Source organism: Helianthus annuus, chromosome 2 (assembly GCF_002127325.2).
Source record: "Helianthus annuus cultivar XRQ/B chromosome 2, HanXRQr2.0-SUNRISE, whole genome shotgun sequence".
Lineage (NCBI taxonomy): Eukaryota > Viridiplantae > Streptophyta > Magnoliopsida > Asterales > Asteraceae > Helianthus > Helianthus annuus.
Window position 1 is genome coordinate 137,047,421 of NC_035434.2, and position 72,089 is coordinate 137,119,509.

General features: G+C 38.4%; 6 protein-coding genes and 2 non-coding genes across 8 annotated transcripts in view; 2 read left to right on the forward strand and 6 right to left on the reverse strand.

The window, feature by feature from the left end:
- Positions 1–21,554: 21,554 nt before the first annotated feature.
- Positions 21,555–24,068, reverse strand: LOC118485808. Its single transcript, XM_035982277.1, has 3 exons — positions 23,668–24,068; positions 23,443–23,564; positions 21,555–21,924 (listed from the first exon to the last, which is right to left on the reverse strand). Exons 1-3 carry the CDS (start codon positions 24,004–24,006, stop codon positions 21,555–21,557), a joined length of 831 nt encoding a protein of 276 aa, XP_035838170.1. The 5' UTR covers positions 24,007–24,068.
- A 4,232-nt stretch (positions 24,069–28,300) lies between these two features.
- On the reverse strand, positions 28,301–30,432 carry LOC110922884. The gene is made up of 3 exons (XM_022167082.2): positions 30,141–30,432; positions 29,618–30,058; positions 28,301–29,535 (listed from the first exon to the last, which is right to left on the reverse strand). The coding sequence occupies exons 1-3, from the start codon at positions 30,400–30,402 to the stop codon at positions 28,370–28,372; spliced, it is 1,869 nt and encodes a 622-aa protein (XP_022022774.1). The 5' UTR covers positions 30,403–30,432; the 3' UTR covers positions 28,301–28,369.
- Positions 30,433–30,438: 6 nt separating this feature from the next.
- LOC118485811 (protein FAR1-RELATED SEQUENCE 5-like) lies at positions 30,439–33,186 on the reverse strand. The gene is made up of 3 exons (XM_035982282.1): positions 33,174–33,186; positions 32,391–32,845; positions 30,439–31,197 (listed from the first exon to the last, which is right to left on the reverse strand). Exons 1-3 carry the CDS (start codon positions 33,184–33,186, stop codon positions 30,439–30,441), a joined length of 1,227 nt encoding a protein of 408 aa, XP_035838175.1.
- A 432-nt stretch (positions 33,187–33,618) lies between these two features.
- Positions 33,619–35,106, forward strand: LOC110922868 (putative receptor-like protein kinase At5g39000). The gene is made up of 3 exons (XM_022167069.2): positions 33,619–34,561; positions 34,708–34,939; positions 35,026–35,106. Exons 1-2 carry the CDS (start codon positions 33,659–33,661, stop codon positions 34,786–34,788), a joined length of 984 nt encoding a protein of 327 aa, XP_022022761.1. The 5' UTR covers positions 33,619–33,658; the 3' UTR covers positions 34,789–34,939; positions 35,026–35,106.
- Positions 35,107–41,589: 6,483 nt separating this feature from the next.
- Positions 41,590–42,117, forward strand: LOC110896724 (probable disease resistance protein At5g66900). Its single transcript, XM_022143891.1, has 2 exons — positions 41,590–41,787; positions 41,881–42,117. Exons 1-2 carry the CDS (start codon positions 41,590–41,592, stop codon positions 42,115–42,117), a joined length of 435 nt encoding a protein of 144 aa, XP_021999583.1.
- An 813-nt stretch (positions 42,118–42,930) lies between these two features.
- On the reverse strand, positions 42,931–43,020 carry LOC118490049. The gene has a single exon (XR_004888055.1). It is a non-coding gene; the product is annotated as a small nucleolar RNA R16 (small nucleolar RNA).
- Positions 43,021–43,541: 521 nt separating this feature from the next.
- On the reverse strand, positions 43,542–43,629 carry LOC118490047. Its single transcript, XR_004888053.1, has one exon. It is a non-coding gene; the product is annotated as a small nucleolar RNA R16 (small nucleolar RNA).
- Positions 43,630–71,534: 27,905 nt separating this feature from the next.
- Positions 71,535–72,089, reverse strand: part of LOC110922857 — a 3,482-nt gene continuing 2,927 nt past the window's right edge. The window contains exon 3 of the mRNA XM_022167061.2: positions 71,535–72,089. This exon is cut by the window's right edge and continues 696 nt beyond it. Coding sequence (XP_022022753.1) covers positions 71,654–72,089 — 436 coding nt within the window. The 3' untranslated portion in view covers positions 71,535–71,653.

The following is a 72,089-nucleotide window of genomic DNA, read 5'->3' on the forward strand; positions in this document are numbered from 1 at the left end:
ATCAGAACAAATTCGGAACCAGTCTTAGACATATTAAACATATTAACAAAACTGTAAACAGCACGTAAGAAACAAGTCTGGATACTGTTTAATATGTGTAATAAAGATGGAATTATCACAACAGGAAAACACACTGTTTCAACTTGTTTCAACTTGGAACAACAGTTATCCGAAAACCCGGAAACATACTAGACTTTAAAAATCGGAACCTCGGACTTGATTTAAACCCCGGACCAAAGATCCTTCAAAAACCCGGAATGATTAACAAAACCCTGAACCAAAGGTTATACCCTGAACAAACAACATAAACACTGAACCACAGTTTCCCATTTACCCTTAACGTTTTGAAACTGGGACCCTTTACTCGGACCAAACAAATTTGCTGAACAATTATCTCGGAAAATGATTAAAACAATAACCTGGACCCTGACCAAAACAATAACCCGGACTGGACCAGATTTTATTTGGAAAATCTGACAGATGATAACTCTGACGAAAACTCGGATACTTGTTAAATGAAAACTCGGAACTGTTTGGTTTTGATCCTCAGGTTGTTTATCAAGACGGAACTGAATTTGAAAAGATCTCGGATCCTGTTAAATGAAAACTCGGAACTGAAGTTGACCAAAACTCGGATACTGTTAAAGAACTCGGAACTGAATTTGACCAAAACTCGGATACTGAAACTGCTAAAACTCGGAACAAAACAAAGCAAAACCCGGAACAATTTTTATCTTTCAACAAAGACTAGACTCTGAAATTGTTTATTGAAAACTCTGACCATACCAAAACAACCTTTCAAGACCATACGAACTCTGACTGGTTCACTTCATAAAACCCGGACCATAATCTGATTAAAAAAACAGAACGGAATAGTTAAATTATCAATGAAACTCGGAACCCTGAGTTGAATCATCGATGAAATCCTAGAACAAAAGTTTAAGATCTTATCATTGACTCAAGCTTTATCCCTACGTACTCACGAAAAGGGAAAAAAACTTGAATCTCAAAGACTTAAACATTACAAACAAGAACAATCCTTTTCAAAGCGGATCAAAAAGTAATTTTTCAAAAAGATATCGAACAGCCAAATTTCGCGCCAAGAACACCAATCAAGAACTCCTACTTAAACTTCATCAAAAAACAGGCATATTTTAAACACAAATAAGCAAGGTTTCAACCAACAAATCGCAAAATTAACTCAAACATTCAAACTTACTTCAAGATTCAAAACCCCCAATCTCAAGAACACCAAGTTCTTGAAGCCAAACACAAAACCCCCAAATTTTCTCACAAAACCCTAACTTCAAAATAGTTCACTAACATCAATTATCAACAACATTCAACAAGGAAAGAACATTTAAGCATGAATTAACAAGAAATAAGAACACAAAGTTCAACCAAGATTAGAATCCAAGCCCTAGAAATCAAGATTCTTACCAAAATTTGAGACAATGGAGATGTTATGAGTGTAGAAACACATACCTTGAAGAAGATTTATGGATCTAAACACAAGTGAAAAAGATTTGAAAGAACAGTGAACTGAGGGAAGAGAAGGGGTTGACGCAGGGTTTGTTTCTTCTGAGACTTTGAATTTGAATGAGAGAGGAGAAGCTCTGAACCTAAAATCCTTAAATACTTACAAAAACTCGGACGAGGTTTATATAATAAAACTCGGACTTGAAACAATGACTTGAAACCTCAATATTTTGTTTTCCAAACTTTGATCGATATTAATTTTGAATATTAATTATCAAGATAATTTTCGAAATTAAAAAAAAATATAAAACTTTCAAAAACAATCCGTTCACTTCAGAACATAAAAATTTTGAAAAGGAAAATATCACTACTCGGAACAAAATTTTATCGAACCCTTTACAATGACGAAGTTTCACACACACACTTAAATGTATCTTGCACGACCGATTTTTATGAAAAAGACCTTTTTTTAAGTTAGCGAACCTAGTGTTTAACGCCTTATTAAAGAATATTCACAACCCTTAGAGAATTTTCAGAATGATAACTCGCACATAGAAACAAGAAAGCAAAATCTTTTTGTTAGATTCTTACCAAAATTTGAGACAATGGAGATGTTATGAGTGTAGAAACACATACCTTGAAGAAGATTTATGGATCTAAACACAAGTGAAAGAGATTTGAAAGAACAGTGAACTGAGGGAAGAGAAGGGGTCGACGCAGGGTTTGTTTCTTCTGAGACTTTGAATTTGAATGAGAGAGGAGAAGCTCTGAACCTAAAATCCTTAAATACTTACAAAAACTCGGACGAGGTTTATATAATAAAACTCGGACTTGAAACAATGACTTGAAACCTCGATATTTTGTTTTCCAAACTTTGATCGATATTAATTTTGAATATTAATTATCAAGATAATTTTCGAAATTAAAAAAAAATTATAAAACTTTCAAAAACAATCCTTTCACTCCAGAACATAAAAATTTTGAAAAGGAAAATATCACTACTTGGAACAAAATTTTATAGAACCCTTTAAAATGACGAAGTTTCACACACACACTTAAATGTATCTTGCACGACCGATTTTTATGAAAAAGACCTATTTTTAAGTTACCGAACCTAGTGTTTAACGCCTTATTAAAGAATATTCACAACCCTTAGAGAATTTTCAGAATGATAACTCGCACATAGAAACAAGAAAGCAAAATCTTTTTGTTGTTTTTCAATTTTTGACTGAAAAAGAAGTTAAACCTATGAACGTATTTACACTAGTTATCTTTTTGTGAAATCGGAGCAAAGGGATCATATCGGTTTTTCTGTCAATATCCAACACAAGAAGCATAGTATTTCAGTTTACGGTTTTAGAATGATATTAACAGTTCAAGACGTTCAACGGTATTGTGGTCCACTTAAGCTTTAGCACGCTTTCGAACACTGCTTTCGAGATATGCGATTAAGTGTGTTAATAACTGATTGTAACTATGTTTACCCACCTCAGAATATACTCCCGTATCAAGGTATGCACGAGAGCTCATCTTACTGGTGAGTATACCATTTATCATCTATTTTGGCGTATAAAATGATGTGAGATACTCACTTATTTAGAATTGAAAACAAGCCCTATGTGATAGAATCACTTATTGATGAGGAACTTGATTTTCAGATGCATGAGGGCACAGGAGCAAGTCCGTGAGCAGGTTAGTACCATCGTACGGACAAAGAGACGAACTTGACTCCCGCGTAAGAGCTGTGATATATTATCACATATTTTGTGGGACATGTGATTGTTTATCACTTATTGAGGTCGAATGCATCATGTATTATATATACGTATGAATGATATTTACACGTATGTATGGTATCATGGAAGTTCTAGACTTGCGTCCCCGTTGTTTTCGGTAAAGAAACAACCATGACACCCAGATGATAAACAACGTATTTCAGAACCTCGGCAATCTATCAAACGAAATTACGGTACCATGGCCATATATCCGAGAGATGTACCACACAAGTTACGCAGTTCATTATGTTTATATACCAAAAACAGGTTCTTATTGACGCGTAAAACCTACCGAAGCAATGTATAATGAAGCTGTTACAGTTAACGGTTAATTATATATATTACTATAATCCTGCACCAGATACGACTAACCGATGTACTATCATTTCCCACATATCTCAACACGACTTCATTTTATATTTTTCAAATGTTTTTGTATTTTTCTTAAAATTTATCCTACAACTAAGTAAAATATTTTTGGAGTTTTTCAATTTTTTTTTGAAAAGCGGTAAGAACTGTACATAAAACATAAAATAACGTTTCTATGCGAGTTTTGAAAAGCATTTTACTCGGGGTTGATCATGCCGATCATTCGGACCAGATTTTCAAATCTAGCCCGATCAAATGTCTTCGTAAATAGGTCGGCAAGATTATCCAAGGTGTCTACCCTAACCACTTCTATTAAACCCTTCTCAGCATAGTCGCGAATGAAATGATGCCTAACATCTATGTGCTTAGTGCGTGAGTGATTAACTGGATTGTTAGTTATGGAAATGGCAGAGTTGTTATCGACAAGAATAGGAGTTCGAGTAAAATTCAAACCGTAGTCCCTCATTTGCTGTTGAATCCACAATACCTGAGCACAACAGCTTGATGCAGCAATGTACTCGGCCTCGCACGTGGATAACGAAACGGCAACTTGCTTTTTGCATTGTCAAGAGACAAGACGGTTCCCAAGAAGTTGTGCACCGCCAGAGGTTGACTTTCTGTTCATCGGGCACCCTCCGAAGTTTGCGTCAGCATACGCCAGCAAATCCAGACCACCTTCAGCTGGATACCACAATCCAAGCTTAGGCGTCCCTTTCAAATATCTGAAGATACGCTTGACCACTTTCATGTGAGACTCTTTCGGAGTTGATTGGAACCTGGCACACAAACAAACAGAAAACATAATATCTGGTCGTAAAGCAGTAAAGTACATTAGTGAACCTATCATTGCTCGATATAGAGTCGGATCCACTTCAGGATCTTTCTCCTTATCGGGTGAAAGCTTGGGATTTATCGGGAGAGGCGTGTCATAGGGTAAGCTATCTTCCAATCCAAATCTTTTGAGAATCTCGTGGACATACTTCGTCTGATGCACGTACATCCCGGTTTTTTCTTGACTCACTTGAAGACCTAGAAAGAACGCTAACTCGCCCATCGCGCTCATTTCAAATTTTGACTTCATCACCACCTCGAACTCATGACACAATTCTTCATTTGAAGAACCAAAAATTATGTCATCAACGTAAATTTGCACGATCAAAAAATCTCCCCCTTTCTTCAATATGAACAGTGTGGAGTCAATCGCGCCATGCGAGAACCCGTGCTCCAATAGATGTCTTGATAAAGTCTCGTACCACGCCCGAGGAGCCCGATGGAGATCGTAGAGAGCTTTGTCCAACAGATAGACTTTGTTCTCAGACCCTAGAGCTTCGAAACCCGGTGGTTGGGATACATAAATAGTTTCATGCAATTTCCCGTAAAGGAACGCGCTTTTCACATCCAACTGATAGACTTTGAAGCGCATGTGAGCAACAAAAGCTAGAAACAGACGAATGGCTTCCAGTCTTGCCACCGGTGCATAAACTTCTGTATAATCAATCCCTTCCTCTTGATTGAAGCCTTGAACAACCAACCGTGCTTTGTTTCTGACGACAACACCCTTATCGTCTTTCTTGCACTTGAAAACCCATTTCGTGTTGATTGCATGTTGGCCCTTTGGAAGATCGAACAAATTCCACACCTTTAACTTGTCGAACTGAGCTAACTCTTCTTGCATCGCCTCACACAAAGAATTATCCTTTAGAGCCATCTGATAGTTCTTCGGCTCTATCTGAGAGATAAAACATTCATGTAGGCTAAGATTATAGATTTCTTCCTTCTTGATAGCAGAGAACAGATACTGCATCTCTGAAATACTCCTTCGCGTTTGCACTCCCGCATTTGGATTCCCAATAATATTATCATCAGGATGATGAATATTTGTTCTTGGAACTGGGATTGCCGGAGCTTGAAGATTGTTTCCCAAATTCGATTGAATCTCCCCCTCAACATTTGCATTACTACTAGAAGCTTGATCATTTCCAGAAGACGCATTAACATTTGGATATGCTGAAAAATCAACGTAAAGATCACCACTTGTAGTTTGAGCAGCTGCATTGGGGATCTGCTCAGCAACAACTTCGTTTACGATTGAAGAATCAGTGACTGGAACATTCGGAGACACATTAGTAAGAATACTTGCTCTCCAGCTCGCATCCACTTCATCTTTGTTCACAAGATGTGTGTATACAACCTCCGAATCTTCTTCTGAAACATCAGGAAGATCAAATGAATCAAATAATTTATCATAATCATAACCGCTTTTAGGACCGAATTCAGACGGTGGATAGGCCTGTAAACGAACCGAACGTTCATGAACTGTTCATGAACTTGTTCAGCGGGAAGTTCGTTTATGTTCGTTTATTTAATAAACGAACGAACATGAACACACCTTATGTTCGTTCATTTATGTTCATGAACATTATTTTATGTTCGTTCATTTATGTTCGTGAACGTTCATTTATTTATGTTCGTTTATGTTCGTTTAGATTTTAATAAATACATAAATAGTTATATTTATATAAATAAATATTAGGTTTTTCAACTAGTTATATAAATATAACTAGTTAGTATATCTATGAACCGTTATTTAGATGTGTTTTCGGATAAAATGTAATATATTAGACTTGTTTCTTCAACCATGTTAATTTATGTTTATTCAAATATGTTCAATTAATTTTTTTTATGTTCGTTTATGTTCGTGAACTGTTCGTTTAGGCTTTAAACGAACGAACATAAACAGACACGAACATGCCCGAGTTCTTAATGAACGAACATGAACAAAAATATGTGTTCGATTATATGTTCGTGTTCGTGTTCGGTTAAAGTTAAATGAACGAACACGAACATGCCTATGTTCGTGTTCGTTCGGTTCGTTTACAGGCCAAACGGTGGGGGATCATAACTCAAAGGAGTTATATCAAACACGATCTCCACTGTACGCTTCTTAATGTTATAAACGCGTTTGTTTGGAGTTCCATTGGCATATCCCAAAAAGAACCCAACTTCTCCAACTTCCCCCATTTTAGGAGTATCTTTGGTGCGTTTGATAACACACTTGATCCCAAAAGGTTGAAAACCAGATAAGTTCGGTTTCTTGTTTTCAAGCAATTCATAACACATTTTATCTTCTCTTTTGACCATAAGCACATGATTTAACACATAACATGCAGTGTCTACCGCCTCGGCCCAGAAGAAAATTGGCAATTTTGATTCAGAAAGCATAGTTCGGGCCGCCTCAATTAGGGTACGATTCTTCCGTTCTGCAACTCCGTTCTGTTGAGGAACATATGGAGCGCTGAACTGATGAACTATTCCCATTTCCCGACATAATACATCCATATAATGATTTTTTAAACTCAGTGTCGTTGTCACTTCGGATTTTCTTAACAGGAAGTGAATAATTTTTCTCAAGTTGTTTGAACAGATCTCTTAAAATACCAGCAGTTTGGTCCTTTGTTTTTAAGAAAAATACGCACGAGTATCGTGAGAAATCGTCAGTGACAACTAGGCAATAGGACATCCCACCAATGCAAGCAACATGGATTGGGCCGAGAAGATCCATGTGAAGCAATTCAAGTGGTTTTTGGATCGAGTTAATAGTTTTCGGTTGGTGAGGCTTTCGTTTGATTTTTCCTTTTTCATAAGATTCAAATTTGTTGTGCATATTGAAACTACGTAAAGGAACCCCCAACACTAAGTTGTTTTTCACTAAGTGGTTCATTTTTCGCAGATGCACGTGGCCCATTCTCCTATGCCAGAGATACGATTGATCTTCAGTCGCCTTCGAAAGTAAACATGTCACTGGAGCAGATGAGTTAACCAACGGGCGCATGTCCATGACATATGTGTTATTCACCCTTGGAGCCCTCATAACGATCCAATCTTCAGGAACAGCAAATCCTGGACGCAAAACGAAGCAAGCTTTATTAGTGAACAACATCGTGTACTTGTTATCACAGATTTGAGACACCGACATCAAGTTATGCTTCAGTTCTTCAACGTAGTTCACTTTATGCAATGTAATTTTTCCATTTGACACAGAACCTTCACCGGTGATGTAACAACCCTTCTCATTGGCAAAATTCACATAACCACCACGAATTTGTTTAAAATTGTTCAATAACTCTTTATTTCCTGTCATGTGTCTGGAACAGCCACTATCGATATACCAAATATAGATAGCCCTCTTCAGCTGCTCATCACTCCCCAACAATAAAATTTAGTTAGAGTGTGGGACCCAAGCCATGATGGTCTTGGGTCGTCCCGATTCGTCAACATAAGAAAACTCTTTGAAGTAACCATCATCGCCTCTGTGTCCTCCATTTCCATTTCGGAAATTGTTGGAATGACTCCCCGTAAATCGTGAATTATACGGAGTTGACGATCTGTTGGTATAACCAGAGTTTCCATAACCTCGGCTTCCATAGTTTTGGTAACCGTAATTTTGATTCCTGGGTGGCTCAAAATTCCTACCAAATCTAGGAACATCATCGTGTCTTGAGAATGATCGTGGATGATTATCCGAATGCTGTCTTTGATTTGGAAATCGGGGGGGGGGGGGTGACGCATTTCGGTCATTCACGAATCTGTTTTGTGCTTGAGGTCTAACATAGTTGTTGTTCGAACCTCCAGAACATTGGTCATTCTCATGTGTTTGGAAAGTAACATGATTTTGTCGTCTGTGAGGGGTATTCTCACGAGTATCATGTCTTTGAGATGAACTTTTTGATCCTTCACCACGATTAATAACAACTGGTTTCTCCCCATGATCCTGATTTTGTTGTGATTTAACATTTTTTTGACAACCGGTTTTACTTCTTAATTAATCACTTTGTTTTTCTCTACCTTCTAATTTTTACCGTTTTTCTTTTCAACGTTAATTGTTTCATTTTGCGGTTTTTCAACAAAAGGTTTCTTTTGATCAGGATCAACATGGGATTTACCCTTGTCATTTGGACAATCTGCTGCCAAGTGTCCTTTCCCACGACACTTATAACATTTGCGAACTTTCGCGACATTCTTTGGACGTTCCTCATGATTGGTCGAAGATGATGAGGCGTTAGTGGGATTTTTTTCAAAATTTGGTTGACAAACTGAGAGTTTGAACCTGTTTCGATTTTCTCTTCTTCTTTGATAAAATCTTCCCCTTTAACAAACTCAGTTTTAGGGATATTTTTCAAATTCTTTTTGGGTTTCCCACGTGAATTTGGTTTTGACTTCGCATTTTGAACTTGATTAAAAATTTCCAAAATTTTATTACTTATCAAATTCTCAATGTTATCAAAATTTAGCTCATTTTTCTTTGTAACTTCACTCACCTTCGACTGTTCTGAGTCAGAAGCCTCATCTGGCTCAGATTCTGACTCACTTTACAGTTCAACCGTCAGAAGGATCTTTGGCACAAAATTTGCCAATTCAGGATCAATGCTTGGCATCAATGTATAATTACGGTTTACCGGTGGAGGCACTTTCTTATAACCGATGCCGAACATTTCTTCCTCAGATTTTTTGAGATGTTGGCTGTTAATACAGAAATTCATCACTTCAGATGAATCCCCATATTTTCAATTTTTCGTTGCAAATCTAAAATCAGATTAAATGATTTTGTTCTTTTCCAAAACACAATTTTGGTTCATTTCAAGTTCAGATCTTAATTCCTGATTTTTAAGACTTCCCTGTGCCACAAGTCTCTCAAATCCAGAGATATCATTTTTCAGCGCTTTTATCTTAATTCGGTGTGCTTTATCCGAATTAGACAAAACAACAATGAGTTCTCTGGATTTTTCTAATTCTGCAATCAGATTTGTGTTGTGAAGTGCATATCTGTCAATCTTGGTGACAAACTCTACACATCTTTCACACCGCTTATCTACAGAAGTTGATTTTACCTCAATGCCAACCATGAATGCACATGCTTCATTTTCTACGGAGTCTTCTTCCAACCTTTTAGTTTTTGCATTCGCAAATTGCTGCATTTCGGCTGTGGAGATGTTGAACTCAAAGCATTCTCCTTTTTCTCCATCTTCTGTTTTGTTAGACTTTTCAACAAACTCTTCATTCATGTTATCTTCATTCTCAGCAACATTGCCCGAATCCAACTCTTCCGCAAAACCTCGGCTACAACTGCAAGTTCCTCAATGCTAGACTCTTCGATAACCTCTTCACACACTTCTTCGTCGACAATTTCAGCTATAAAGGCTTGTGACACAATAGCTCCTGAAATGTCTTCCAATGCACAACCCCAGTCGTAAGGCTCAGTCACATTTTGTAGAGGTTGAGCCACCATAGCATTATTTGTCGAAGGTGTAAGATTTTCAGAACCACTAGGACGAGCACTTGAGTTTGAAGTAGTTGATGCATTGTTGTGAGGTCTTGAATTGTTTCCTTGAGAGTTACTTTCTCTGTCAGATCTTTCCATTTTCGGCTTCCGACAATCACGTGCGAAATGCCCGTAGATGCCGCAGTTGTAACATTTCACCTTTGACATGTCGACTCCCATTCGAGTCTTCGTCTGACCTCCTATGAACTTCCTACCCGTTCTCAACAGAAATTTCTTCTCTCTACGGACTAAGAGTGCCATATTAAGTTGTAGATCAAGTTCTTCCATTTCGTTTTGGTCTATCTGGTCAAAGTCCTCATCGAGACTTGATGGTTCAATGAGCTTTCCAAGACAGAAGTTCTCGTAGGCAGTCATGAAGGACGCCAAAAGGCTCATGTTTTCTTCTATCAACTTTAAGTAGCTTGCATCTAACTTTGGAATGTTCAAGTTTGTTGCTTGAGATTTCTGAGCTCCACTAGAAGAGTACATTCCTTGATTGGAATTTGTTGTTCCACTTGAACTGACGTTGTTGCTTATAAAGGTGTGTTCACTTGCAGGAACTTCATTCTCTGAATATAGGGCAACACCGGTTACTCCATTACTACCCTTATCCGTCGGTTTTGAAGCTTTATATAACTGAGGATCTTGGATCTTCTCGAAATTTGATACTTGATCTTCCATATTCCAAGCATAACCCTTTAGTTTTTGTACAGCTTCTTCCAATGAGAGCTCCTCATAGAGAACACCTTCTCTAATCAATGCGGTGTACATATTACATTCTCTGGGAAGGTAATTTAGAAACTTCTCAACTTTCTCAAATTCAGTGTAGATACCCTCTTGACTACGATCAAGTTCGCTCAACAGATGATAAAATCGGTTCACCGTGTCATCGAATGATTCATTCCTTAAAGCTTTAAACACAACGAATTGAGTCTTCAATCGTTCAAGACGTCATTTCTTGTACATTGCATTTCCCTCGTAGCGCTCGATCATGCTATCCCACAACTCCTTCGAGTTACTTCTCTTATGGAAAGTATGAAGTATAGATTGCGTCATAGCCATCGTAATCATTGACATAGATTTCTCTTCACAATCATAAAACTTTCTTTGGTCGTCGGTGAGTGCCAAATAAGTATCAATCGTTAACGTTCTTACTAGAGTAGCTCCACATCCTTTAACGATGCACAACCAGATCTTGATGTCTTTTGCTCTTACATACATTTCGAAACGCTCCTTCCACTCAGGAAAATCAAGCTCGTTTATCAACAAAGGAGGTTTGTCGTTACTCCCTACCTCAGCATTGTGCTTGAGGTTTTGCACCATTGCAGTCAGATTGTTGTTTGCCATTTCAAAATAGTTGTGAAAGAAACAGTGAGTTTAAATAGAAAGTTAACAGTAGGTTTCCAAGCAAAAATAGTCACTGGGAGAGTTTTCTAAGTCCAAAACCCGGAGAGAAAACACGGAGTGCAATGTCTGAGAAATTAGCAGAGTGTTGAACCCGGATCACCACCTGAAATGGAACACAAACAAAAAAACTCGGACACTACATTGTTAGGAATTAAGCTCGGACTCTCTTTAAAGAAAAACAAAACTGGGACTAAGAACTTTAAAGTGGGACCTATTAAAAACAAATACTAACCTCGGACAAGTGTACTGAAGATATAAAATCGGACTAAATAAAGTATAGGTAAAACTTGGACTTAAACCTTTATAAGAAACTCAGACTTTATAACAAACTCGGACTAAAGCTATAGAGGTAAACTTGGACCAATTATACCAAAAAGGAAAATTCGGATCAAGTTTGAAACTCGGACAAGCTAAGAACCAGCTTCCGGATTATCTCCCTAGTGTGACTTCACACTAGTTCGCCAATACCCCGGAAACACAAACACAGAATTAAAACACCGACAAGATTTTTGAAGATCAAACAAGGAATCTTTCAAAAATATCCAAAACACAGTATGAATGCCATGAAGACTTTGTAAAAACCCAATAAACACTCACTAAACCCTATCAAAGTTTGAACTTTTCTCACAAAAACCTTCAAACTAAGAAACACCTACAGTAGTATGAGCACACTGCTCTGATACCACTTGTAAGGCCTCCTAATCCAAGATCTCACTTAGCTAATGCAACCAACAGCTGTGCGGAATCCACCTGATAATCAACCACTGTGGATGAAACACTAGAATGCAAAGATCTGTGAGAAAAATCAAGAATACACAGAGTATTCTTGATAAGGAAGATGGATGACGTCACACACAGTAGCCGCCAGAAAAAACACACACACAATAATTAGGGTTAGAAAGGTGCACAGAATTTCACACAGAATCGTCGTCTTGTCTATTCCACATAAAGGTATATATACAAGACAAACTCCGGACAACACATTGTCCGGAGACAAGGGCCCAAAGCCCATACAAGACAAACCATGGACTCCATGACATACTAGAAGTTTGGACAAAACAATCCACACAAAAACCCCGACTTTTGCCTAAACACAACCCCTGACAAAAGTCTAGACATAAACTTGGACAAATTATCCTAGGATAAACCTTGGACTAAGTTTCAAGACATGTACAATAAAGACCTTAACAATTGGAAGGCATGCACTTATCACCCAATGTGCATTAACATTACTCCAAAGTGTTGTTGAATTCAAAGAGCATAATGAACCTTTCGATCTACGCAACCCATTTATCCGTAACACCACGAAACCCGCATCAAAGAATATTAGAAAATGTACCTGATTTACTATTGATATATCATTGTGTATCAACCTCTCCAATCCTAAGTTTGTTTCATCCTACACGCGTGTCAATTTAACTATTTGAGAAAAGCATATAACAAGTTTGACATCATTTTGTATATTTAATGCTACAGAAATATTACCTGCTTCAAATCAAACGTACTCAACCTACTCTCCTCTTGTAACAAAAAAAATATTAAAACTTAACAAAACATAAATAAGTAGAAACCATCTTTTAAGGACGCACCTCGTGGCATTTCCTCCAACAAAAAATAGGCTACTGGAACCAACATGCAATGCATCTTCCTCTTGTAAGCCCGAGTTGTGAACTCTAAAAGAATCAAAATATTTGTTAGCTAGACATAAAAATGCACTTAAAACCAAGAGAAAAATCTAGTGCTCGAGTCATACTTAACCAAAATTCAGCTCATAACCTCTAAACTAGATCACTCATTTATTTACCTTAAGTAATAAGTAGAACCACGCGGACAAGAGAGATTGTTCATTTTTTAAAGTTGATTCACGATATCCGCCAAAAATCATGTTATAAATGTCTTAGAACTTACCTGTGTGGTTATGGTCTTACACCCATTGATTCTCAAAAAACATAAAGCTGGTAATATGAGGGACTGCATCAAAATAAAAAGGACCAAACACATTAAGTTTAAGCATTAGGAATGTACGATATTCAATTCTCACTCTTAAATCAGAGACCATGAAGTAATATGAGGGACTGCATCAAAATGAAAAGGACCAAACGCGTTAAGTTTAAGCATTAGGAATGCACGATATTCAATTCTCACTCTTAAATGAGAGACCATGAGGTATCAGTTATCTGTGACCTACTAACCCCTACGCACACAACGTTGTCACTTGGGTAAGCACCCTAAAGGTTATAATATTTACATCCACTTCTACAAGTGTGATCTGTATTTAAACCTAATTGATGAAAAACTTGTTGTTTGCATAATTCACACATCATAATAAGGTATGTTGAAACTTGCAAGCAGTATAGCTCCATTTACAAAACCTTCCATGAATTATAGCCTTCTCTCATCATCTCATGTTCTTTAACCTACCATTATTCTATATGTAGTCTTTCACTTCCTATAAATCCAAATACTATAATCAAGATCAAGCTGCATACATAATCTTTAAACTTGCAAAATCTGTAACCTTATGTATGTCAAGATCACCAACACACAATTTTCACCATCTTCCAAAATATATTGATCAGTTCCTTAACCTAATAGCTCAAGGCGATGAATTGTTGCTTTTGCGCTTCGAAGAGAGCATTAACCTGCTCAAGGCGGCGTCTACGTCGGCAACATCCCATGAATCCGTCGGAGCTCCATCTACTGAGTCCGCCATTCACCGCAGAAGCAGTGGTTGTGGTGGTGGTGGTTATTTAGGGTTTCAGTTAACCGAAATTTGAAATTATCAACAAACTGATCTATAGGTGATCTGAAATAGAGCATAGAACATGATGATTTTGAGGAATTTGATGCAGAAAATGATTGTGATTTGAGAGATTGATTGGAGAAGACGCTTAGGGTGTCTGGTGTGGTGCGGCAAAGGGTGTTGGCAAAGGCTTTTGCCGCGCGGCAACACCGCCGCCGACCCTTTGCCGCTACGGTTTCGTTGATCAATCGGTGAGGGCTTGCCATGCGGGAATCATGAGAGAGAGAGAGAGTGAGAGAGAGAGAGAGAGAGTAGTGTGGGGTGGGGTCCATTCCAATCTCTACCAATCACACCTTTTTCCTTTTTTTTAATAAAAATAGTTTACCACTTTACCAAATGTCTAACCATTGACAACACTTTTAAGCATAGTTTACCACTTTGACATGGCACACTCTCATTGGTTGATTTTGTAGTTTGCCACTCTCAAGTGTTTAACCACTCCTTATACCCTTAGGGTTTGAGTGCATGTAAGGGTTACTGTGTGCATCGTCTACATCTGGTGATGATGAAAAGGAAATGGTAAAGTTATAATTTTACCCCTAAACAGTTTGTTTTGTTGTCTGGTGTTATAAAGAAGGAGATGATGGTCAGTGACACATCATTCGTCACGTAATCAGGTTTAATTTATCAATTATGTGTCACGTCGGATAAAAAACAAACCTAGTTAATAAAGATTTAACTGAGTAGTGCCACCACAAACAAAAAAGTCAAGTTGGGGGTGCCGGGTGTCAAAGTGTTAGTTGAGGGTGGCAACGGCTAAAGGCCTATAGTTGGGGGTGATAAAATCCAATAAGTCTATCTTTTTATATGTATTTATTTGTTATTTATGCTTTGATGTATATAGATGTTTTGTATCTAATTAAAACTAGTAGGATTTATCCGCGCTACGCGGCGGAAACTTGGTGAGTGTCCGTTCAATTCGTTGTGGCAACAACACTTGTTGTGGCAACAGAAAAAGAACCAGAAAAATATGTTAGGTCAAAATAGAGAATGATGTTATCAATTACACCGACGTTATTTAGCGTATTTATTTTTTATGTAGGTTGGCGTTTTTATTTGTTTTAGCGGGCGTTTTAGTGTGTTTAGTAGGTTTTTCAAGCAAGAGGCGGCTTGCTTTGAGGACAAGGCTCAAGGGTCTATAAATAAGAAACTACACCTCATTTGTTAGGGGTGCATTTTGTGAGCCACCACCACAGGGGAGCTCACCCGGGGTGGATGATAATCTTGTAATCTTTTATCACTATCAATGAAAAATATCTTTCTTTCAATCTTATCTTAATCTATCTTTCAATTATTTATCTTTGTTATTGGCTCAAAATCACCCGTCTCACCATTTTTCACCGAACCGACACTGAAACCGGATCGTTACGGGACTATCAAAATATAGATTTGATATGCCCAAAAGATAGAAAAAAGGTCTTTGAATTGATTAGTTTAAAAGGTCTTTAAATTGATTAGTTTAAAAGGTCTTTAAATTGATTAGTTTAAAAGGTCTCACAGGTCCCCTGACTGCACTTAATCAGATCTTACTTCTGACTCGGTTTCTATGGGTGAACATTGTGGAACATAACGATCTTTTCCCAGTCACCCATGGACCGACCTCCAAAGAGTACATGCCGTATACCCAGATACCTGCAAAAAACAACACTATAAACGAAAAACAAAAGCGTGTATATTATATGATATCTAAAAAATGCAACCAGAAAATCAGTTAATTTAGTTGTAACAAAACATGTTCTATGGTTATGAAACAAATTGACCAAGTAAAATTTTCAGGGAGGTTGAAGTCTAATCATTTAGTTAACTTTGAATATAAGGACCCTACACATTCCCCATGCCTTCCCAGAATTTTTTGCGTCGAGGTTCAAAGAAACAATCGTCTACACAACCTGAAGCCATACAAGTTGAACCAGAAGACTTTCAAGATTATGTATTTCAAAACACTTTTCCGTCATACAATCTCGGTGACTTCTAATGTTTATGTAATATTTGGTTGTAATATTTAAGTTATGTTGTAACGTTTAACTTTGAAAATTTATGTTTTATGTTATATTTCAAGATAAGTTATGTGGGAACGTTTAATGATATAATTAATAGAATAAAAAAAACAAAAAAAATATATTGGAAAACTCAGCCGAGCCAAAGAACTAATTCAGCCAAGCGGTTGAGAGGTGTCACCCTAGCCAATGGGAAAAGTCAGCCAAGCTGTTTAGAAGAGTCGGCCAAGCCGTTTGGAAGAGTCGGCCATGCCGTTCGGAAGAGTCTGGCAAGCCGTTCGGAAGAGTCGGCAAAGCCACATACACAAGTTACAGGGACGCGTCAGCCAAACTCAAAGCCGGGCGCATAAACCAACTTTTTGGTTATGATGTGTCGGTCGTCGACGCTTCAACTTGTCGGACACGTGTCTGCTGGTTGATACATGGACTCTTCAACATGATACGCCAACTCATTACATGCTCAGAGGTCCGTCCATGGACACAAGAGCGTGACAAATTCAAAAACATGGTTGGTCAACTGACATTTTCGTAATTTTCCCTCCCTAATTTTTAAGTATGTTTGGTAGGTCGTCCACATGGTTACTTCAAAGATATTAAAATTATTCGTCTTAATTTCTTATATTTTGTTACTTTGTGCTTGGATTAAACTAAAATTCTCGTATTATGTAGTAAAAGAATGCTTTATTATTTCTAGATACATAATTAGAGTGGGGATCCTACGGAAAGTGTGTTTTTCCTAAAAAGTGTAAAAAGTCATAAAACACAATAATTTCAGGCATAAAACACACCTAAAACTCACAAATAATAGAATGAATATTACTAAAACACCATATTCAAACTCTAATAGTCCATAAAAACTTCAAACACACCATCGGAGAACTATGAATATAAAACACACAATGCTAAACAACATAAAACACAATAATATTTGTCATTCCACAATCAGAGCCTTAACATCTAAAACACAACACAAAACCCACATACATGATGTTTTAGTAATCTTCATCATATTATTTGTGGGTTTTTGGTGTGTTTTATGGTTGACATTATGGTGTTTTATGACTTTTTACACTTTTTAAGAAATTTGGACTTTCTAGCCAACTCCTATCCACATAATTAAATACCCAAAAGAAATTAAAAGGATAAAGACTAAGACCCACTAACTAACTCTACCCACTAACATTGACTTAATCTCCTAGCTTACTACATAATTAAAAAAGAGTGTGCCTATTGGCACACTAAAGTGCCTATTGGCACACCAAACCCTAGCAAAAGTTAGGGTTTATCTACGCTGCGTATTGGTCAATACGCAGCCTATAAGGTAAACCCTAGACGCTGCGTATTGACCAATACGCAGCGTAGATAAACCATAGATCTCAGTGCCTGATTACCAATCATTGCACAGAAAACAAGGTCCCTATACGCTGCGTATTGACCAATACGCAGCGTATACAAAACTGATGCTCATTTGGGGTCATTTTGGTAGGTTTGAAGTGTCAAATTTTTGCCAGGTTTCTATACGCTGCGTATTGACCAATACGCAGCGTATATAAACTTGGTAAAATTTGACACTTCATACCTGGAAACATTTTGTGTCAATTTCAGAAACATAAGGGACCATTATTGTAAATCCTGGAAACATCAGGGACCATTTATCTAAATTATCAAACATCAGGGACCATTTTTGTAATTTTATGAAACTTCAGGGACCATTTTTGTAATTTTATGAAACTTCAGGGACCATTTTTATAAAAAATGAAACACCAGGGACCAAAGTGTAAATATATATAAAATCAGAATAAAAGGGGGTCTTCTTTAAAGAACCGGCCCTTAGCATGAATCGAACTCGTGACCTTTCATTTAGAACCGTAACGCCTTAACCAGTTTATCCTCCGTTCCGGAGCTGTTAGAACATGGAACTTAATTCTTATATGCAGTGACTACTAATACGCTGCGTATTGACCTATACGCAGCGTATACTGACAGTTAGTATACGCTGCGTATTGGTCAATACGCAGCGTATAAAGCCTTCTGAACTTTAAATTCACACAGAACCTGGAACTTAATTCTTATATTTTTTTATTATTTAGTCGACGTCGTCCGTAAGGCGCGTACGGGCCTAACGAGCGTCGAAACTAAGCCCGTCGTTAAACGGACTTAGTTTCGACGCTCGTTAGGCCCGTACGCGCCTTACGGACGACGTCGACTAAATAATATTTTTTTTATTATTTAGTCGACGTCGTCCGTAAGGCGCGTACGGGCTTAACGAGCGTCGAAACTAAGCCCGTCGTTGCCCGTTAGGCCCGTACGCGCCTTACGGATGATAAATTTACAAAAATGGTCCCTGAGGTTTGATGTGTTTACAAAATTGGTCCCTGAGGTTTGATGAATTTACAAAAATGGTCCCTGGTGTTTCCAGGATTTACACAAATGGTCCCTGGTCAATTTCTGAAACACAAGGGACCATTTTTGTAAATCCTGGAAACACCAGGGACCTTTTTGTAAATTCATCAAACCTCAGGGACCAATTTTGTAAACACATCAAACCTCAGGGACCATTTTTGTAAATTTATCATCCGTAAGGCGCGTACGGGCCTAACGGGCAACGACGGACTTAGTTTCGACGCTCGTTAGGCCCGTACGCGCCTTACGGACGACGTCGACTAAATAATATTTTTTTTTATTATTTAGTCGACGTCGTCCGTAAGGCGCGTACGGGCCTAACGAGCGTCGAAACTAAGTCCGTCGTTAAAATTTTAACGACGGGCTTAGTTTCGACGCTCGTTAGGCCCGTACGCGCCTTACGGACGACGTCGACTAAATAATATTTTTTTTTATTATTTAGTCGACGTCATCCGTAAGGCGCGTACGGGCCTAACGAGCGTCGAAACTAAGTCCGTCGTTGCCCGTTAGGCCCGTACGCGCCTTACGGATGATAAATTTACAAAAATGGTCCCTGAGGTTTGATGAATTTACAAAAATGGTCCCTGGTGTTTCCAGGATTTAATAAAATGGTCCCTTGTGTTTCAGAAATTGACCAGGGACCATTTTTGTAAATCCTGGAAACACCAGGGACCATTTTTGTAAATTCATCAAACCTCAGGGACTAATTTTGTAAACACATCAAACCTCAGGGACCATTTTTGTAAATTTATCATCCGTAAGGCGCGTACGGGCCTAACGGGCAACGACGGACTTAGTTTCGACGCTCGTTAGGCCCGTACGCGCCTTACGGACGACGTCGACTAAATAATATTTTTTTTATTATTTAGTCGACGTCGTCCATAAGGCGCGTACGGGCCTAACGAGCGTCGAAACTAAGCCCGTCGTTAAACGGACTTGGTTTCGACGCTCGTTAGGCCCGTACGCGCCTTACGGACGACGTCGACTAAATAATATTTTTTTTTATTATTTAGTCGACGTCGTCCGTAAGGCGCGTACGGGCCTAACGAGCGTCGAAACTAAGTCCGTCGTTGCCCGTTAGGCCCGTACGCGCCTTACGGATGATAAATTTACAAAAATGGTCCCTGAGGTTTGATGAATTTACAAAAATGGTCCCTGGTGTTTCCAAGATTTAATAAAATGGTCCCTTGTGTTTCAGAAATTGACCAGGGACCATTTTTGTAAATCCTGGAAACACCAGGGACCGTTTTTGTAAATTCATCAAACCTCAGGGACTAATTTTGTAAACACATCAAACCTCAGGGACCATTTTTGTAAATTTATCATCCGTAAGGCGCGTACGGGCCTAACGGGCAACGACGGACTTAGTTTCGACGCTCGTTAGGCCCGTACGCGCCTTACGGACGACGTCGACTAAATAATATTTTTTTTTTATTTAGTCGACGTCGTCCGTAAGGCGCGTACGGGCCTAACGAGCGTCGAAACTAAGCCCGTCGTTAAACGGACTTAGTTTCGACGCTCGTTAGGCCCGTACGCGCCTTACGGACGACGTCGACTAAATAATATTTTTTTTTTATTATTTAGTCGACGTCGTCCGTAAGGCGCGTACGGGCCTAACGAGCGTCGAAACTAAGTCCGTCGTTGCCCGTTAGGCCCGTACGCGCCTTACGGATGATAAATTTACAAAAATGGTCCCTGAGGTTTGATGAATTTACAAAAATGGTCCCTGGTGTTTCCAGGATTTAATAAAATGGTCCCTTGTGTTTCAGAAATTGACCAGGGACCATTTTTGTAAATCCTGGAAACACCAGGGACCATTTTTGTAAATTCATCAAACCTCAGGGACTAATTTTGTAAACACATCAAACCTCAGGGACCATTTTAGTAAATTTATCATCCGTAAGGCGCGTACGGGCCTAAAGGGCAACGACGGACTTAGTTTCGACGCTCGTTAGGCCCGTACGCGCCTTACGGACGACGTCGACTAAATAATATTTTTTTTATTATTTAGTCGACGTCGTCCGTAAGGCGCGTACGGGCCTAACGAGCGTCGAAACTAAGCCCGTCGTTAAAATTTTAACGACGGGCTTAGTTTCGACGCTCGTTAGGCCCGTACGCGCCTTACGGACGACGTCGACTAAATAATATTTTTTTTATTATTTAGTCGACGTCATCCGTAAGGCGCGTACGGGCCTAACGGGCAACGACGGACTTAGTTTCGACGCTCGTTAGGCCCGTACGCGCCTTACGGACGACGTCGACTAAATAATATTTTTTTTATTATTTAGTCGACGTCGTCCGTATGGCGCGTACGGGCCTAACGGGCAACGACGGACCTAGTTTCGACGCTCGTTAGGCCCGTACGCGCCTTACGGACGACGTCGACTAAATAATATTTTTTTTATTATTTAGTCGACGTCGTCCGTAAGGCGCGTACGGGCCTAACGAGCGTCGAAACTAAGTCCGTAACGACAAAACACTTTAAATAACCTGCCAGAATTTTTTATAACCTGCCTGAATTTCAAAATATAACATTTCAAAATATGTGAAACTGTTTACACCGAAGTTTGATATATACATAACAAAATACATTACAAAGTTTGTACATACATAACAAAATGATAAAATACTACTGCTGCTGCTCCTGATGCTGCTGCTGCTCCTGATGCTGCTGCTGCTGCTCCTGATGCTGCTGCTGCTGCCGCTGATGCTGATCCCAGTCCGCATCCGCAATGAAGGGTAGTGGAGGTAACCCGTCATGCTGTCGCTGCTGCTGCAGCGCCGCAGCCACCCACTCTAACAAATAATTGTTTCTCTCAACGTTTCGAAGCAGCCGCTCATGTGACGGGTCAGGACCGGGCATAACATGGCATGGGAACTGGGGCGCCCCGGGTGGTCCACGCGGCTGTGGTGGCCGCGGAAGAACGGCGGCCGGGTCATGCGGCTCCGGCGGCTCCGGATCCCGCGGGGGATAAATCAGAGGGAACTCTTCTGGCAGTTCCTTAAGCTGGTTTTGCGTGCCGTCCAGATTCTTTAACCGCTTCCCGCATGGAAAGTCTTTGGTAATATGCATCCCGTTTATTGTGTTCATCCCCATCCGCTTTGGCTGTGCCGCCGGGCCTACACGGCCGCGGTCGTTCTCCGGATGATAGCCCAACGAATGGGCTATTTTGGTCACGTAAGCGCCGCCGAATAGCATTCCGCGCTCCTGTCGATGATGCGCGGAGGCGAAATACTGAACCAAACCCGTAGGCGAGAGCGCACGGCCTCTTGTATAAGAGGCAATACAAAAAGAATAAGTCACCACTCGTACACCACTCCCGGCTTTTGTTTCGAGCAGTGATCGAAGTGGAAATCATCTTGTGCAAATACCTGCATAAATGGAAACCAGTCAGTAAATAATAATCAGACGACATCGATTAAATGGAAACCGTAAGTCGCGTAGGTCCCTAACGGGCATTTAAACGGCTGCGTTTGCAGTCGTAAACGAGCGTTTAAACGGCTGCAAACGCAGCCGCACACGGCTGCGTGTTCGCTGCCGTCTGCGGCGGCATTTGCAGCCGTAACCGGGCGTTTAAAGGGCTGCAAACGCAGCCCCAAACGGCTGCGAAATCGCTGCCCTTTGGGGCTGTGTTTGCAGCCGTTTAAACGCCGGTTTACGGCTGCAAACGCAGCCCCAAACGGCTGCCGGTTTAGACGTCGTTCAAACGCCGGTTACGGTTCGACTTTGACTAAAAAATTAAAAAAAAAATATGTTTAAAAAAAAATCCTGTTTAAAAAGAAATTTGGTTTAAACGGTCCTTGGAGTTTCAAAAATTGACACAAATGGTCCCTTTTTTGATATATTTACACTTTGGTCCCTGAAGTTTCAATTTTTTACAAAAATGGTCCCCGATGTTTCAAAAATTGACACAAGTGGTCCCTAACGAGCGTCGAAACTAAGTTCGTCGTTAAAATATAAAACGACGAACTTAGTTTCGACGCTCGTTAGAGACCTACGGGCCTTACGGTTCGACTTCGACTAAATAATAAAAAAATATATATTTTAACGACGAACTTAGTTTCGACGCTCGAACGGACCTACGCGCTTTACGAGCGTCAAAACTAAGATCGTCGTTAAATTATACTTTTTTTATTATTTAGTCGAAGTCGATCCGTAAGGCGCGTAGGTCCGTAACGAGCGTCGAAACTAAGTTCGTCGTTAAAATATAAAACGACGAACTTAGTTTCGACGTTCGTTAGGGACTACGCGCCTTACGGTTCGACTTCGACTAAATAATAAAAAAAATATATATATTTTAACGACGAACTTAGTTTCGACGCTCGTTAGGACCGTACGCGCCTTACGAGCGTCAAAACTATGATCGTCGTCGTTAAATTATATTTTTTTATTATTTAGTCGAAGTCGAACCGTAAGTCGCGTAGGTCCCTAACGGGCGTTTAAACGGCTGCAAACGCAGCCGCAAACGGCAGATATTTCGCTGCCGTTTGCGGCTGCGTTTGCAGTCGTAAACGGGCGTTTAAACGGCTGCGTTTTCGCTGCCGTCTGCGGCGGCATTTGCAGCCGTAACCGGGCGTTTAAACGGCTGCAAACGCAGCCCCAAACGGCTGCGAAATCGCTGCCCTTTGGGGCTGTGTTTGCAGCCGTTTAAACGCCGGTTTACGGCTGCAAACCCAGCCCCAAACGGCTGCCGGTTTAGACGTCGTTCAATTTTTTACAAAAACGGCTGACGGTTTGATATATTTACACTTTGTTCCCTAAAGTTTCTATTTTTTACAAAAATGGTCCCTGATGTTTCAAAAATTGACAAAAATCAACTAAATAATTAAAAAAAGAAATTTTCTTTTAAAAAAATCTGTTTAAAAAAAACTGTTTAATAACTAACGTACCTGAAGAGCGGATCCTCAATCAGCGTACTCCTCCCCTTGGATTGGTGGTGGTCCCAATGACGGATGTCCGCGATCAGATCCCAAAACCCTAATAGCGTGGGTTTATCAATCATTACGAGCCCCTGTTTACACGAATGTTTATTAAACGTTAAATTAATATTAAATCTTAAATGTTATATATTAAAAATAATAATAATAACAATACAAAATTTGTGTTAAACGTACCTTCGTATAAAGATCCGTAGCAATCTCAGCCTCCGTATACAAACCGCTATGCACCGCAAACTGTGCAAGTGACATTTCGCGCGCCTGGCCAGCCATGCGAAAAGAAACCTCGGGCGGGGGAGGGGGCTGCGCGGGGTCCACAACCTCATTTGGCCGACGAGGATGAAACTCGAACGACGACAGAAACTCGACTAGTATCTCCCTGTAGGTCGGCGTAAATGATAGCTCAAACAGACGATCCCACGGTGAATCAACGGGAACAAACCCCCGCACCCAATCTTCAACCTCAAGCTTCCGGAGGGTTTTCCACGAAACCGCAAAGTGTTCACCAATATGCATCTTCCGAAGCTTCTCGCAACGGAGCGCAGCCTCGGACTCCAGAGGAAACTCCAAATACGGGTGATTCTCTAGAGGATCTGGCGGTGGATGCGCCCGCCGTTTCCGCTGCGGCTGCTCCGGAATATCTACTTCGAAATCCATTTCCTCCATTTTTCTGTTTTAAAAAAAAAAACAATTTAAGTTTAAGTTTAAAAAAATATATATTTTCTGTTTAAAAATATATATTTTCTGTTTAAAAATATATATTTTCTGTTTACAAAGTGAAAGCATAAAGACAAGTGAAAGCATAAAAATATATATTTTCTGTTTAAAAATATATATTTTTCTGTTTTTTAAAAAAAAAAAAAACAATTTAAGTTTATGTTTAAAAAATGGTCCCTGAGGTTTGATGTGTTTACAAAATTGGTCCCTGAGGTTTGATGAATTTACAAAAATGGTCCCTGGTGTTTCCAGGATTTAATAAAATGGTCCCTTGTGTTTCAGAAATTGACCAGGGACCATTTTATTAAATCCTGGAAACACCAGGGACCATTTTTGTAAATTCATCAAACCTCAGGAAACAATTTTGTAAACACATCAAACCTCAGGGACCATTTTTGTAAATTTATCATCCGTAAGGCGCGTACGGGCCTAACGGGCAACGACGGACTTAGTTTCGACGCTCGTTAGGCCCGTACGCGCCTTACGGACGACGTACACTAAATAATATTTTTTTTATTATTTAGTCGACGTCGTCCGTAAGGCGCGTACGGGCCTAACGAGCGTCGAAACTAAGCCCGTCCCGCTCGTTAGGCCCGTACGCGCCTTACGGACGACGTCGACTAAATAATATTTTTTTTATTATTTAGTCGACGTCATCCTTAAGGCGCGTACGGGCCTAACGGGCAACGACGGGCTTAGTTTCGACGCTCGTTAGGCCCGTACGCGCCTTACGGACGACGTCGACTAAATAATATTTTTTTTATTATTTAGTCGACGTCGTCCGTAAGGCGCGTACGGGCCTAACGAGCGTCGAAACTAAGCCCGTCGTTAAACGGACTTAGTTTCGACGCTCGTTAGGCCCGTACGCGCCTTACGGACGACGTCGACTAAATAATATTTTTTTTATTATTTAGTCGACGTCGTCCGTAAGGCGCGTACGGGCCTAACGAGCGTCGAAACTAAGTCCGTCGTTGCCCGTTAGGCCCGTACGCGCCTTACGGATGATAAATTTACAAAAATGGTCCCTGAGGTTTGATGAATTTACAAAAATGGTCCCTGGTGTTTCCAGGATTTAATAAAATGGTCCCTTGTGTTTCAGAAATTGACCAGGGACCATTTTTGTAAATCCTGGAAACACCAGGGACCATTTTTGTAAATTCATCAAACCTCAGGGACTAATTTTGTAAACACATCAAACCTCAGGGACCATTTTTGTAAATTTATCATCCGTAAGGCGCGTACGGGCCTAACGGGCAACGACGGACTTAGTTTCGACGCTCGTTAGGCCCGTACGCGCCTTACGGACGACGTCGACTAAATAATATTTTTTTTATTATTTAGTCGACGTCGTCCGTAAGGCGCGTACGGGCCTAACGAGCGTCGAAACTAAGCCCGTCGTTAAACGGACTTAGTTTCGACGCTCGTTAGGCCCGTACGCGCCTTACGGACGACGTCGACTAAATAATATTTTTTTTATTATTTAGTCGACGTCGTCCGTAAGGCGCGTACGGGCCTAACGAGCGTCGAAACTAAGTCCGTCGTTGCCCGTTAGGCCCGTACGCGCCTTACGGATGATAAATTTACAAAAATGGTCCCTGAGGTTTGATGAATTTACAAAAATGGTCCCTGGTGTTTCCAGGATTTAATAAAATGGTCCCTTGTGTTTCAGAAATTGACCAGGGACCATTTTTGTAAATCCTGGAAACACCAGGGACCATTTTTGTAAACTTATCAAACCTCAGGGACCAATTTTGTAAACACATCAAACCTCAGGGACCATTTTTGTAAATTTATCATCCGTAAGGCGCGTACGGGCCTAACGGGCAACGACGGACTTAGTTTCGACGCTCGTTAGGCCCGTACGCGCCTTACGGACGACGTCGACTAAATAATATTTTTTTTATTATTTAGTCGACGTCGTCCGTAAGGCGCGTACGGGCCTAACGAGCGTCGAAACTAAGCCCGTCGTTAAAATTTTAACGACGGGCTTAGTTTCGACGCTCGTTAGGCCCGTACGCGCCTTACGGACGACGTCGACTAAATAATATTTTTTTTATTATTTAGTCGACGTCATCCGTAAGGCGCGTACATTATTTAGTCGACGTCGTCCGTAAGGGGCGTACGGGCCTAACGAGCGTCGAAACTAAGCCCGTCGTTAAAATTTTAACGACGGGCTTAGTTTCGACGCCCGTTAGGCCCGTACGCCCCTTACGGACGACGTCGACTAAATAACGTACGCGCCTTACGGACGACGTCGACTAATAATATTTTTTTTATTATTTAGTCGACGTCGTCCGTAAGGCGCGTACGGGCTTAACGAGCGTCGAAACTAAGCCCGTCGTTAAAATTTTAACGACGGGCTTAGTTTCGACGCTCGTTAGGCCCGTACGCCCCTTACGGACGACGTCGACTAAAATTTATATTTTCTGTTTAAAAATATATATTTTTCTGTTTTAAAAAAAAAAAAACAATTTAAGTTTATGTATAAAAAAATGGTCCCTGAGGTTTGATGTGTTTACAAAATTGGTCCCTGAGGTTTGATGAATTTACAAAAATGGTCCCTGGTGTTTCCAGGATTTACAAAAATGGTCCCTGGTCAATTTCTGAAACACAAGGGACCATTTTATTAAATCCTGGAAACACCAGACCCTGTTCTTATCCCGAAAACTAAATTGACCATTTTTTTAGAAATAGATTTTTTTTACCTGAACCTGGTTTGGCCCGTACGCACTTAGTTTTTTTAGTCGACGTCGTCCGTAAGGCGCGTACGGGCCTAACGGGCAACGACGGACTTAGTTTCGACGCTCGTTAGGCCCGTACGCGCCTTACGGACGACGTCGACTAAATAATAAAAAAAATATTATTTAGTCGGCGTCGTCCGTAAGGCGCGTACGGGCCTAACGGGCGTCGAAACTAAGCCCGTCGTTGCCCGTAGGCCCATACGCGCCTTACGGATGATAAATTTACAAAAATGGTCCCTGAGGTTTGATGTGTTTACAAAATTGGTCCCTGAGGTTTGATAAGTTTACAAAAAATGGTCACTGTAAACCCTAATCAAACAAATCAAAAAAAAACCCTAATTTACTGTAAACCCTAATCAAACACATCAAACAAACACCCCTAATTCACTGTAAACCCTAATTTACCTATGATACAGCCCTAATTTACGGATAAAATACCAAAAAAATCAAAATTACTTAAATAGGTTGAGTATATACCTCGTTTATACTTCGAATTCGCGTGTATACGGTCGGAAATACGTAGTCGCCTTCGTAGGGGTTCGTAGTGGTTTTGTTTGTAATTTGGGGAAGAACATACGCTGCGTAGGGGTTTTCCTGATTTATATCAGAAGCTATACGCAGCGTAGTGATCAATACGAAGCGTATGTCCGTGTCTAAAATTACGATTTAGCCCTTCTATCAGTGCTATACGGGGCTTAATATAAGGGCAAAAACGTCATTGTGCACCTTTATATACGCGTCGTATTGATCTCTACGATACGTATATAAGAGGTCATCACAATGACCTTTATACCCTTCTGTTTAGCCTATACGAAGCATCTGTAGAAGGGCATAAAGGTCATTATGATGACAATTAAATACGCATCGTAGAGACCCATACGAAGCGTATTTAAAGGTCCGAAAATGACGTTTTTGCCCTTATTTTTAGCCCCGTATAGCCCTAAAAGAGGGGCAAAATAGTAATTTAACATGTTTATATTTTCAAACTTCAATTTGGGGGGAAAATTGTCCGCCTTTGACATAGGATGCGTATTGATCAATACGCTGCCTAGTTTTTCTCATTTTACCTTTTTACCCTTGTTATGAGGCTAAAGGAAGCCAAAAAGAGGGGCTTTATTGTCATTTGGATAACATACGATGCGTAGGGATCCCTACGCACCTTAGAAGACCTTTTTTTTTTTTTTTTTCTTGGTTTGTATTTAGAGAAACTAAAAATAATCCAAAAATTATGTTTATAAAAATTTGAATTATAAATTATAAATTATAAATTATAAATTATAAATTATAAATTATAAATTATAAATTATAAATTATAAATTATAAATTATAAATTATAAATTATAAATTATAAATGAATTAAAAATGATAAAAACTTTATAAATTAAAAAATTTCTACAATTTACAAAATTACAAGTTTCCGCTTAATCTTCGATAACATTTAAACTCGGTTCTCTGTCTTTGTCTCGGTCTGATTTAGGATGCATTAACTCGTAGTAGTGCTCTAACTGCGGTGTATACATTTCTTCCCACCGTTTCGCAGCTATTGATCGATGTGCCGACCACATCGGGTTCACTAAAGGCATGGGGTAGTCTCCTTCCAACTTAGCATGTATGAAGTGTCCCCCGTGAACATGTACAAGCGTTATCGCTTGAGGTCGTGGATCTAGTGGGGCATCCGTTAATGGGAAGATGGTAGAGCTCCATTCAATGCTTAGCACGTGGAGGACAATATTATACCTTTGCGCTATGAGAAGCCCTACGTGGGGCATTTCCATCCAGTGACTTTGATCGCACCCTTTCACTGAATGCCATTCGATGCTCTTACGTATTCGTTTAAAGTCTCCTTCGTTATATGTTTCGAATACATGCTTCCAACGCGGTTTGTTATGGTCAATCTCCAGTAGTAAATCTCTTCGAATATTGGGCCATGCGTGTTCCGTAAAACCTAACCCGACAGCCACAGACCTGTACCCACAATGACCGTCTGGGGTCACATCTTGTATACGCGATATGTAAGAGCGAAACTCTGATGGAATTTGATTCTTAAACCTCTTAATGCATAACAAGTGCTCGTCCCCCTTTATTAATGGAAAAACCTTATCATCCCTCGTCTCCTTCTTTTTAGAACTTGTTGAACTGTTTGGTTGCATTTTAGGTTTTTCAGACTTCACAAACGAACCAGTTCCACGAGAGCCCTCTGACGGTACGTATGAGCTGTGTCGGGGTAAATCGTACCTATGCTTGGGGGAAGCGGTAATTACGTTGCTGTCCTCGCCATAGGAGCTGTATCTCGCAGCTTGGTCTAACCTCGCAGCTTCATCTAGCCTTTCTTGTACTTTCTTTGATGTAGGCCGACCGCGAGTGTTTTGCTGGACGATCGGTGGTTTCTTGGTTGACGATTTCGGGGTGAAAACCGCTTTTATCTTTGAAAGCATACTCTTTTGCTGAACGGGGGACTGCGCCTCTAAATGTTGCCGCACATTATTGAGCTCTGCTACAATATCGACCTCCTCGTCTACCAGTTTACAAGGGAGCAAGTCAAGCTTACGCCAGAATACATCTATCTCGTCGAGTTGTATTATACGCCCTGCACAGTTAAGTTAATACGGTGTGAGAAACAGCTAAATCGTACAAAATAACAAAAGGTTTGTTGTTTTAATATTTTTTACCTGTACGGTTGTAGTTTTCCAGTCTACAAGCACACGGCAATCCTTTGCTAAGCCACATATGGCAACCACATGATGCGTTAAGTTTCCGCAACACATCCATCTTCCTCAGTAGCTCTTTTTCCAGCAAATCAAGTGCTTCATGGGAAACCTTTCCACGTAGGTTGTCCAACATTCGGTGTCTATGGTGGTTCATCGTTTTTTCGATGCTCTCAGTGAAACTTTTTTGTATTTCATCATACTGAGTTTCAACTATATCAATGATGCATCTTGCTATTCGCTCCAATGAACTCCCGCGCGTAATGTATCTTTTTAAATTTGCGTGCTGGCTCTCAACTCTGTTGGTGGTGCGCTGACCAAAGTTGCGACACTTATCGGTCCACGCATAAACGAACATTTCTTTATAGTCTTTGAGCCAGTTTTCGTAGACGTAATCATAGACACCTGTAAAAATAAAATAATGAAATGTAAAAGCGTGTGTGAAATATAATAGATTGGGTGAGTCGTTTGTTGAAGGAACACTTACTTTCTCGGTTGGCAACCACGAGTCGGTTATACATTTTCTCCAAGTTGTACTTGTACATGGGCTCTGATGAAGATTCGCACAATGTCCGCCAGTACGACATAAATTTCCCCCAATCTTCTTTATCGAACCCTTCCTTGCACTTTCTAGCTATATTTTGTTGGATGTGAAAGTGGCATAGAAGCCTTTTTGCGTTCGGGAATACTTTAGAACACGCGTTTATCAGGGCAAGCTCCCTATCCGTGACTATCACACGCGGCATCATACATTCATGCAATATTGACTTGATCCGCTCAAGCACTCACACGTAGTTACCCCTTCGTTCTTTACAAATAACGGCATGTGCGATACAAAAAGACTTCCCAGTCGACGTCATACCCACAACCTGGACAAATGGCATGTTGTAGAGGTTTGTTTTGTAGGTCGCGTCGATCAACATCACGTGCGGGAATGCACGCCACATAGTGATTGAATAAGGATGAACAAAGAAAATCTCTGTTACGACATCTGTTTTGGGATCTTGTCGGGTGTCGTAAATGAATCGGCGGTCATGCAGCAGGCTTTCCAGTGCCTGAATAGGATTCTTTCCGTCCATTATTGTCGCTCTAATTTTTTGTACCGCATTTTGCACGTCTTTCTGAACGTGCAGGCTGTCGGGGAACTGCTTTCTTAGGGTTTGAAATATGATACGTGGCTCCATGTTTTGAGCAGTTAGCTGCTCCACTAGCTTGTATTCGGCTTTAGTGAATCTTCGCACAAAAGCGTGGCCCAACAGACTCGTCGTAGGTTCGTGGTTATGGTTCGCACAGTCCACTTTTAACTCCCACGTGTCGTTCGTCACGTCCCGGATGGCGAGTAATGAAAACGGGCAGCCGATTTTTTTGCTACCAGCTTTCCTAACTGTTGCTTTACTACGGTGTTCACCACTACGGTCGCACACAAGCCATACCATCCCAGTAGTACCGCCAATATTTTTTGATCGGCGGGTAACAATTACGTAACCATTATCCTTTCCCGTTTCTTGTACCCAATTCTTCAAATCAGTTAGAGACATGAAACGCTAAAAAAGGTTACGTTAATAATAATATAATCGAAACTTCAGGGACCATTTGTGTCAAAAAGACATTAATAATAATAATAACAATATTAATAATAATAATAATAATAATAATAATAATTATAATAACCATAATAATAATAATAATAATAATAATAATAATAATAATAATAATAATAATATAATCGAAACTCATACTTCAGGTACTAATTTTTGTCAATTTTCGAAACTTTAGGGACCATTTTTTTCAATTTTAGAAACTTTAGGGACCATTTTTTTCAATTTTAGAAACTTTAGGGACCATTTTTTTCAATTTTAGAAACTTTAGGGACCATTTTTTTCAATTTTAGAAACTTTAGGGACCATTTTTGTCAATTTTAGAAACTTTAGGGACCATTTTTTCAATTTTAGAAACTTCAGGGACCATTTTTGTCAATTTTCGAAAGTTCAGGGACCATTTTTGCAATTTTCGAAAGTTCAGGGACCATTTTTGTCAATTTTTGAAAGTTTAGAGAGCATTTTTGTCCATTTTCGAAAGTTCAGGGACCATTTTTGTCAATTTTTCAAAACTTCAGGGACTGTTTTGTCAATTTTTGGAAACTTCAGGGACTATTTTCGTAAAATTTGAAACTTCAGGGACTTTTTTTTGTTTTTGGCACTTAACTGGACTAACTGAGTTCTCTAACTCAGTTAGTGGTCCCTTGTATTAAATGCTAACCTAGTTAGGATATAACTATGATTTAACTAACTAAGTTAGGTTTAAACTAACCATTTTAACTATGATTTAACTAACTAAGTTAGGTTTAAACTAACCATTTTAACTAAAAATCAATTTCATGATTCTTTTATTTATTTACAATACTAATTTATTTAAAATATTTTTTATTAATTTATTTATTTAGAAAAGAAAAATAAATTGTTTATTAACTTAACTTTCTTAACTTGTTTATTTACTAAATCTTATAATTATTTTGTTAATTAATTATAATATTTTTAACAACAACAACAATAATAATAATAATAATAATAATAATAATAATAATAATAATAATAATAATAATATTTATAATTATATTTATAATTAAAGTATTTTAACAATAATAATAATTATTATAATTATATTATTTTTAACTATAATAATAATAATAACAATTATAATTATAATAATAATAACAATAATTATTTTAATGTGATACCTCATTTACTTGAAATGGATTGCTCGGGGTAGATGGTTCATAAAGTGATGTGTTACGGGACTCATAACCATATCCAACTTCATCCCTAGATCTGTCGTATACACTGTAACCACCGTCACCCCCATATCTATCGTATCCACCGTAGCCCCCATATCCACTGTAACCAACTTCACCCCCGTATCCACCATCACCACCGTATCCACTGTAACTTCCGTATCCACCTTCGTCCCCGTATACCCCATAACCCGGATACGATGGCTGCGACGGGTAATATGGTTCATCAACAGGTGCATTCTCAGCACCGTATCCACTTTGTTGCACGTACAGAGATTCATACCCGTATCCGTAATCTTGACACACTTGATGCACCGGATAATTTGGTTCATCAACAGGTGCATTCTCAGCACCGTATCCACTTTGTTGCACGTACGGAGATTCATACCCGTATCCGTAATCTGGACACACTTGATGCACCGGGTAATTTGGTTCATCAACAGGTGGAGTGGGAGTCTTGTTCAAGTCTGGCAACTGTGTTTCTTGATCAACAGGGACTCCAGACACAACCTCCTCCTCCTCATTGGCAGCATTTGATCCCCATGTGTCGTTAGAATAGCGATTACCGAAATAATTATCCTTCCAAAATGATGACATTTTAACAAGGTTGAACCAAAAACAAACAATTTACTTAAGAAGAAGATGAAAAGGAAAGCAAAGTATATGAAAAGGAAAGCAAAGTATATGTCGGATGATGGGTAACAGACATGAATGGAGGGATAAATAGACTTTCATCTGGCATGTCAATACGCAGCGTATTGATCCCTACTCACCGTATTACTTTATTCACGTGCCCTGGACAACATCGTATCAGGTCAAATCAGTCTGCCAATACGCAGCGTATTGATCAATACGCACCCTATGTAAGACTGATTTGACATGGTACGAGGTTTGACTGTCTGGTCGTGTACCTACCACTTATATACGCTGCGTATTGGTCAATACGCAGCGTATTCAGGTAACCCTATACGCTGCGTATTGACCAATACGCAGCGTATGTAAACCCTAAGTGTGCAGATAGCCTGACTTGGTGTGCAGATAGTGAGAGCCTTAAAAAATACTAATAAAAAACAAACAATTAAATTAGCAAACAAATAAACCATGACCTAAATTGTGACTGGGTCAAGTGGGTAAGTACGTTGCCCCTTCACGCTCTCCGTCTAAAACACTAAATTTGAAACTTTCAGTTAATTCTCTTTTCGATCTTCAAAATAATGTCTCAAATAGACCAGTTTCAACACCTCAAAATACCACTGGAAGTTATACAGTCAGCAACCGGCAACTTTTCCGCTGACAGTTGCATCGGGCGTGGAGGTTTCGGAAAAGTATACAAGGGACAACTTGTTCATTCTAGGGGCGAGATCATGGTTGCTTTGAAGCGTTTAGATCCTGCGTTCGGACAGGGAAATACCGAGTTCTGGAAGGAGATTATGATGCTTTCATTTTATAAACATGAAAACATTATCTCTCTTTTAGGGTATTGTGACGATCATGGCGAGAAAATCATTGTGTACGAGTATGCATCAAAGAAAAGTCTCGAAGCTTATCTGGCCAGCAACAATCTTAACTGGGTTCAACGTCTTAAGATATGTGTTGGGGCGGCTCGTGGACTTGCGTACCTTCACAACCCTACTGAGAATCATCTAAGAATAGTGCATCGCGATATTAAAAGTTCCAATATCCTACTGGATGATAACTGGAGTGCCAAGATTTCAGATTTCGGCCTCTCCAAATTTGCTCCCGCAAACAATCAATTCACATTCCTGGTAACGGACCCTGCTGGCACGCCTGGGTATATTGATCCGATGTACTACGAGACAGGGCTACTAACGAAAGAGTCAGATGTCTACTCTTTTGGCGTGGTGTTGTTTGAAGTGCTATGTGGTAGGTTATGTTATGGTAACCAGAATCTACAGCCTTTAGTTGGACAAGTGCGAGACTACTATTTGGAAAACAAAATCAGTGAGCTTGTTTATAGTAATATGAAGGATACAATGGATATTACTAGTTTGAATTTGTTTGCGGACATAGCTTACCGATGTTTATGCAGAGAGCGTAAAGAGCGTCCATTGATGATCGAGATCGTGAAAGCACTTGAAAGTGCACTAGAAATTCAAGTGAGTTTTATTTGACTGAAAATTTTGGTATGCTTTCCATCATTTTGGTTATTGTTTTCATATATTAAATCTAAATAAAAGCCAAGAAAACAGATATTGTTAAAAATTTGTAGTAACAAAGTTGAAATGTTAATTGTTTTATTCAGGAAAACGCAGATGAAAAGGCAGCTGTTCGCCGAGAAGGAATCTTGATTGTGAAAGTATTTAGCAGTACAGTTTATTTTTGATGCTAAAAATCATTACGTGATACTCTATGTATCTCCCTTAACTGATTATCATCCACTGGCCGTGAAAGCTGAATGGAATGAAGAGTCCACTCTGTATGTGGAAAATTTTGATGGTCAAGAGTTAGTCATACTTATTAACAAAGTTGAATCGGTATGTAATGATACTTTTCAACAAGTGTTTGAGATCCAAATCTATTTATGACTTGAGTAGCTAAGAGATTATTCTTTGTTTTCTAGCAAGAGAAACATTGTCATGTGGTAACTGCAAGATATAAATTCAGTGATCTCACTCCTGAAATTAGAACGCCTTATTTTCTTGATATTGAACGTCGTTTTAATTTCTATACTGGCGGCAACAGAGTTGAAGTGTTGTACAAACCGTCAGTATATCAGGATCATATTCTGGCTTTAAGTAGGTCAATTCTAACGGCTCCTGTATGGACGCCTAAGGATGGAGGATTGCTTATTGTCAGAATCCATGGTGCTGAGTTATTTGGTCGGTCCAACTGTTCATGCGTTCAGTTGTTTTTCCGTGAGGAAATAAGAGAAACACGGGTTTGTTTGTTTTTGTTTTTGTTTTTGTTTTTAGAGTTCAATCGTAAGAGTTTCTGATTTTTTGCTATACTCTTACATTTCTTGGTGGATTCCTGCAGTCTATGTCGAATACAAGCAACCCTGTTTGGCTACAAGAGTTTGCATTTTTGCTAGAACAGCCACCAACCAATGAAACTTTGCAATTAGGTGTCATTGATGAAGTGTTCTTGGGACAAATTCGTAGATCAAGGGTACGATGATCCTAATTAACATTCACTGCTAGACTTGAAGTTTATATAATACAAACACAATAAATGCCTTTTTTTTATTAGGAATATCTTGGGTACGTCAATATAAGACTAGCGGACCTGATTAACAAGAAATGGACCAACGAGTCATACAACCTTACAACAGGTTTTGATTCTTACACGCGCTATCGTCTTCGCGTGGAACTGCAGTGGAGAACCTCTGATAAAATAACTACAAAAAGGTAGCACCAATCCCTATTCAAACATGTAATCAAACCAATTCTTAAATTAATGCACCGTGACACCTTTTTGGGTTGAATTTTATTCTCATTAATACTTCTATATTGTTGTTGTTATTGTTACTGATATTGTTACTATTTATTATTTGTCATTAACATTTGAATTCCAAGTAAGTTCAAATATTACTTTACTAAGGTACTTAAAGATCGTTCAGTTGATGGAATTTAGGGCTTCAAATTTGATTCCGTGAGTTATTTAGTGGTATATATATATACACACACACATTAATCGTATATTATTGTATGTTAAGTATAGCATATTTTGTGCTAAGATGATTATATGAATCGAAATTTGTGAGTTTGGGTATGATGTGGTAATAACAAGAATGTATATGTGTAGTATACAGACAAATCACACCTAGCTAGTGATGATTCTAAATGCATGGTACTATTGCAATCTTAAAATGGTCATATGACTGTCAAAATGAACAAAAGATTGAGTATGGTGGTATATAAAGGCATATCCATTGTGTGTTAGATACTACTTAAGCACATAGAATACATAAGAAGCATGAATAAATTTCTAGCAAACTAGTGGCAGATAAGCATTGCTCATTAGATAGTAACTGATTACAAACGATACAAATTATAAATAACTCTTTAACTTATCAGTGGTGGAAAACGTGGGATAAGTCCATACAATATAATAAGGATATTTATTGACGACTCTACCTACCTAGCGGTATAAGGACTTAAGATAATAAACCTTAGAAGAAGACATAATTAATCTAATACCATAATCAATCAAGTAATTATTACTGTAGCACTACTTAATTGTTTGAAAGGACAATAAGATTTACTGGTGTGCGTAGTTAAAAGATATAATATCAGTCGTTAGTTATAGGGTGTGCCTATTGGCACACTAATGTGCCTATTGGCACACCAAACCCTAGCAAAATTAGAGTTTATATACGCAGTGTATAGGTCAATACGTGTATAGGGTTAACCCTCTACGCTGTGTATTGACCGCGTATATAAACCATGAATCTGAGTGCCTAATAACCAATCATTGCAGAGAAAAGAAGGTTTATAAATGCTGCGTATAGGTCTCTACGCAACGTATATAAATCAACTGAAAATTTGAGGTCATTTTGGTAGGTTTGAAGCATCAGATTTTTACAAAGTTTATATACGCTGCGTAGAGATCTATACACAGCGTATATAAAGATCAGAAAAAGTCCTTTATACCCTTGTGTTGAGGCTTATACGAAGCCAAATACAAGGGTAGTTGTGTCAGTTTTGTCTCATACGCTGCGTAGGGATCTATACGCAGCGTATATAAAGCTCCATTTTTGAATTTTTTTTTTTTGTATTCCTTTGTTTATTTATAAAAAAAATTAATTGTGTGCATTTTGGGGGTATTTCCATGTTTATTGATAAGAAAACTATATTATTGGTAAATAATACAAATATTATAAATTATAAAAATTGAAAACAATACAAATATTATGAATTACAAGACCTACAGGGAACCTATACGACACTTATACTATACACTATAGGATATGATACGATACTATACGATACCATATAAGACCCGTAAAGGCCAATAGGTGTGGTTTAGGTCACGTATTGACCTCATATAAGCCTATAAGTATGATATCGTATCGTATAGGTGTGGTTTAGGTCCCGTATTGACCTCGTATAAGCCTATAAGTGTGATATCGTGTCGTATAAGTGTAGTATAGGTCACGTATTGACCTCGTATAAGCCTATAAGTGTGATATCGTATCGTATAGTGTAGTTTAGGTCACGTATTGACCTCGTATAAGCCTATAAGTGTGATATCGTATCGTATAAGTGTGGTTTAGGTCCCGTATTGACCTCGTATAAGCATATAAGTGTGATATAATATCGTATAGCGTACTATAGGTCACGTATTGACCTCGTATAAGCCAATAAGTGTGATATCGTATCATATAGCATAGTATAGGTCACATATTGACCTCGTATAAGCCTATAAGTGTGATATCGTATCGTATGGTCACGTATTGACCTCGTATAAGCCTATAAGTGTGATATCGTATCGTATAGGTGTAGTATAGGTCACGTATTAACCTCGTATAAGCCTATAAGTGTGAATATCATATCGTATAGCGTAGTTTAGGTCACGTATTGAACTCGTATAAGCCTATAAGTGTGATATCATATCGTATAGGTGTGGTTTAGGTCCCGTATGGACCTCGTATAAGCCTATTAGTGTGATATCGTATCCTATAGCGTAGAATAGGTCACGCCTTAACCTCGTATAAGCCTATAAGTGTGATATCGTATCGTATTGGCTTAAACGAGGTAATACGGAACCTATACTACACCTATACGAAACGATATCACACTTATAGGCTTATACGAGGTCGATACGTGACCTATACTACACCTATACGATACAACTATTATGAATTATAAAACATAAAAATAATACAAATATGATGAATTACAAGACTTACAGGGAACCTATACGATACGATACTATACGATACGATATAACACCCGTATAGGCCCATCGGTGTGGTTTAGGTTCCGTATTGACCTCGTATAAGCCTATAAGTATGATATCATATCGTATAGGTGTGGTTTAGGTCCCGTATTGAACTCGTATAAGCCTATAAGTGTGATACCATATCGTATAGGTGTAGTATAGGTCACGTATTGACCTCGTATAAGCCTATAAGTGTGATATCGTATCGTATAGCGTAGTTTAGGTCACGTATTGACCCCGTATAAGCCTATAACTGTGATATCATATCGTATAGGTGTGGTTTAGGTCCCGTATTGACCTCGTATAAGCCTATAAGTGTGATATCACATCGTATAGCGTAGTATAGGTCACGTATTGACCTTGTATAAGCCTTTAAGTGTGATATCTTATCGTATAGCGTAGTATAGGTCACGTATTGACCTCGTATAAGCCTAAAAGTGTGATATCGTATGGTATGGTCACGTATTGACCTCGTATAAGCCTATAAGTGTGATATCGTATCGTATAGGTGTAGTATAGGTCACGTATTAACCTTGTATAAGCCTATAAGTATTATATCGTATCGTATAGCGTAGTTTAGGTCAAGTATTGACCTCGTATAAGCCTATAATTGTGATATCGTATCGTATAGGTGTGGTTTAGGTCCCGTATTGACCTCGTATAAGCCTATAAGTGTGATATCGTATTGTATAGCATAGTATAGGTCACGTATTGACCTCGTATAAGCCTATAAATGTGATATCGTATCGTATAGGCTTATACGAGGTCAATACGGGACTTATACTACACCAATACGATACGATATCACACTTATAGGCTTATACGAGGTCAATACGTGACCTATACGATACGATATCACAATTATAGGCTTATACGAGGTCAATAGGGGACCTAAACCACACCTATACTATACGATACGATATCACACTTATAGGCTTATATGAGGTCAATACGGGACCTAAACCACACCTACCGGCCTATACGGGTGTTGTATCGTATCGTATAGTGTATAATATAAGTCTCGTTTAGGTTCCCTGTAGGTGTTGTAATTCATAATATTTGTATTATTTTTAATTTTTATAATTTATAATATTTGTATTATTTTAAATTTTTATAATTTATATTTGTATTATTTACCAATAATATTGTTTTCTTATAAATAATTTTCTTTTTTTTTTTATAAATAAACAAAGGAAAACGCAAAAAAAATACAAAAATGGAGCTTTATATACGCTGCGTATAGATCCCTACGCAGCGTATATGAACCCTTGTTTTCTGTGCAATGATTGTTGATAAGGCTCTGAAATCCATGGTTTATATACGCTGAGTATAGGTCTATACGCAGCGTATATGGTTAACCCTATACGTTACGTATAGACCCATACGCAGCGTAGGTATACCCTAAGTAAGCATATAGCCAACCAAGGTGTGCAGATAGTTTAGCCCTAGTTATAAGAGTGATGATATAATATGTAATTGGTGATTAAGCTCAGATATAGATGTAAGCTATTGTTATAAACATATATGAAACCTGAAGTTATAAATACAAACATGTATATATTCAGATTTGAAAGAAAGATATTGTATAGCAACAAGGTGATTTTTAAGATGTTAGATAACCTTAAATAATCAACTTGAATTTATAAGGAGTAAAAATAATCAACTTGAATGAATTTTGATTTTATGTATATGTGGGATGATATGGTATTAATGTTGATCAATTTATGTATCAAAGAATTAGGTAAAAGTTAGATATAAAGTAGAAATAATATGACGTATAAGTTGATGATTGATAATCTGGTGTGAGTAGGGTGAAATATGTTAAATGTGTATGGAAACCATAGTAGAACGCAAAACGAAAACAAAACTATTAGGCCACCCATAGTGGCGTGTGAAATGCGCATGGTTTGGCCAACCACGAGTTAAACACCATCCCTCTCTCTCGTGGTTTGCCAATTTCGTCCGGGCCATGTGGTTTAAACCACGTGATGTGGTTGTCAAATTCAAGGAAAACAAAAAAAAAATGAGCCAATGGTATGTAAGTGTTCAACCCGTTATATTTTTATTTTTTAAGCTGAACAAAGAAGCTGTTGGACTTCCATTATATTTTTCTTTTTTAAGCTGAACAGCAGATTAAAGAGAACAACGATTTGAGTATATAAACTGAAGAAAAATATGAAATGGGTCAAGATGATACTTGATAACAACGATTTGAATATATTACCCCACACACTACATCAACAAAGAAGCAGGACCTCCATTTTCTCCGATCATGGAACCATTTTCCGAACCCATTTCTAAGCTGTCGGACGTCGTTATATATGTGATAAAAACACATCGAACTTCAAACCTCAACTGAGGCAACTCAAGAGCACTTTGGACCGAGTATCACCGATCATTGTCCGTCGAAATAAAAAACTAGAACCGGAAACTCGGCGCTACACAGGAAGAACAGGAGTTGTTCGTAATAGAAATCAAAGAAGCCGAGGAACTTGTCAACAAATGCTTGAAGATCAAGTGGAATTTCTTCAAAGGTTCACTCAAGCTAACATATGTCTGTCAACATCTTAATTGAATGAAATAACATATTTGATTAACATATTTGATCAGAGGAAGGCATGCAAGGGCCTGGACCAGTGGACCTGTAAATTAACGAGTAAACTCATGCGGTCAAAAAGTAACCGATGAAAAAGTAGGTTAGAGTGTTAGGCAACTCCCCAACACCGAAATATGCTAGATTATATTCAACAACAGTGATACATGTAAAGGGACTAAAATGTAATTTTGAATAGTTGAGGGATTAGTAGTGTAATTGTTCAGCTAACAGAAGTTAGTTAAGCCTGATTGTATGAAAGGAAATGAATCAGGATTGAGTTTGTTACATCTTTTCTATCTCTACACTCTTTCTCTCACTACCTGTTTTAAACAGTGGGATCAATTATGATGAATCTTGTCTGCCAGCAAAAGTCTTATAATAATGAAATTGATCCACATTTCTTTACAATTTCGGGCATATATATAGCCTGTGAAGCGGTACTAACGAGGTGGTCATACCCCTTCGTTACATTCTAATAATCATATGGTATTGGCTAACATCTCTCATTTTTTTCGACAGACAATTTTGGTGCCAATATTTTCTTTGTGACAGCTTCAGAAACTCCTGATTTCATAGCAAGTGTTAATGACCTGAATCCACTTCACTTTGATAAGCAAATTAAGTGACCTATACTTCTAGTGTTGGATGACGTTTGGTGTGAGTCTTATGTCAGAAACTTTGCATTTGATATCAAAGGTCTACAAACTCTTGGTCACTTCTAGGACGAGGTTTACGAGATATGACGTGTTCAAATTCAACCTTTTGAGTGATGAAAATGCTAAGATTGTCTTTCGCAACTCTGCAACACCTATTCCTACTATTGATGAGACTCTTGTGGTTCAGGTAGCATAACAAAATGTTTTACAACTGAATACATGATTTTTATAGATATTGTTACTCTGGTGGACTAATTTGTGTTTGTAAACTTTTTTGTAGATGGTTAAATGCTGTAAGAAACACCCGCTTACGCTTTCTGTAGTTGGCGGCTCCCTAAATGGGAAAAATGAGGTGTCATGGAAATCGATGCTTAACACATTGAGTCAAGGTCATTCAGTTTTGGATTTAAGCAACGAAGTTCTTGTGCGCCTTGAGACAAGCTATGACGTATTAGACGAGAAACTCAAACAATGCTTCTTGGACTTTGGGATATTCTTAGAAGATCAACATATTTAAGCTAGTTCTCTATTTGATATGTGTGTGCATCTGTACAATCATGATGATGACGGTGTTGATACCCTTTGCAAGCGTCTATGAACTATCCTACAAAAATCTAGTCTGACTATTCCTTTGTAATCTGATACAAACATAAAACGAAAAATTTAATTTACCCATATGCATTTAACTATTTTATTTTGTTTAATATTAAGGGTAATTTTGTCATTTCACACACAGCTAACACCAAAAACTAACCCTCATCCACACCAGAGACTACCAAGAACGACATTCAAAAAATTGGAGACTATAGAAAGTTAGAGACTAAAATAGAAAATTGGACAAACCTTATTCGGCAAAGACAAGAAAAAAGTTTATGTTTTCAAGTGTGTTGTGATGCTATTATAACCGAAACAATTATATACTCTTATAGAAGGATTGGTTATAACAGCAAAAAGAAGAAGAAAGCTTATGTTTTTAAGTGTTTTGTGATGCTATCCTTTGTTAACTCAACAAAATTATCGTACTTTTTTCAGGAAAACAAAAAAAACTATTTAATATTTTTTTTAACATCGACAAATAAATCAGCTTAGAAGAATGCTTATTATTTCATAGACAATGTCTCATAAGTCCAGACATATAATTGCATACTCATCATCGCATACCAAAACCAAATTTGAAAACAAAAAAATGTTGGTCAAAACACTTAATCTCAGAAATTAATCCATTAAATGGATATTAGGCAGACAATCAACATGGCATCATTTCAGACCGCCCGTCTGCTAAATTTCATCATCGAAAAACAGAATATTTCAGTAAAAATATATGTTACGGGGAAGCATCAGAAAACAATTGAGAGATAGTTTTCTACATAAAAATCTTCGGTGTGTAGTATAAGATGTTTGTATTGCATCATTTGCTTTCCTTATAAAACAGAAAATTAAAGGCAAATTGGAAAATAATCTTTCTGAAATTGGCCGATAATAATACCAAGTTAGCTATTAGCCAATAATAATCCGACATCGTCCAATTTTTTTGTAAACCGATGTTTTAGGGCTTTTGATCAGAACGAGGATACAAGTCGATTGATGTAAAACTTACATCGAAATTGTGTTCGAAATGGCTTAAATTTTGTTAATTGGAAGTTAAACACCCGAATTGAAGCACCGTTTTCGTGGGTTGGGGGCAGTATTTTGAGGTATGTTTTACATCAATCGACTTGTATCCTCATTCTGATCAAAAGCCTTAAAACATTGGTTTGTAATTCGAAAAAAAAAAACTTAACTCCGTTAAGCTATTTTAATGGAGGACTATTTTACCAAAAAAAATAACGAAGTCGGATTATTATTGACTAATAACTGATTTAGGATTATTATCGAACAATTTCAGAAAGACGGGGATTATTATTTTTCAATTTGCCAAAATTAAAAATAACAAACTTAAAAATAGGCATCAGATAATAAGCGGAGTTTATAATCACCACGGTTAAATCAGAGTGTTAAGCATAAAACTGATTTATCATCATCTGCCAATACAATTCAACTACGAAAAATATTATAAAAACTCAAAATATATTATAGATATTTATAATTTAGGAAGGACCATTTGACACTAAAGCAGTTAGTATAAAAGCAATGCGTTGGTAAGCCATCCTTAATTAGCTTTATGCATCAGTTATATCTCCTTGAATAATACAAAATTCATAACAAGGAGAGGGTAAAACAGATGCAAACACATACAGATCAATAGAAAACATAAATTCTTAGAAAAACAACTGCAATTAAAACTTAAGAAGCTGGATTACTCGATCCTAGAAATCAATCGGGTGAGAGACTAAATAGGCTTAACCGTAGCTAGGGTTTGGTGTAATACGAGTGGGCCTTCGAGAATAACAAAGGGTATGAAGCCCGATTATGATAGATGTGGTTTGGACTTTGGATGAGCTACTACAACTGTCTTGGGTTGGGCCTAAAGGTCGACTTATTATTTATTTATTTATTTATTTATTTATTTATTTACTACTTATACAAAAACCAAGTGGGGGAATAGTGCCAGGCAGCTGCCTGGCACTCCCCTATTGGACCAACACGTTATTGTTTTATATCCATTTTAATATTACGTTTTTTCCCCCAGCTCAAACGCTCTTTGTCCCCATCTCAAAATTACCATCTTGTCCCCAATTCAAAATTACGACTTTGCCTGGCACTCTCCCATTGGACCAACCAGTTTATTATTTTATATCCATTCTAAAATGATGTTTTTGTCCAACTTTAAAATTACGGTTTTGCCCACAGCTCAAAATAAAATTACGCTTTTGTCCCCAGCTCAAAATTACGATTTTCCCCTCCATTCAAAATAAAATTGTGGTTTTGCCCTCAGCTCAGAATTATCTTTTCGCCCCCAGTTTAAAATAAAATTTTGATTTTGCCCCTACTTAAAAATTACGATTTTGCCCTCTGCTCAAAAATGTGATTTTCCCAGTTTAAAAATTGTGATTTCGCCCTCAATTCAAAATTACGTTTTTTCCTTAGTTCAAAATAAAAATATGTTTTTGCCCGCAACTCAAAATTACGATTTTGCGCTCGGTTCAAAATAAAATTGTACTTTTGCCTCAAGCTTAAAATTATGATTGTGCCCTTAGTTCAAATTTATATTACGTTGTTACCTCAAATTAAAATTTACGATTTTGCCCCAGGTTCAAATTTACAATTTTGCCCCAGGTTCAAATTTACAGTACTGCCATTACTTTAGCTTTTGTCAAATTACGATTTTACCCAGTCTTCAACTTTCCCTCGGTTAAAAATTACAATATTGCCATTGTTTTAGTTTTTTTATCAAAACTATAAGGTAGCGTTCGTTTCATGGAATGGAATGGAATGTAATTAGGAAGTTTTTCTTTGTAAAATTGATCTGATTGGGGGGGGGGAGGAATTTGAAATCCCATGAATTTCTTTAATCAATGAAATTTATGACTATTTCAACATTCGTTAGAAATCCTTCACTCTAATGAAGGAATGGAATGTAATGTTGAAATAGTCACAAATTTCATTGATTAAAGAAATTCATAGGATTTCAAATTCCTCCCTCCCCCAACCAAGATCAATTTTACAAAGAAAAACTTCCTAATTCCATTCCATGAAACGAACGCTACCTAAAAGTGTTTTGTTTTAATTGGTTGACTTGATTTAATTGTTTTCCGTGTCAATGAGCTGACTAACACTCGCTCATTATTCGGCCATCACCCCGCAACGCAGGCGGGGCATCCAACTAGTTATATATAATAACAAACAATGAAGAGCCTTATCAACGGTGTAAGTTTTCAGGTCATCACAACCTACATCTGTATGTTATCTGCACTTGCATCCCACCTATTTTAAAACTTGCAATTTAGAAGTCCATTCCACTTATAAATTTCGAAGCAAAACTGCAATGACATTCTTTAATTTCAGCATTAGAAGTCCATTCCACTTATAAATTTCGAAGCAAAACTGCAATGACATTCTTTAATTTCAGCATACTATTTTGATTATACATTTAACTAAATTAACTATTAGCTAATTAAGTTAAGTTGCAATAAGTAACAATTTATATAATTATTATTGTTTTTATCGATATAAAACACATCTCGATATCCGTTTGGTCATAGCACGACTTTATTGTTTAGGTATCAATGTCGTAACGAGTCGAACCGATATCGACTAGATTCCTGATATTAACGTTATTTTTACCATTGTCTCCACGTTTCCATTTAAAATTTGTTAATAATCGGATCGCCATATCGAGTGGCAGTACCATACTAAGGCCATAATGAACCAAACCAATATCGGTTGGTTTCCCGCCATTAACGTTATTTTAACCTCCGTGTCTGCGTTTCCATTTAAATGCTATTAAAAATCGGGTTGCTCCGTCGCGGAGCACGGGTATAAGCCACTAGTTATTATTATTTTGGGTTGATCGTATAATTGGATAATATTCTCGTGTATGTGGTAGCTTCCAAGTTCCTTATATTTAGGCCATTAAAAAAATGACCACGACTCAACATGGGTCTGTTTAATTTATACAATGGGTTAAAAAAGAAAGGCAAATTGGAAATAAATAATCCTAACTCACTGTTATTGGTCAGTAATAATTCCAACTTATTTAATCACCAATAATAATTCGAACTATTCACTTTTGTTTGTAAAATACTCCCACGTTAAAAAAACACTAACTAGGTTAAAATATTGTTGATGTGGCTGGTTAACATCTTACCTGTGTATAAAATGATTATCAGCCCCATTTGCTCACACAGTCGCACTCTCCTTCAAAACCCTAATTCTACAATGTGGGCAAATTCAGTCGATTGTGTGTGCAAATTAGGCTGATAATCATTTTATACACAGGTAAGATGTTAACCAGCCACGTCAGTCCACACATGTTAAGCCACATCAGCAATATTTTAACCTAGTTAGTGTTTTTTTTTAACGTGAGAGTATTTTACAAACAAAAGTAAATAGTTCGGATTATTATTGGTGATTAAATGAGTTGGGATTATTATTGGCCAATAACAGTGAGTTGGGATTATTTATTTCCAATTTGCCAAAAAGAACACTATTGTAAAACTTATTAATTTAAAAAGAAGTTCAAATGGGTTTGGAAGAGGTAGCACCACCCCTCACCATTGTTTGTCTTCACCAGTACTCATCATCGTCACCGACAGGCTCACAAAGTTCGCTGCCCACCACCCACAGTCGACATCAATGTCGTCATGACAACCGTTTCTCCATCGTTGCAATTAAACACAATAAGTAAATATATGATGGGGTATGATATGAAACCCAACCGTTTCTACGTACAAGTTACCTTTTAGATTTAAGGTGTCTTATGTGTATGCCAAATTATGTTTAATATTGTATTTGTTATATATTTTTATCCCTAAAATATATTTATTTGTGTAAGTAGGATTTAAAAATATTATATATAAAAAAATAATATATTTTTAACTTTTACCAAATATGTCACTTATATTAATTGTCAAAAATAATATAAGTAATTTGTTAAATAATATTTCCAATATTATTTTTAGGTGGAACCAAGGTATTGTGCCTTCAACTATCTAGCCGTAATCTTGAGAAATGAAATTGACAGATTGCATTTTTATTTGACCCGCTTCTTAATAACATACATTTCTAATTTCGGGAAAGTGAATATGGGGCTGTTAAATATCCAAGTTTGATGCAAAACCCATCAAAACTACGTAGTTTTGTTAAAATTCCCCAAAATTTATTCACTTTTAAAACAAACATGTCCCCTGTACGTTCAAATCGTGTTTGTTCTTCCTCTTAAACACATCGACACTAATCTTTCACTCTAATTCCAATTTTGTATCTTTCTTTATGCAATATCGCATAATCCATGTCAATTTTATATCTCGGTTATTTCTCATAGCCTTAATAAATTTTACATTTATGATCCCATCGCCGAATCCATTCTGTTTTACCTCAGTTGACGTTATTGAAATTGCCAAATTCAATTGATTAATCGATCATGGAGGTTAATTAGCTTGATCTTATTGAAATTTACTTCGTTGAGGTTATGTGATGTGGTGATGAAATACCTTAAACAAATACAATGGATTTTGAAACATGTAAATTAAGATATTTATATTAAGATAGGAATGAACTCGATACCGATACCGGTACTGAAATTGCGGTTCGGTATTTGAAAGTAAAATAACGAATCGGTACCGAAACGAAAGTACCGATCCCGAAAAGCGCCAAAAATGGGTACTGAATTTGTACCATGATTTGATTGATACGGATGGTTTGGTATCGGTATTTTCCAGTAACCAGAACTGATTGCTCATCCCTAATTTAAGATATGGATGCAAAGGGGTATTTGGTTATAATAGCGATTTAGATGTCTGTTGAAAAAGAAAAAAGAAATGGCGGAGATATTAAAGCTCGCATGAAATGTTTGCAGTTTGTGGTTGTTTGAGTAGGGCATGTTATGATTAAAGGTCAAGTTGTCACACCCCAACCGATGGCGGAATCATCGGGGCGCGGCACTGAGCGAAACAGATTGTCCAGAAGTTTCCACAACAACTATCATACAAATTCAGTTAAATGATACGTCCCATACCGTATCTCAAATAAATAGTAAGTTATCATAGAAAGCAACTAAACATTTAACACTGTTCCGACAACTCAGATTCTAATTATTACAAACCAAATTAAATATTGTTTGAAGTTTCTAAGACCCCTATTTGTGGACCCCTCTGGCTACAAGTGCCAGTGGCAAGATCTACTGAGAACTATGACCCCGGATCAGGTTCGTGGACAAGGGCCATAGGTCGTGGGCTCCTAGAAGCTTATTATTGCCTCGCTTCCCTAGCAAGCTAACACCTTAAACACCTGTCACATACGTTAAAATAAAGTCAATACATATAATGTAAAGGTGAGTACACAAGTTTGATATAGCATATAGGGTTCGAATAGTTTACGCATAACCAGGCACGTACACAAGGGAAAACGATGCATGTAAATTATCAACATGGGACCATCGGTACCAACGACTGCGGGTTGACTGTCCGAGACAGTTCGCAATACATGATTACCACCGTAATCCATGCAAGTAATTGTCCTTAGCAACCCCCGTGTGAACGGGTGCTGAGTCCAAACTATAGTACTATGTTGCTAAAGCAGGTAGATAGCACTCCATGTGTAAACATAATAAACAGCAATCATTTAGTCAAATAGCACATGCGAGTAGGTTAGCGTTCAAATAATATGTGTTGTATGTGACTTTGATAGTTTACGTATGTAACACCCAAAAGTGCTAAAAGCAAAAAGGGATCGAGTATACTCACAGTGATTGGATGTGGATTGAAGGGAGCACTGAGAATAAGTTAGCCTGAATAGTTTGATAGCATAACGATGAGTACGCGAAATAATGTAAACAATGGATAATGGATCGAGTGGGCCGTTCGATGGGGCAGCTGGTTCGATCGGACGGGCTGTTCGACTGGCTTGAAAGTCCGTTTGAACATTCCCATTCGATCGGCCGGCTGGCTCGATCGGCTGGTCCTTTCAAGTGGATTGTTTCTTCCTTTAATTGGAAAGGATGGGTTTGTGTATGATGGTTTGAACTTTTGAAGTTTTAGTTGCAGCATTTGAAAACATCGAGGTGTTCTTACCTCTCAATTCGGTCGATCGAACGGGTCGTTCGATCGGTTAGCCCAACCGATCGGTTAGCCACTTCAGTGTCTTAAATTTGTAGAGTGTCACTCGATCGGGTGGCATGCTCGATCGGGTGACATTCCAATGTTTCGAGAAGGTTAAGTGTTGAAGTATAGTATCTCATGATTCGAGTAGTAATGTTCAATCGAGTGGTAGGTTCGATCGAACATCACCCCATCAATACTACACTTTGTGAGTTTGTGGGCCCAGGTGCTAGTCGATCGGTCAGTCCGGTCGATCAGCTGGTGTAGTTCGTTCGGTTGGGCTGTCCGATCGGACAGCCTAACTGTTCGGCCAGCACTCCTGACCTGGTTAGCCTATCTTCTAACACTTGGTTATTTTTGGTTACTTGATGTGATTTTTGAGATAGTTTGATAACGAGTTGAACCACAAAGCCTAAGTCTTTACTTGGTTCACTGACTCGGGCAGGAATCACCCAAGTCCGGTCAGTGAGCGTTTCAGAACCTAAGTTTAACGTTTAACCCGAAATCGGTAAATCTCTTGGTAGAATCCGAATCTTGAACCATGTGTTTGTTTAGAATGATTTGTAAATCGGTTCAAGTCCCGTTTTCACCGGTTTGAGTGTAAAAGAGTTGAAAGATAGGTGAAAATCCATCTTCCAATCCTTTCCCACCGTGAAATGTTAAGATCTTTGGTAGATTTTAGGTTATTTATGTGGAAATCGGCTAGATCTAATCTAATCATAGTGGAATGGTGTCAAAACTTGATGTTCTTGAAGAACACCATGATGACATCACCCAAGAACACTTAGATCTTGGTGATTTCACGGTTGAAATCCAAGTTTCGAAAGATAGAAATGTGTAGAATCAATAGGTGAACAAAAACGTACAGGATTTAGAGTAAAATACTTACCGGATTGAGAGAAATCTGAGAAATAGCGAGAAGAAGAGGCTGGTCGGTCAGAGCTTTTCCAAAAGTGGAAAGTATGACAAAGACAGCCCTATTTATAGGCTCCCAAAAGAGGAAAGGCCCATTCGATCGAGCAGCATTCCTGGTCGAACGGGCTGCTCGATCGAACAGCCTGTTCGATCGGCTAGTCCTGTTCGATCAGGATGCCCTGTTCGATCAGAATGCCCCTTTTTGAGCGTTTTGCGACGATTTTTGATATTTCGATTTCGATGAATGAGGAATTGAGTAGGATAGAGTTTCTATTCAAATTACTTTTAGTCCCAACTACTATATCTAACATACAAGCATCCTTACAACCTAATTTTCACATTCGATGTCGATTGAGTTTGATTATCCTTCGAGTTTGATTATCCTTCGAGTTTCGATTTGAGTTGATTGATTCACCACACAAGTAACGTAAATAAACATGCACAAGTAACACGTAAGGCACACACACACACACGTATAAAAGTACTAAAATTCCACACTTGGGTTCGGTGATTGATTCGATTAGCTTGATTATTGATTGATTAACTTTATCGCATTGTTACTTCCTATTATTCACAGTCGGTCGTCGATTCGCGGTTAGATTATCGATCGATTTGTTTGATTATACAACACTTACTCCACATACTATGAAAATCAAAATGAAACTAAATAAAATAATCTTAATTTATCTTTAATTCCAATCACAGTCAACACTTGACTTTGACTTTTGGAAAACACGGGGTGTTACAGCCTCCCCTCCTTTAGGGAATTTCGTCCCGAAATTAGGCTGAGAGCCGTACATCGTCTGTGCTTTTACTAATTTGATGCTTCAGATCTAACTGAACAACTACGGGTACTTGGCCTTCATGTCACTTTCGAGTTCCCAAGTGAACTCCGCGCCTCGTTTGCCTTCCCATCGGACTTTCACAATCGGAATACGAGAGCGTCTGAGTTGCTTGGTCTGTCGGTCCATGATTTCGACAGGCTTTTCCACGAAGTGTAGCGTGTCGTTGACCTGAAGATCGTCAAGTGGTACGACTGTATCGGGATCGGCTACACACTTCCGAAGATTTGACACATGGAAAGTCGGGTGGACATTGCTGAGTTCCTCCGGTAATTCGAGTTTGTAGGCGACTTTTTCAATTCTTTCCAGAATCTTAAAAGGTCCAACAAATCGGGGCGCAAGTTTCCCTCTTTTGCCGAATCGGACTACACCCTTCCAAGGGGATACCTTTAAAAGTACATAGTCACCAACTGCAAATTCGCGGGGCTTGCGTCGTTTATCGGCGTACATCTTTTGTCTATCCCGGGCCTTCACCAAGTTTTCCCTGATCTGGTGGATCTTGTCGGTCGTTTCTTGTAAGATCTCGGGACCGGTTAATTGGGAATGACCGACCTCGTGCCACACAATAGGCGAACGACATCTCCTACCATACAAGGCCTCGAAGGGTGCCATCTCGATACTGGAATGGTAGCTATTATTGTACGAGAATTCGACCAATGGCAGGTGTTTGCTCCAACTACCACCAAAATCGATAACACACGCACGGAGCATGTCTTCAATAGTACGGATCGTTCTTTCAGTCTGTCCGTCGGTTTGCGGGTGGAAAGCGGTACTCAAATTCAGCGTCGTACCAAGAGCCGCTTGAAATGTTTCCCACAATCTCGAAGTAAACCGAGCGTCACGATCAGAGATGATGTCTCGAGGCGTACCATGATTCTTAATGATCTCGTCGGTGTAGATTTGGGCTAGTTTGGCCACCTTGTAGTCTTCTCGTATCGGCAGAAAGTGGGCTGATTTGGTTAGACGGTCGACTATAACCCAAATGCCGTCGTGACCTGATGGCGTGGTCGGAAGCTTAGTTATGAAATCCATAGCTATGCTTTCCCACTTCCATACGGGTATCGGCGGTTGTTCGAGTAAGCCGGAAGGTCTTTGATGTTCAGCCTTAACTCTTGCACAAGTTAAGCAGCTACCAACATATAGAGCGATATCCCGTTTCATCCCAGGCCACCAGTACTTGTAGCGTAGGTCCTGGTACATCTTGTCTGCACCGGGATGAATGGAGTATCGGGATTTATGGGCTTCGTTCATGATGATCTTTCGCAAATCTGTCCTCCTCGGAACCCAGATTCGGTCCAGATAGTAGAATATCCCATTGGCTTTGCTTATGAGATGAGCTCCATCGTGATAGATTCTCTCTCTCTTCAACGTACGCTCGTTGAAGCAAGCATGTTGCACTTCACGGATGAGAGCTTCGAGGTTATACTGCGCTTGGATGTTTCGAACACCTATCACATAATTTTTCCTGCTAAGTGCGTCAGCAACTACATTCGCCTTGCCTGGGTGATAACGGATCTCGCAGTCGTAATCGTTGAGGAGTTCCACCCATCGGCGTTGACGCATATTGAGTTCTCTCTGGTTAAAGATATGTTGTAAGCTCTTATGATCGGTGAAGATCGTACACTTTGTACCGTACAGGTAGTGTCGCCAAATCTTTAACGCAAAGACAACTGCGCCTAGCTCGAGGTCATGGGTTGTATAGTTCTTCTCGTGGATCTTGAGCTGTCGAGAGGCGTAGGCTATAACCTTGTCTCGTTGCATGAGAACGCAGCCAAGACCAAGGTTCGAAGCATCACAGTAGACAACGAAGTCATTGCTTCCGTCAGGCAGTGTAAGAATCGGTGCATGGCACAGCATGTGTTTGAGGGTTTGGAAGGCAGTCTCTTGTGCGGTTCCCCACACGAAAGGCTTGTCCTTATGTGTAAGAGAGGTAAGCGGCACAGCAATCTTCGAGAATCCTTCGATGAATCGTCGGTAGTAACCTGCCAATCCGAGAAAAGAGCGAACTTCTGACGGATTCTTAGGCGTAATCCAACCTTTAACTGCCTCGATCTTCGCGGGATCAACGTGTATACCCTGACTATTCACAATGTGACCCAGAAATTGAACCTCCTCTAGCCAGAATTCACACTTGGAGAACTTGGCGTAAAGTTGATTTCCCTGAAGTAACTCGAGAACCAACCGCAAATGCTGCGCATGTTCGGCCCTCGATCTGGAATAGATCAAGACATCGTCGATAAACACGATGACGAAACGGTCTAGGAAGGGCTTGCACACGCGATTCATCAGATCCATGAAAACCGCGGGTGCGTTTGTCAGACCAAAAGGCATGACGACGAATTCGTAATGGCCATATCGGGTTCGAAAAGCGGTTTTGGGTATGTCTTCTTCTTGAATCCGCAACTGATGATAACCTGAGCGTAGATCGATCTTGGAGAAACACTGAGCACCTTGCAACTGGTGAAACAAGTCGTCAATTCTGGGTAAGGGGTATCGATTCTTGATGGTTAGTTTATTCAATTCCCGGTAATCGATGCACATCCGGAACGACCCATCCTTCTTTTTGACGAAAAGGACTGGTGCGCCCCAAGGAGAAGTGCTCGGGCGAATAAAGCCTTTTTCGAGTAGTTCTTGGAGTTGGTTCGATAGTTCGCGCATTTCGGAGGGAGCAAGTCGGTAAGGGGCTTTGGCTACGGGATTGGCTCCGGGAATTAGATCAATTCGAAAGTCGATATCACGACTCGGAGGTAATCCAGGAAGATCATCAGGGAACACCTGAGGAAACTCTCGGACAACTGGGACATCTTTGACTTCAACTTTCTTTTTCTTGTCCTCCGCTACAACAATATTGGCCAAGAAGGCTCGATATTCCTTGCGGAGATACTTGCTAGCTTGAAGACATGACATGAGCTTGAGACCTTTCGCAGCAGTTTCACCATACACACATAGAATATCACCACTAGCTAACACAAATCAAATCATTTTATCGAAGCACACAACTTCAGCATGGTTTTCGCGAAGAAAGTCCATGCCTACTATGACATCGAAACTTCCGAGCTGCATCGGAATGAGGTTGATAGGGAAGATATGATTGTTGAGCTCAAGAGTACAATCACGGAGCACAGAATTCACAGTGATAGTTCTTCCGGTGGCAACTTCGACTTCGAATGACGACGAAAGATAAGAGCGCTTATGACTAAGAAGCTTCTCGAATTCAAAGGACACAAAGCAGTTATCGGCTCCAGTATCAAACAAACATGATGCATATATACCATTCACAAGGAACGTACCATTGACCACGTTGTTGTCAACCTGAGCCTGACGTGCATTGATGTTGAAGGTTCTGGAGTGAGCTGCTTGCTGTTGTTGTTGAGGCTGTTGTTGTTGTTGTTGCTGGGGCTGTTGGGCTTCTTGCTTGACTACCCTGTTCGGGCACCGGTTTGCAAAGTGGTTAGGGTCACCACATGCAAAGCAGGTCCGAACATTTGCTGCTGGGGCCTGAGTGGCTTGTTGAGCTTGAGGAGCAGGGAGTAGAGCCTGATTGACAGCGACTTGGGCTTGGGCTTGACGGGGACCATAGCGACAACTCACAGTGAAATGCCCGTAGACATTGCAGTGAGCGCAGAATCGGCAAGCCACACCCGCCGGATGATGATAGGAACATGTTGGGCATAGCGGGTGGGGGCCGGTGTACGCACGCTTAGCTGGCGGCGCATTGATCACTGGAGCGGTACGCTGTGGTTGCTGTTGCTGTGCTGGTACAGACTGGAGTGGGGCAGCAGTGGTTGCGGCAGCGCAACTCTTGTTCTTCTTCCTCCTTCTTGAAGACTTGGAGGCTTGAGCAGTGGTGTTGTCGGTTGATGCGGTGGTAACTTGATGCAGGGACTTGGATTGCTTATCCCAGAAACCAGCCTTCACCCACTTGTCGTTAATCTCAACGGCGAGCAGGTAGGTTTCCTCGATTGTTGCGGGCTTGGAGGCGTGAACGAAATCCGTGACACAGTCTGGAAGAGCACGGATGTATTTCTTGATGGTCATGTCAGGAGTCTTGACTTGGTCGGGACATATAATGCTCAACTGTTTGAAACGGGCAGTGAGACCAGCATTGTCTCCCTCCTTCTGCTTGATACTCCAGAATTCATCCTCCAACTTTTGGCGTTCGTGGGGAGGACAGAACTCGTCCATCATGATCGCTTTCAATTCCTCCCACGTCAGCTCGTATGCAGCGTCGTTCCCGCGCTTGTTCCTTTCCGCGGTCCACCAGTCCAAAGCACGTGACTGGAAGACATCGGTAGCATTGAGAGTACGGAGGTGATCTGGGCATCCGCTTTGTCGGAGAGTAACTTCCACCAAGTCAAACCAATGAAATAGCGTCGTAGGGCCATCTTCACCGGTGAACTCCTTTGGTCCACATGCCTTGAATTGTTTGAAGCTAAAAGTAGCTTTGTTGGTATCCTTGGGCGTGAGGGTTCGGGATTCCTCAGATGACTTGCTTGCGTTCTCGAACACATCGCTGACGGCTTTTGCTACAGTCTTTGAGATGATCGCGGCGAGACGTCGATCCCTCTTTTCCTGACGGGTAAGACGTTGGCGAGACATGGATGACGACATGGTCTGCAATAGACATCGCCACAAGGCTCAACACAACGAATTCGAATCTCACCTCACACGTCTTAAATTACTAAAGCTTAGAATCACGCCGTAACATACAACACGTATCAAGCACACATAGCACATAAGCACAAAAGCACAGGAAAACACAGAATTCACGTAATCACAGAGGCACATAAGCACAAAAAGCACAGAACACCTAAACATGTACGCATTTAGCACAGAGGGAGTCAGAAAACAGAAACCTATAACCACAAGTCGAGCTTCGTTCGTATAGTTTATCGAGTAGTGTCACATTGTATTGTCTAACTTAGTCGTATAGCGTAGGATATCGCATCAACTGGGAATCGAAGTAGGGTAGCAAATGCAAGTCGTGTGGATTGATAATAAAACCAAATAACCAACGGAAATATAAACACGTAAACAGGTAAAACATATAAAATCAACAAAGCAACACTTGAAAATTGAGAGTTAGATTGTCTGCGGCTACTAGACATCGACTAACCAAAACAATTTAACTATTCACAGTAGACTTGTCGTTACTTTCGACTCTAGGGGTCGTGTTTCTGCCTCAGTCCTCGGGCATTATGCACGCGTTCCCTAGGCCATACTCGTGAGTTCAGGTCGTTGGAGTCTGTTAATTGCCTTGGCGAGATGAAATGAAGTCGGAACAACTGCCAAGGTTAGGGTTTCACCCCTAGCTTAGCAACTTCTTCCTTGTTTTTAGAAAATTTTGAGGAAAATTTGCATCAAATTGCGGGTTTCAGCCCTGATTTGGTAAAATTTTCCTCGTTTGTTGATAAGAAAACACACATAAATAATTGACAGAATCCAGCAATTTAGGCAGGAATTTACGGCTTCCACACCTAATCCTGTCCAAACTGCAGATTTTGATTTGGGGTTTGAGTGCAGTGATCGAATAGAATGGATAACAGGAATAAGCACATAAACTTGGTCTCTTGGTTCTTAGCTATAGTCTAGGTCTCTAAGACAGCGACCCGGACTAGGTCGTGTCTAACCTAATTCCCTATAGTTATGGCTCTGATACCAATCTGTCACACCCCAACCGATGGCGGAATCATCGGGGCGCGGCACTGAGCGAAACAGATTGTCCAGAAGTTTCCACAACAACTATCATACAAATTCAGTTAAATGATACGTCCCATACCGTATCCCAAATAAATAGTAAGTTATCATAGAAAACAACTAAACATTTAACACTGTTCCGACAACTCAGATTCTAATTATTACAAACCAAATTAAATATTGTTTGAAGTTTCTAAGACCCCTATTTGTGGACCCCTCTGGCTACAAGTGCCAGTGGCAAGCTCTACTGAGAACTATGACCCCGGATCAGGTTCGTGGACAAGGGCCATAGGTCATGGGCTCCTAGAAGCTTATTATTGCCTCGCTTCCCTAGCAAGCTAACACCTTAAACACCTGTCACATACGTTAAAATAAAGTCAATACATATAATGTAAAGGTTAGTACACAAGTTTGATATAGCATATAGGGTTCGAATAGTTTACGCATAACCAGGCACGTACACAAGGGAAAACGATGCATGTAAATTATCAACATGGGACCATCGGTACCAACGACTGCGGGTTGACTGTCCGAGACAGTTCGCAATACATGATTACCACCGTAATCCATGCAAGTAATTGTCCTTAGCAACCCCCGTGTGAACGGGTGCTGAGTCCAAACTATAGTACTATGTTGCTAAAGCAGGTAGATAGCACTCCATGTATAAACATAATAAACAGCAATCATTTAGTCAAATAGCACATGCGAGTAGGTTAGCGTTCAAATAATATGTGTTGTATGTGACTTTGATAGTTTACGTATGTAACACCCAAAAGTGCTAAAAGCAAAAAGGGATCGAGTATACTCACAGTGATTGGATGTGGATTGAAGGGAGCACTGAGAATAAGTTAGCCTGAATAGTTTGATAGCATAACGATGAGTACGCGAAAGAATGTAAACAATGGATAATGGATCGAGTGGGCCGTTCGATCGGGCAGCTGGTTCGATCGGACGGGCTGTTCGACTGGTTTGAAAGTCCGTTTGAACATTCCCATTCGATCGGCCGGCTGGCTTGATCGGCTGGTCCTTTCAAGTGGATTGTTTCTTCCTTTAATTGGAAAGGATGTGTTTGTGTATGATGGTTTGAACTTTTGAAGTTTTAGTTGCAGCATTTGAAAACATCGAGGTGTTCTTACCTTTCAAGTCGGTCGATCGAACGGGTCGTTCGATCGGTTAGCCCAACCGATCGGTTAGCCACTTCAGTGTCTTAAATTTGTAGAGTGTCACTCGATCGGGTGGCATGCTCGATCGGGTGACATTCCAATGTTTCGAGAAGGTTAAGTGTTGAAGTATAGTATCTCATGATTCGAGTAGTAATGTTCAATCGAGTGGTAGGTTCGATCGAACATCACCCCATCAATACTACACTTTGTGAGTTTGTGGGCCCAGGTGCTAGTCGATCGGTCAGTCCGGTCGATCAGCTGGTGTAGTTCGTTCGGTTGGGGTGTCCGATCGGACAGCCTAACCGTTCGGCCAGCACTCCTGACCTGGTTAGCCTATCTTCTAACACTTGGTTATTTTTGGTTACTTGATGTGATTTTTGAGATAGTTTGATAACGAGTTGAACCACAAAGCCTAAGTCTTTACTTGGTTCACTGACTCGGGCAGGAATCACCCAAGTCCGGTCAGTGAGCGTTTCAGAACCTAAGTTTAACGTTTAACCCGAAATCGGTAAATCTCTTGGTAGAATCCGAATCTTGAACCATGTGTTTGTTTAGAATGATTTGTAAATCGGTTCAAGTCCCGTTTTCACCGGTTTGAGTGTAAAAGAGTTGAAAGATAGGTGAAAATCCATCTTCCAATCCTTTCCCACCGTGAAATGTTAAGATCTTTGGTAGATTTTAGGTTATTTATGTGGAAATCGGCTAGATCTAAGCTAATCATAGTGGAATGATGTCAAAACTTGATGTTCTTGAAGAACACCATGATGACATCACCCAAGAACACTTAGATCTTGGTGATTTCACGGTTGAAATCCAAGTTTCGAAAGATAGAAATGCGTAGAATCAATTGGTGAACAAAAACGTACAGGATTTAGAGTAAAATACTTACCGGATTGAGAGAAATCTGAGAAATAGCGAGAAGAAGAGGCTGGTCGGTCAGAGCTTTTCCAAAAGTGGAAAGTATGACAAAGACAGCCCTATTTATAGGCTCCCAAAAGAGGAAAGGCCCATTCGATCGAGCAGCATTCCTGGTCGAACGGGCTGCTCGATCGAACAGCCTGTTCGATCGGCTAGTCCTGTTCGATCAGGATGCCCTGTTCGATCAGAATGCCCCTTTTTGAGCGTTTTGCGACGATTTTTGATATTTCGATGAATGAGGAATTGAGTAGGATAGAGTTTCTATTCAAATTACTTTTAGTCCCAACTACTATATCTAACATACAAGCATCCTTACAACCTAATTTTCACATTCGATGTCGATTGAGTTTGATTATCCTTAGAGTTTCGATTTGAGTTGATTGATTCACCACACAAGGTAACGTAAATAAACATGCACAAGTAACACGTAAGGCGCACACACACACGTATAAAAGTACTAAAATTCCACACTTGGGTTCGATGATTGATTCGATTAGCTTGATTATTGATTGATTAACTTTATCGCATTGTTACTTTCTATTATTCACAGTCGGTCGTCGATTCGCGGTTAGATTATCGATCGATTTGTTTGATTATACAACACTTACTCCACATACTATGAAAATCAAAATGAAACTAAATAAAATAATCTTAATTTATCTTTAATTCCAATCACAGTCAACACTTGACTTTGACTTTGACTTTTGGAAAACACGGGGTGTTACACAAGTAGATACTAAGAATTTAGATTTTCTCCTAGTGAATTCAATGGGTCTATTTTTGTTTAGATTTTTAAAGTGGAAATGTTACAGTAAGTTAACTAACAAAACGGATCAAACATGACAAAATATAGTGAATTAATATCTAACGGGTCAAAATAAAGCAAACATAACACATCAAAATACAACAATTTAAAAATGAAACGCGTCAAATGTGCCAAATGTAGTGATATAATATTAAACGGATCAAACTATAGCAATTTATTATGGAACGGTTCGAACATGTCAAAATGCAGTGAACTAATATTAAATAGGTAATGATATAGCATTTTAAACTGAAACGGGTAAAACACGCAAAATGTAATGAATTAATATTTGTAAGGGACAAATATAACGAATTAAGTTTTATTGGGTACACATGTACAGATCAAACAATCTGCAAACAACAGAATTAACATAGCTCCAAATAATCTCAAGATACATATAGCGGACCATGGAGGCAGACCATGGAGTTGAGCTAAATAACACATGTTGAGCCTACAAATCCAAAGCAAACAAAAGTAACAATTCATATAGTAATCCAGTTGAGTCTTGACCAACAAGAAACTGTTGGATATATGTATGTCCGACCGTAATTAAAGTCAACGTAACTAACTTGGTACGATCCGAAGAGTTACACGTTGGTACACGAATCGTATATATTCACGAGTAGGTAGATTATTATTTGTGAAATAGTAATAGTTTAAACCCGAGGGACTTAATATTAATTAGATTATTATTAAGAGAATTATAATTGTATAATCTTAAAGGGCCTTAATGTAAGATTGGGTTTTATAAAAGGATGATTAAGGTGGAAACCCTAGACACACACAAAACCCTAGCCTCCTAAGTACGATTTTAAGAAAAGTCTTTGGGAATTGATGGAAGGAAATGAATGTTTTGAGAATGAAAAAATTCAAGAAGTTGATATTATTCAAGAAAAGATTGACAATGGAGTAATTGATGAGTCTATTATGTGTGTTAAAGAACTCGGTGATAATGAGCTTTTAAGAACTGATTTTGCTAAGGATTTACATGGTTGTGAGTCTTTAAATCAAGATTTGAGTATTCAAGCACTAACTAATGGTAATGATTCAAATGGAAATGGAAAAGATGATAAAGATAATCGGGTTCCTATGATCCTTTCTAATGACACACCGGAAGATGATCAAATTCAACATGAGGGTGGTACTTCAAAACAATATAAGAGTGGCGAAACTGTAATAGTTGATCCGGAAATAATGAAGAAGAAGTTAGTTTCCTTGCTTTTACATGATGTACCAGTCATAAATAAAGAAAAAAAAAGAGTTGAAGTAAAAGGCATCTTGTGGAAGGAAAAAATATATTCTCATGTCAGACCATCAATTAAAATTTGGTGAATATATTGGAATTTTGGGTTCAAAAATAGAATTTAGTTCAGGGCACAAGAAAAACAATCAACTTGGCTAGATACCTATGAAATGTAAAAATGACACCATATCAAGCATACTGGGAGTTTGTCAGTTCAAGATTAGAGTTGAACAAATTGACAAAAACAAGGTAAGGGATGTGGGTGATAACAGTGTGCTGAAGAAACGGCTATATTGGATGGATACTGGTTGGGAATGGATTGATGTCATTTTCCTTGCTATTATGCTGCAACGACTGTGTATATGCATGATGCAGGAACAGTTCCCTCGAACTTGGTATGGAGGTGATGCCCTTGAGATGCTTGGCTACCTTGTTATTGTAGTTACAATGTTGGATTATTTGAGATCAAAATTTATTGTGGATAAAAAGAGTATGCTATATGGACGAGAGAAATCCAAGCATTGGAATTGCAATATGCTAACCTTCTAGCAGCTTCAGTTAATGAACTGACCAAGCAAATTTATGAGGTGGAGTCATTTAAAGAGCTACAAAAAGTTGCATCAGAAGTGGGGGTATGGAGAAGTTAGATACACAAATGACAAATGGTATTAAGTTGGAAGGGGTTTCAACGATCAAAGTTCAACTATCAAAGTTCAACTATCACGACTTGATGAAGCACAAGAATTTGCTAACTTTTGTTTTGATAGTTTTGACTAGCAATTATTTTTTCTTTTTTTCATTCTGATTTTTGGGCACAAAAATCTTTTAATGTGGGAGTAATATTAGGTATTAAATAGTAGAGGGTTTGTATTGTAATAGTTCAAAGTATAGGGGGTCTCTTGTTGGGTTGTAAACTTGTTTATGTACTTAATCTCAGTAAAAGGGTAATGAATGTATCGATGATTTGAGAGTTTCCTCGTCTTCTTTGTGTTTCTTTCTTCTCTTTTATCGATCATAAACTGATCATAAACTGATACGTAACACTCTACCACATATGTGGTAATCAAAATCATATATGTGCCTCCCATTATCAGAATCTCTCTTACGGCTATAATCCTTGTATTACGGATTCACTATCACAACAACAAGGAAAGTCAAATCAATTTAAAATCAATATATTGTAATTCTTGTAAGTCCATGTGTAGTGGTAAGGGTGAATAATGCCTCACCCATAGGCGTTTTCCGCCACGTGTTATCCTAGTCAGCAAAGGGACGTTTTTCACAAATGAGTGTAGTGGGAATCTGGGTATTATGTTAAAAGGGGTGTAAAGAATTAAATAAATAAAAAAACCATGAAAAAAGGTGATTGGGCAATGAAAAAGATGGTTACATACTTACATGTGATTGAGCCAACAATATCTTCAAAATGGGGCTTCGGCATTGTTTATACAACGCTTTTCGATTTTCTGGTTTAAAAACGCCGCGAGGGGTGGTGGCTCCGGCGTGGTTGGGCGTTGTTTTGCCAAAAAAACGCCCAAATACATAACGACTACGGGTGGTTTAAGAGTGTGTATTCCAAGATAGGTGCCTTTAATTTTGCCTTTTCCATCTTTGTAATTCTCGATATATAGCTCATGTACATCTCAGTGAATAATATTCAAGTTTCAATCTTCAAACTCAGTGTACCACTTTACCTTGCTTTATGAAACACGTGGCCTATAAAGTTATGGTGGTTGAATCAAGTGTAACTCACCTAAAGTTTGGATCATTGACTGTATGATATGATCGAGGGCGAGTGGTCGCCGAGTTGGTGACATTGGGTGACCCAATTGTGGGGTAGTTGTGACCGGGTCGTCGGATGCTAATTTTTTGTGGTTGGGGTGGGTGGTAGGAGGTGTCTCCGGTGAAGAGGCGCCCCACCTCCCACCCCAACCCCTTCGTTTCCACCTGCTGCCACCACCTCTTCACCGGATACACCTCCCCACCACCCACCCCAAATCTATTAAAGAATCAATCAGTTGTTTGGATCATCAAATCACATAAAAAAAGTTACACACCAGAAACTACTTAATTACAAAAAAATGATTACTGATAATCTTTGATTGGTTCTTGAAATTAAATATAGAAAAACGATCCCTAGATTAAAGAAGTCAACAATCGGTAAACTAAAACGTCAATTAAAAGCAGATTCGAAACAATTTTCACAAAAACAAAAGGTAAATCTATTAAGGAATCAATCAGTTGTTTGGATCAAAATAACTATACTATCTTCATCATCATCCACATTCTAAACTAAAATGTATACATACAGAAGTGAAATATTACCATCCAACACAAACCATCTCTCAAGCACTTCCTCCTATGAGTCAAGGAAGAGACCACATGGTCATCATCGATTTGAATAAATCGATTTAAGGTTCTTGAAGAATGGATTCGCCAGGGATCGTTTTCTTTCCTTAAGTGAAACTCGGGAACAAAACATTTTTTATTTTACTTTCTTTTCCTTCCTTAAATAAAACTCACGAACACAAACATATTTTTATTTCCTTTCTTTTGTCTTTAAAGTGAACTCGGGAATTGCATTTGAGCGGGAAAACACTAAAATTGAGGCTCTAGATAAATGTATCGACGTAAAAATACAAGTAGATGCAGATGTTTTACAACAAGTAGTAATAGCAATTATAATCAATAAAAAAACATTCACACCACCACAATATCAATTATAATCATTAATCAATAGTTGGTCAAAAGAAATTATAATAAATAAATACCACCAAAATAGGTATAAAAAAAGAGTAAATAGCTAGAATCGTTCCTGAGGTTTATTCACTTTCGCCAGATCCATTCAAAAATCTTTTTTTTTTTTCTCATATGAATCACCATTGAGGTTTCAATATCCATCCATTTTACAAACTCTGTTAAAAACTAATGTTAAACGAGGGTGTTTTGGACGGGGCAAGCCAGCCGACGGTGATTGAACGTATGCGATTGCGATGACAAACTAACCGTACTTGAATGCAGTCGACTAACAACGAAAAGAAAGACAAAATCAGATGAAGAACCCTGCCCAATGTTAAAATTTCCACTTCAATTTTCTAATCCAAAATTATTTACACGTGTTCTAATATTTATGTGTTTTATTTTTTGCAAGTGGGCTTGTTGGGTTGCAGATTCTGGATCTACGTAGGCTGCACATTCAAGTTTTATTTCTTGGTTTCCTTCTTGAAGGCTGTAAAGATGAACAAAAACGCAAAAGACATCTCTCTAGTTCAAGTTTCTAGTCCCACTTCCTCAGCAGTTCTAAGTATTTACAAATCGTGCCATTGGTTTTGACATATGTAAAGGATATGTATGCAACAGGTGTTAGATTTCTGTTAGATAATGACTGTAGCAATGTGTGTTTGATTTAAGACCACACGGTGTGGACGTGGATCAGCGGCGTTTATGCCTTTCCACGTCGCACACACCACACCGCACCCGGCGTTGTCCATGGTGTTGAGTTATGAGCTTTAGAGAATTTCATCGGCGTTGAGTTAATAAGTGTGCATATGTGTCATCTTTTCATTGGGCCGTGGAAGTAGCCGTCTTACCCAACGGCTAGTAAAAAAAAGCAAATTTTGAAAAAAAATTTCAATCTTTTTATATATGAATACACAATTACACTCTCAAAAAAATCTCAACCTTTTATATATACATACACCATTACACTCTCAAAAAATCCCAACTTTTTATATAACTCTCGAACACTCTCTCACAAATATCTCAACTTTCATCTTATTACAATGCGGTTATTCCTTAGATCCTAGAAGAGGACATCACGTTATGCAAATCATGGGTCACAGTGGTGGACAACCAAGGGCCTTCCTTACGCACGTCTTCGTTTTGGGAACGAGTTTATCAAGAATTTGCGCGTAGGGGTGAGGCCATCCGATCCAAGGTTGCACTTTATTCACATTTTCGGATGATTCATATTTACGAGATTTGAAGGGATTCTCAACGGCGTGGACAACGACGATGGTGAGCTAAACGAACTCGACATCATCCAAGTCGCTCTCGTCGAATTCCATAACGTGTACGGGCATGACTTTAATTTTTTAATGTTATGGAATTAGTGTCTTTAATTTTTAAGTTATGTAATGTCTTTAATTTTTAAGTTATACTATATGATTAATTAGTATTAATTGGTTTTTATTGGATCATGGTCAAACGATTGAATGCAATAAGCAGCAATGAAGATTCCACCACAAAAAAATGACTAAAATCTATACAACCTAATAAAAGCCTTAATTAGGGGACACATGTCCACCTACTAGGGCCTCTAAACCTCATTTTCCCGCCAACACTAGCATCATCCCTTCATTTCCCTGTGGTGAAGAGTCATGCGGGATCCATTCGCATTCATTCGGGTCGAATTGGTTCTCATATATAAACACATAACCCGGCTTCCTCCTCACTTTTTCATCTCGAATTAGGGTTTCTTAAGCCTCTCTCCCTTTGCTCTCTAAGACTCTTCATATAGATCTGCGTATAATCCGTCCGATTCAAGGTTAGATACTCCATAATGGAATTATAAAATCACGATGTTTATCATTTTTCGCGGAGGTTTCTTCCAAAAATGACTCTGCAGTTTCTCCTCTCCATTTAACTCATTAGTTTCTTTTCTTCAAACGCTAATCGATTATCCTTTGTCGAAGAACTGAAGATGTCGAGGAATAGATTCATGGTTTCAATTTTATCTCCGAATGTGGAATTCTTCGTCAATGTCGCAACATCTTTCAATCGGTAATAATTATATATCTTTCTACATCGTATATAGATTTAGAGTATTGTATTTGATCTGTTCAATCATTGTGTAGATTTTTGCGGTTTTATAAAATCCGTTTACCCTAGAGTTTGATCGATGCCTGATATTTGATTCATGCATTACGATTTTGATTTCATTCAGTATAACACACACATATTTGACAATATATTGCTTGAATAGTTGTATTGATTTTGGATTTTTTTTTAATATGAAATCCTAATTTGGGGATTTTTGAAAAGACAAATCTGAAACCCTAATTTAGTATGACCAACAGGTATGTTTCTTCTCGATCTTTGCTGCTATAACCCGAAGATCTTTTGATTATTTAACTTTGATGTATGTTTAATTTGTTAATCATTCATATATGCTCATATTCGTGGAATAACCTTTGATTTTGTTGGTCAAATCTTGATTGTTTCTAAATCGTTTCTATAATCTTGATTACTCACTCGAAACTAATCGTTTTTGAAATTTTAAATATTGATTTCTATTTTGTTGAATCGGGTTTGATTTTGTCGGTCATATGTTCATGTTTTAGATGTTATTTGTTTTGTTTCATCTGAAATCACTTTATCCTGCGTGAGCTTTTGTGTAATTTTGATTTATCATTCATACTTTTGTTCGTAATTTAGAGTTTAAAAAAATCACTTTTAATGTTTTGTTCAAGGACCACGAAATAGCTGACCTGACTTTAGGCGATTGAAGTTTTCGTTTACATAACGTGTACGTGCACTGTTGTTGCCGCTTTGACCCGTTCCATTGCAATTGTTAAGGTAAGAATTTCACAATTTTTTAACTCAAATCCTCATAACATATGTGTTTGTAAGTTCTGCTTGAATTTGGCTTATGATTCTACCTTATTTAGTTTCAGTATTTGAAGTTTATATTAACAACTATTGAATTACAAATTTCAGATTAATCTACGATAACTGAGTATTGGTAGTCATATTAATGATTCTGGAATGTGATATAATTTGGTGGCGTGCATCTGACTGGTAAGATTTGGGCTTTATAATTTCATAAGATAATCCATCTGTTGTTTAATCAATAAATATTACATATGTAGTATAAATAACGTGTTTTTGAATGTTGATAGGTTATTTTAAATAGCTGTTATTTTCATCGAGGGACTCGAACATACCCGTTGATTAAAGATTTTTTGAAGTGTAAAGAAGTTGTAAAATAAAGATTTCAAGCAATTTTATTGCAGGTACCAGAGTCTGAGGAAACCGCATTTAATGCCCCCAATAAGCAAGAACACATGGACTAGAATGTTTGGATTTCGTTTGACTTGAGCAGAGTTGGTATTTTCATATCCGGCTGCTATCAGTTCATATTAAATTTTTAGACGAACTAATTATAAAATAAAACCAATGCTTTCCGAGCTTTCATAAACCAATGCATGTGTAGTAACACCAAACACGACATATGTTTTATCTCATTTTTGTGTTGGAGCAAGAAAAGCAAGGTATTGTTTTCTTGGTGTTTGATAAAGACAACCCTAAGGGTTGTTTTTAAAGTTGATTTTTATGTTTTATTATAGTTTCACTATATGGTTAATGGTTTTGGGTGGTTGATGATTGATGGTTAAAGTATCACCATTTAACCGATGATTTGATCTCAGTTGATGGTCGCAGGCTACAGTCCATCACAAGGCACAAAGGAAGAGGGGGATGGTGGTTTTGAAAGTTGATGGTATCAGGTAAGTTTTATCCATATTATTACCATAAATTATCAATTTTATTGCTCGATCCATGTATGACGGTAATCTATTTAAAACGATGATTATGTTGGAAATCATGAAGCATAGAGATGGTAGATATATTGTTGCCATGGAGGCCATGAAAGAGGTTTCAGTTGCTCTGAAAGCATGCTTCAATGTATAAGGTACATAATTTGTGGGTTTAGCTTATGAATATGTAAAAGCTACAATCATGTATATTGTATTAGACCTGATAACACTTTATTATTAGAACTCAGCTATCTTCCAGGAAGCATGGCATTGTGAACTTGAGGAAGTTGAACCCGTTGAGTCGTTTAGGGTAATAAAAAAATATGCTAATTGGTATAATATGTTTCATGACTAGATTCTTACTGTAATATTATATTAATATTATTTTTAACCCATTCAATTATGATAATATTATTTAAAAAAAGGTCGAAAGTGCCCCATGTGCATTTAAGGCTCATGTCTTGAAATTAGTATAAATTTTTTCAACACTAATTATTTTAGTATTCTGGGTTGACCCAACCTGATCCGTTTCGATGGGCACAAAACTATTTGTTTTGACTCGACCATTTTACCAAGAGTTTTATGAATGCATGTATTTTGCCATCTTTTCTTCAGCCACCACTCACACATTCTAACACAAAGAAACTTCAGAAGAAGATTGTCAACTTAAAAGTGAAGTTGCTACCGTGGTTAAGTGGTGAAGCTCACTCTTTCCTTAAAGGGGTAAGTCACTTAGTCATGATTAACCTCTTACTATACATGCTAATCGCTAGAACTATTTAAACTTTGTGTGTTTATATACGACAGTTGTTGCAAAAGTACCCGACGCTAAGGCTTGGAAGCTGGACTCGAGGTTGTCATGATATCAAAAATCATAAATGGGTCAACGAAATAGCAAGTGAATTCTAAAGAAAAACTGGTTTGAAGATGGGTATAAATTTCAAAGCAGACTAGACTCACTTTATCAGCACCAGAGATGGACACCAGATTTCTACTCAGGTTAGGGTATCCCCTATTTTAATCAAGTCAATGTACGCATCAAGTTCAAAAGAAGAACTTTTTGTTGGAAAATAATTTTTTTGAAAGTAAAATAAAAAGTCAACGTTTATTTTTTCAATTTTAACAAGAAGTCAATAGAAATCAAAGAAAGGTTGTAGGTTATATTTGTTTGCAATATATAGATATGGGGTGTAATATTGAATGCTGATACAACTTTTGAGTCTATTATGGTTGGTTTATTTTGGTTTTGGTTTTGTTTGAATGGGTAGTTAATAAGGCCATCGGCGATGGTTGGTATGGTTTAGGATTTGGACAATGAGATCTCACAGTGGACGTGTGGAGTTATATATGCAATTTGTTTAGTCCAGAGTAGTGAACAAGTGGGCTTATGACATAAATGGTAAAATCAAGTTAGAAGATGTTAGATTTGACTGGTAAATCCGTTCAAGAGGTACATAAATGTTAAGAGCAAGCAAACTAGATGGGTTGGGTAACAGACTAACAGGTTAAAATGAGTTTGCGTCAATACGGCTAAAGTTTTGGTCTGGGCTGAAGTGAGAATTATGAGTTTTATACATTTGTTTATCCCTTCTTTTTAGATAAGTTGAATTTTTGGCATTTTCTTTTCATTAGGTATGTTTATTTTTATTATTTTAATAAAAATAACCATATCTTAATATTTTACCCTTTGTATTATATCATTCTTTTTTCTCTAAATATCATCTCTGTTACTTAATGAGCCCCTCCTCACTATGCTTTAAATACTCATTAGGTATGTTATGTGTCTATTATTTCATTATCTTCAAAGTTCACTTATATTTAAGACTTGGGAAACCTGTAACCGTAGATTTGAGAGGCAACGTATATGTATGTATTTTTTTAGTTTTGTAAGTATTCTAAATTTATGTGTTCAAGTGGATTGTAAACCTGCCAACATATTTACTAATGCAAGTCGTAAAAGTAACACCCCAAAGAGCCACGAGTTGCCTGAAATTTGATTTTTTTACAACATGAAGTATTTGGAGATTTATGCATTATACCTGTAAATTTTTCTATTTTCATTCTTAGATATAACAAGTATCATAAGTTAAGAATAATTATGAATTTACTATTTTTGAAATAGTTCTTTTATGGTTTATGTTTACTTAGGTTAAATGGGCTCTCGAGTGGAAACAGGCGCTGACCTAGGATGAAGTTGAGGATGAGGTGCATCTAATTTTGGGGCTGCTGCATATTACGCATATTAAGGACGAGCTGGACAGGTTGGGTTGGCTGTACCGGGGAATGTTGGCGGAGTTCACATTAAAACAAATCAGATTTTAGTTTACTAGGGGTCCAAATAATAATACGGGTCATAACGGGTTCTACTGGAATAAGATTGCAGTTCCAAAAGTTAGTTGTTTTGTTTGGATAGCGGTCAACGCCAACATTCCAACGGCTATGGCCCTTGTGGCGAGGGCCGTTGAGATGGGAAATGTCCCATGTATGGTATACGGGATGAGACTGCAGATCATTTACTTGCAGGTTGTATAAGTGCTAGAGCGATATGTTGGAGCATGCTCTTAAAATGAACAAACCAGCAAGGAAGAACCCTATTATCTATATGTTTTTCTTAATGACCATTTGGAAGATGTGTACGCGTCGAAATGACAAGGCTTTTAGAGAAAAAAAGTATGTCTTGATGCAAAAGTTTTGCTAGAGGAAAAGTCTAGATTCGGACGCGTCAAAGTGCGGGTCTGTCCTTGAATAGCTCGAGCAATTTTGATGTTGGTTTATGAGGTTTATGCGGGTTTTAGCATTATTATTTTTTTTGGATTATGTATGTTTTTTTCTTTGTGTTTTTTGGGGTTGTATGCTCTATCTTAGCTTCTGGCTAAGATGGAGTTTGTGAGGTTCTTAAATAAATTTGTCTCCTTTGCTTAGGCAAAAATAATGTTATTAAGTCTTATGTTTGTTATTAATTATTAATTAATTAATTCTAAATGTATATATTTTATTTGTTGTAAACAGATGGTGAGTGGGGATCAGCAAGTATGTGTTAATTTTTTTTTTTGGAGAAGGGCTATATAATCTAATGTGGCAATACAAGTATTTATTGTGGCATGATACCTTTATTCGTGTTAATTCTTGGTGTTGAGTGGGTATTTGTTACTGGGCTGGGCTAGGGGTACATCACTTACTAATTAGTCAAATGAGGATGTGGCAATCAATTTTCTTTTGTTAGTTATAGTAGGATGCTTTTTTTTAATCTTTAAATTCACAAAAGTTCTAATTTTGACTTTTTGGTGACCAATATGCTTTTTTATTCAACATGGAAAGCTTCCAGCAAGTTATGCGAGTGATAAGAGTGTTGATCATCTCAAAAAGTTTAAGCAAGGGAAAGTCATGACAATTTTATAATTCACTGTATCTATTTCCTTTTAGGAATAATCATATAATTTTCTTCGAATCTATACCTCAAAAACATACTATTTGTCTCCCACGAAGTTTGCAGGTATTAGCACTAATATCATATATAACAATTATTATTATAAGATTCTATTATCCAAGAAAATAGGAGGTAAGTGGGTACTTTGAATATACCATTTAGTATATCATAGAAAAACTCTACGACATCAAAAAAAAAAAAAAAAAATTGGTCCATATAAATACATCACAAAAAAGAGGGTGGCTAGAGGGTCCATTAAAATATATACATCATACGATCAAGGCCAAAAAAATAAAAAAAAGTAATACTAGAAATCAAATTGATGTGTTGTCTGTTGAAACTAAAACTCTTCTTGACCCGCTCAATGGTTTGCCCAAGTAAGAAGAAATTTTATATTTAATCTGTTCACTAAATATGGAATTTTCTGGGTACGAATTGACACCCATATTTAGTATAATGTACCCAAACATGTTTTAACACAATAAGTTGTTTTTCTTTCCGAATTGTGTTCTTAATGTTCAACTTCAGATTTCCATAAGTCCATGCGTACAGTATGTTTATAATCAGTTTAAACGTAATTTTTTTTTTCAAAAAATAAAAAAACATATCATTTTCCAACACCGCGAAATTCGCGGGTATTAGCACTAGTCTAACTATAAAACCCAAAACAAAAACACAGGTGCAAAAGATACAATTGTAAACCTTAAAAGTTCATTGATTTAACCCAACAGTTGCGAATAGTGCATTGAATCATTAAAGAGATGCACTTGACAAGTCGGTGATGCTAATAAAACATAATAATGAAGCTACCTATGACCAGCTAGGTTCAATCCACGCATGAGGGTTGAGATGATATGTGGTTCCCATGAAATTCACAAAACTTTCTTCAATATTGGATGTGTGATACCTTCTTGTTTCGAGAGAATAGAACACTATCTTCCAGTTATCAGAATGCACGCGCGGAAAGTAAATCTTGTTCGCCATTGTTGGCATTTTGGCTTCCATGCAAAGGCATGACTTACCATAAATATAAATCGCATACTTTCCTAAATTCTCTGTCTTCTCCCATTCAGTAGAATCATTATTCAACTTGAATACATCAACACGTCCTCCAAACTCGCTCATGGTGACTAGTAAAAGCTGTTGATCACATTTCATTAGAAAGTTTTGTTTGAGAGATCCGTCACTACTGTTTGGGCCTTTGGCTAAAACTTTACGCCAAGTGTAATGTTCGTTGTCTGTATCT

What these genes read in the sequence shown, in the direction of transcription:
- LOC110922868 (XM_022167069.2), top strand. Translation starts at nt 33,659, where the DNA reads ATGTCTCAAATAGACCAGTTTCAACACCTCAAAATACCACTGGAAGTT. An exon ending in AAAGTGCACTAGAAATTCAA is followed by an intron (nt 34,562 to 34,707) that starts GTGAGTTTTATT and finishes TGTTTTATTCAG; the next exon opens with GAAAACGCAGATGAAAAGGC.
- LOC118485811 (XM_035982282.1), bottom strand. An exon ending in ATCCATTTCAAGTAAATGAG is followed by an intron (nt 31,198 to 32,390) that starts GTATCACATTAA and finishes AACCTTTTTTAG; the next exon opens with CGTTTCATGTCTCTAACTGA.
- LOC118485808 (XM_035982277.1), bottom strand. Translation starts at nt 24,006, where the DNA reads ATGCATATTGGTGAACACTTTGCGGTTTCGTGGAAAACCCTCCGGAAG. An exon ending in CTACGGATCTTTATACGAAG is followed by an intron (nt 23,565 to 23,667) that starts GTACGTTTAACA and finishes TCGTGTAAACAG; the next exon opens with GGGCTCGTAATGATTGATAA. An exon ending in ATTGAGGATCCGCTCTTCAG is followed by an intron (nt 21,925 to 23,442) that starts GTACGTTAGTTA and finishes CCATTTATGCAG; the next exon opens with GTATTTGCACAAGATGATTT.
- LOC110922884 (XM_022167082.2), bottom strand. Translation starts at nt 30,402, where the DNA reads ATGATGCCGCGTGTGATAGTCACGGATAGGGAGCTTGCCCTGATAAAC. An exon ending in CGTGGTTGCCAACCGAGAAA is followed by an intron (nt 30,059 to 30,140) that starts GTAAGTGTTCCT and finishes TTATTTTTACAG; the next exon opens with GTGTCTATGATTACGTCTAC. An exon ending in GGAAAACTACAACCGTACAG is followed by an intron (nt 29,536 to 29,617) that starts GTAAAAAATATT and finishes TTAACTGTGCAG; the next exon opens with GGCGTATAATACAACTCGAC.
- LOC110896724 (XM_022143891.1), top strand. Translation starts at nt 41,590, where the DNA reads ATGACGTTTGGTGTGAGTCTTATGTCAGAAACTTTGCATTTGATATCA. An exon ending in ATGAGACTCTTGTGGTTCAG is followed by an intron (nt 41,788 to 41,880) that starts GTAGCATAACAA and finishes ACTTTTTTGTAG; the next exon opens with ATGGTTAAATGCTGTAAGAA.